This window comes from Podarcis bocagei, assembly GCF_964188305.1.
Source record: "Podarcis bocagei genome assembly, chromosome: 12".
NCBI lineage: Eukaryota > Metazoa > Chordata > Lepidosauria > Squamata > Lacertidae > Podarcis > Podarcis bocagei.
The window spans coordinates 57,769,081-57,840,385 of NC_138137.1; the positions used below are offsets into that span (position 1 = coordinate 57,769,081).

The 71,305-nt window shown below is 48.4% G+C and overlaps 1 protein-coding gene across 1 annotated transcript; it reads left to right on the forward strand.

The window, feature by feature from the left end:
• The first annotated feature begins 9,136 nt into the window (after positions 1–9,136).
• LOC308569641 (tumor necrosis factor receptor superfamily member 16-like) lies at positions 9,137–57,528 on the forward strand. Its single transcript, XM_081163800.1, has 6 exons — positions 9,137–10,041; positions 35,908–36,040; positions 37,552–37,935; positions 48,823–49,045; positions 53,632–53,777; positions 57,148–57,528. Exons 1-6 carry the CDS (start codon positions 9,940–9,942, stop codon positions 57,450–57,452), a joined length of 1,293 nt encoding a protein of 430 aa, XP_081019926.1. The 5' UTR covers positions 9,137–9,939; the 3' UTR covers positions 57,453–57,528.
• Positions 57,529–71,305: the final 13,777 nt, after the last annotated feature.

The window sequence follows — 71,305 nt, forward strand, 5'->3', positions numbered from 1 at the left end:
CTCGAACTCAGGACACAAGGGAGAAACGTGCTAAGAGGAAGGCACGCTTGGCAAATCCACACCGTGATCAGCTCCTGCCCAGAATCCAGTGTCCCCACTGTGGAAGGATGTGTGGATCCAGAATTGGCCTCCATAGTCACTTACGGACTCATTGTTAAAACCGTGTTTACGGAAGACAATCTTACTTGGCTATGAGGGATCGCCAAAGGAGAAGAAGAAGAAGTATTCATGTCGCTGAGCGCCTTAACTACACAGTTCCAGGAAAGATTGGCGATCAGTACGCAAGCAGAGCTCTTGCAGTGGCCAACTAGATGCCCCTTATGGGAAGCCCGAAAGCAGGACCTGAACACATCAGCGTAGAATTACAGAACTGTAAAATTGGAAGGGGTTCCCCAAGGTCATTTAGCCCAACCAGCTGCAATGCAGGAATCTTTGGCCGAACCTGAGACTCAAACCCACAACCCTGGGATTAAGAGTCTCATGGTCTCCCAACTGAGCTATCCACCATGAGCCAAGGTTAATGCATTTATTTTTGGAGTTTCCTGGACCTGAGTCCACCCTCCGTACCTGCGATTCCCAGCAGTGTTAGAAACTCGAATATATACAAGTTCATCGCCAAACGGCACCTTAAACCTAGGTGTATTTAATAATATATTGTATTTAATTATGGGGTATCAGAATTATGGGGTATCAGAAAAAAAGCAAAAAGCAGAGACATCACCTTGCCAACGAAGGTCCTTATAGTTCAAGGTCTGGTTTTCCCAGTAGTGATGTATGGAAGTGAGAGCTGGACCATAAAGAAGGCTGATTGCCGAAGAATGGATGCTTTTGAATTATGGTGCTGGAGGAGACTCTTGAGAGTCCCATGGACTGCAAGAAGATCAAACCTCTCCATTCGGAAGGAAATCAGCCCTGAGTGCTCACTGGAAGGACAGATCCTGAAGCTGAGGCTCCAAGACTTTGGCCACCTCAGGAGAAGAGAAGACTCCCTGGAAAAGACCTTGATGTTGGGAAAGATGGAGGGCACAAGGAGAAGGGGACGACAGAGGACGAGATGATGGGACAGTGTTCTCGAAGCTACCAGGATGAGTTTGACCAAACTGCGGGAGGCAGTGGAAGACAGGCGTGCCTGGTGTGCTCTGGTCCAGGGGGTCATGAAGAGTCGGACACAACTAAACAACTTAGCAACAACAACATCAGAATTTTTAGGGGGTTAACCAGGCTGGGATAGCTGGGGTAGCAGGCTTGTTGGTCTTTGAATGTCTGATGTAGATTTTTTTCAACTTCGTTGTTCTGTATGGGACAATGACAATAAAGATTATCGTATTGTGTCGTTACGGTCACTGCAACGAGGTGTCTAATGTGCCATTTCCCCCCAGTGAGAGTTGTTGTTGTTGTTGTTGTCAGTTTAATTTCTGTACCACTTTATAATTTAAAGGGGAGAGGGGACGAAAAGAGGTTTACAGCACATTAAAACATCACATAAAACCATCCAGAGTAACAGAAATTTCAAGCTTCAAGGAAAATATTTCAGGTGACATTTATTTATTCATGTTCTTAATTGATAGAGCCGCCCCATCGCAGAAGAACCCTCGGAGGGAAGTGAGGTGTAGTGGTTAGAGTGTCATACTAGGACCTGGGAGATCAGGGTTCAAATCCCCACTTGGTCCTGAAGCTCACTGGGTGACCTTAGAGTCAGGGACAGCCTCTTAACCTCCCTCACAGGGTCATTGTAGAGATTATTGTTTATTTTTATTGTTATTCATGTTTTTATATTGTATTTTATGCTGCTTTTACAATTAAGTGTTTTAAATTTGTTGTTAGCCGCCCTGAGCCCGGTTTTTGAACCAGGAAGGGCAGGGTATAAATATTATTATTATTATTATTATTATTATTATTATTATTATTATTATTATTATTATTATTATTAACTGGGGGGTGAACCACATACTCCTTGGACGAAAAGTTGGGAGATAAATGCAGGAATACATGGGCCTCACTCTGAGCTCTCTAGTGGGAGCATGGAATAAAAATGCAAGGAATAATATTATAATCACTTCACTTCCCTCCCCTCCCCTAAGGTAAAGGGACCCCTGACCATTAGGTCCAGTCATGGCCGACTCTGCGGTTGTGGCGCTCATCTCGCTTTACTGGCCGAGGGAGCCGGCATACAGCTTTCGGGTCATGTGGCTAGCATGACTAAGCTGCTTCTGGCGAACCAGAGCAGCGCACGGAAACACCGTTTACCTTCCCGCTGGAGCGGTACCTATTTATCTACTTGCACTTTGACGTGCTTTCGAACTGCTAGGTTGGCAGGAGCAGGGACTGAGCAACAGGAGCTCACCCCGTCGCGGGGATTCAAACCGTCGACCTTCTGGTATGCAAGCCCTAGGCTCTGTGGTTTAACCCACAGCGCCACCAGCGTCCCTTTCCCCTCCCCTACGCCCCTTTAAATTTCAATACATCCATTGAAAACTTTTATTTCTGCCACAGAGCGCTGTCAATCTCGTGATTTCATTCTGCCCCTAATAAAACCTGCTCTTTGCGTTACGCTCTCTTGCTGCGGTCTCGAACCCGCCACGGTTTCAGAGATGATTCACCGCTGCTGCGCTTTAATTTTGCAATCTGTTTTGTGCACCTCCAGGGAAGAGGAGCAAGATTATTATTTATTTTTTTAAAGAGAACGTCTTCGTGGCCAAGCACAGAGCGAGAAAACAAAGCGCCGTCCTCGATTCTCCTTATTGGCTTGCTTAAGTGATGAATCGCTTTCCCACGGAGATGCCTCGAAGCGATTAGCAATTTTAAAAAAACACGCCGAAAATTAAAAACACGCACATCAGCAATAAAAGCAAGCAGCAATTTCAATCCCAATACAAATACCGGCTGCGATTAAAATCTCCCTGGTTGGGAAAAAGGAAGGTGCCCTAAAGGCGCCGAACTGTCTACAACATGCAGAAGTAGGTCTCACTGATTCAGAGAGCCTTACTCCCAGGAAAGCAGGTATATTGGGTTGCAGTCTTGAAATGCCTGCTCTAGAAAAACCCCACTTATCTGGGAGTTAAGTCCCTCAGGATTCAATAGGACTCACTCACTTGTTTCTCCATTGCAGGGGGTTGGAATAGATGACCGCGGGGTACCCCTTCCATCCCTACTTTTCTGATTTGATTGCACTGTAAGGCTGCGCTCCGATACTGACATACTTAGGAGCAAGCCTCATTGAACTCAGTTGGATATACTTCTGAGTAGACCATTATCGGGTGACATGGAAAGGCTGCAATCCTATCCCTTCTCAAGGGAGCTTGCTTCTGAGTAGGCTTGCCTAGGCCTGTCCTAAGAATCAGGCCCCACAGAGCAGGATTAGGCAACCTAAGGCCCGGGGGCCAGATCCGGCCCAATCACCTTCTCTTTTTTTAAAAAATACTTTTTATTGAATGATTTTATGTTGCAAAAAAAACATTACAACCATACCACCACAAAATATAATTGAGAAATAAAAATTACATACATCAATATTTTGTTTGTTATTTCTTATTTACCGTCTTATTTCCTCCCAAACATTCCATACAAAACACACACACACGCAAAATAATAATAATGATAATAATGAAAATAACCCCCCCCCAGACTTCCGGGTTAGCGCCTCTGGCAATGGCGGATTTCCTCTGATCGGGAGGAATCCGCTCCGTGGAAATCAGGGTCTGGACCGCCACAGCAAGGCAGAGACCCACTAAAAACCACAGGCGGGAGAAGCCTGTGGACGTGGGATTTGGCTGGCACCTTTTGCGCCTCCTCTACTCGCGGAGAAACCCGGTTTCGGGGATCCGGAGCGACGTGGGGTGAGCGGCGCGGTGTTTCTAATCGACTGCTTCTTTCACAGAGTGAAGCCGCATTGCTGTTGCCGGAGAGCGCTGACTTTTTCCTGTGGACAATTGGACTTTAAACAACTACCCGTGAGTAGAACGGGAAATTGGATCTTTAAACATCTTAATTTGGGACCGAAACGGGAAGGTTTCAAACAGGAAGTCCGCCTTCCTCTTTTGTAAATAGATTGAAGCAAAGGCGCTGCAAGCTAAAGTCTTGGAAAGCCTCTTCTAAAGGATTAAATTTCCATCGGTTAAAACTACTAAACCCCCCTTGGAAGCAGGAGAAGAGGGGGGAAATTTTAGATTGCCTAAGCCTGCAGGAGAGAGAGTGAAGAAAGATAAATTACCACCGTTTTGAACCTGGGAACGGGCTGCCAGTAAGATCGACGTTTTGGGAAAGTTCATTGACTGTGAATAAAACGTATGTTGACAGACAGTTAAATAAGAGAAATATATTGTTTCCATTGTTTCCTTTCGCACCTAAAAAGGAGCAAAAGGAGCTGAAAATTGAAACTAATTTTGTTGCTGGATCTGCGTTTAAAAGGATGGATAAAATTGAAATTGTTTCCTCTAGAGGGAGCTTTTGAACTGTTGCAGGAGTGGAGCTGGGGAATTTTCCAGCTGCAGAGATTAAAGACCGTGAGAATCAGAGATTGACCTTGGACAAGAATGCCGACAGAAGAAGCCTTAGTGATTGCATTTTGCAAGATAAGTGCTTTATTGGAACAGCTTCATGAGAAGACGGATGTGATGACTACTAAAATTGATAATTTGGGACAAAAAATGACTGATTTGGGACAAAAAGTGAATACCTATACAGAAACTACTCAGGAATCGATTCAGGAATCCACTTTGACATGGCAAGTTGTGGAGAAGACGAGGGAGAAAGCTGTTGTTGAACCTCAAGTAATACAAGTGGAGAGAGCCCCAGCCGTTCAGAGGCAATTTGATGAATATAAGCTGTTGCCTTCTACGATTGAATTTAGAGAAAGCCAGATTTGGAGGGATGGAGTCCCGCTTGGATTGGAGAAGGAAAGTTCGATAGATCCCCTTATGCAGGGATGCTCTGGCTTTTGGGATCTGGATTTGGGTCAGGGGGAGATTGGAGTTGTGGGGGCCTTTAGCTTTGGAGGGATTTTGAAACACGCTCTGAAATATCTTATGGACTTTAGTTTTGACTATGGAGAATGGGCTGACCTGTTGAGAAGGAATAAAGACATTGTTAGGTTGGAGTTTCCCTGAGATCTACTCCTCAGCGCCAAAGGAAGGAAATTAAGAACAAGATCAGCAGAAGATAAAGTTAAGTGCATGTATAAATATGAAGAAGATCTGCAGAAGGGACATGGAAAAGAGTTAAGAGCCTCAGACAGAAGATCACCAGGTTGATGGACTATATGGAATTGATAGAAACGACTGACAGAATCCGAGACCAGGGAGAAGAGACGGTGATAGAAGATTGGAAAAAAGTTTAAAATTTATTTAGAGAAATATTGTAAAATTAATGAGTGTTAGAAAAATGTTGGAATGAAATTACATGGCTTTAGTAGAAACGTTATAAGGAGTTAAGTTCAAATAAGTTTTAGGGTTTTAATGGTAAGATAAGGTTAAAATAAATCAAGACAATTAAATGACAGAAAACAGTGAAAGATGGAAAGGATTTGCTGAAATAATTAATAACTAGAATACAAAAAAGGGAGGTGTGAGGAGGTCGATGAAACAAGTTAATGAAAGACAAAGATATGGAAATATTGGATGTGTTTTTAATTGCTTTTGCTTTTGTTTTTGTTTTGATGTATTGTGTCTTTTTTATGTATTGTAATGTATTGATTTGTATTGTTTACTTTTTCTCTTTTTTTACTTCTTTCTGTAATCTTTAAACTTGTAATAAATATTATTTTAAAAAAATAAATAAAATAATCCCCCACCCCTTTATCTTACACCCCTTCTCAATCCTGCCCGCGGACGGTCCGGGAATCAGCGTGTTTTTACATGAGTAGAATGTGTCCTTTTATTTAAAATGCATCTCTGGGTTATTTGTGGGGTATAGGAATTCGTTCATATTTGCCCCCAAAATATAGTCTACCCCCCCACAAGGTCTGAGGGACAGTGGACCGGTCCCCTGTTGAAAAAGTTTGCTGAGCCCTGCCATAGAGCTCAGTGAGGTTTACTTAGGAGTAGGCAGATTGTGCTGTGAGTGGCGCACAAAAACACACACACACCCTTTGGAACGCAGCCATTGCTCTAATTTGTTAACACCTCTTAATAACTGCGGCATCTTCAAAGAGATTTAAAACACAGAATCCTAAATCAAGCAGAAGAGAGGCAAATTTGGCTCCTGATGTTTTTGGCTTTCTTTGTTGTTGTTGTTTAGTCGTGTCTGACTCTTCGTGACCCCCTGGACCAGAGCACGCCAGGCACTCCTGTCTTCCACTGCCTCCCGCAGTTGGGTCAAACTCATGCTGGTAGCTTCGAGAACACTATCCAATCATCTCGTCCTCTATCATCCCCTTCTCCTTGTACCCTCCATCTTTCCCAACATCAGGGTCTTTTCCAGGGAGTCTCCTCTTCTCCTGAGGTGGCCAAAGTCTTGGAGCCTCAGCTTCAGGATCTGTCCTTCCGGCAGCGGCGTAGCGTGAGTTGTCAGCACCCGGGGCAAGGCAAGTAATTTGCGCCCCCCAACCCCTAACCTGCGAGTTGCCGCTGGCGCTGCCGCGCAAACAACGCTGCTTGCCCGGAGGAGGATGGAGGCAGAAGCAGCCGCCGCCTGTGGCTGGGCCGAGGGGATGGCGGCGGCGGCAGGGTGCAGAGGCTGCCCGTGCCCGGCCAGGCATCAGTGGCGGCGTCGGCGCTGCTGCAGCGGCTGCTCCTCCTGCGAGCAGTGAGCGGAGCGCAGCCACAGCGACGGCGGGGGCGCGCGCGCTAGGGCGCAAGACTGGCGGTGGCGGCGGGGAGCCCGGCGGAGGAAGGAACTTGTCCCTTCCCTCTGGACTCGCGCCCCCCCAGATGTTGCGCCCGGTGCGGCCGGCACCCCTGGCACCCCCCACGCTACGCCACTGCCTTCCGGTGAGCACTCAGGGCTGATTTCCTTCAGGATGGAGAGGTTTGATCTTCTTGCAGTCCATGGGACTCTCAAGAGTCTCCTCCAGCACCAGAATTCAAAAGCATCCATTATTCGGCGATCAGCCTTCTTTATGGTCCAGCTCTCACTTCCATACATCACTACTGTGGTACCTCGGGTTAAGTACTTAATTTGTTCCGGAGGTCTGTTCTTAACCTGAAACTGTTCTTAGTCTGAAGCACCACTTTAGCTAATAGGGTCTCCTGCTGCTGCTGCGCTGCCGGAGCACAATTTCTGTTCTCATCCTGAAGCAAAGTTCTTAACCTGAATCACTATTTCTGGGTTAGCGGAGTCTGTAACCTGAAGCGTATGTAACCTGAGGTACCACTGTACTGTGAAAACCACAGCTTGAACTATATGGACCTTTGTTGGCAAGGCGATATCTCTGCTTTTTAAGATGCTGTCTAGGTTTGTCATTGCTTTTCTCCCAAGACTGCCTCTAAACGGGAGGTCCCATCAATTTGTGTGTGAAAGCAGCAGTGCCGTATTTAAAGGTAAAGGGATCCCTGACCATTAGGTCCAGTTGTGACCGACTCTGGGGTTGCGGTGCTCATCTCGCTTTATTGGCCGAGGGAGCCGGCATACAGCTTCCATGTGGCCAGCATGACTAAGAATGGATGCTTTTGAATTATGGTGCTGGAGGAGACTCTTGAGAGTCCCATGGACTGCAAGAAGATCAAACGTATCCATTCTGAAGGAAATCAGCCCTGAGTGCTCACTGGAAGGACAGATCCTGAAGCTGAGGCTCCAATACTTGGGCCACCTCATGAGAAGAGAAGACTCCCTGGAAGAGACCCTGATGTTCGGAAAGATGGAGGGCACAAGGAGAAGGGGACGACGGAGGACGAGATGGTGGGACAGTGTTCTTGAAGCTACCAGCATGAGTTTGACCAAATTGTGGGAGGCAGTGGAAAACAGGAGTGCCTGGAATGCTCTGGTCCAGGGGGTCACGAAGAGGCGGACACGACTAAATGACTAAACAACAACAACAATTTATGGACCTAACAGGCAGTGGCGTAGCGTGGGGGGTGCCAAGGGTGCCGGCCGCACCGGGCGCAACATCTGGGGGGGGGCGCGAGTCCAGAGGGAAGGGACAAGTTCCTTCCTCCGCCAGGCTCCCTGCAGCCACCGCCAGCCTTGCGCCCTAGCGCATGCGCGCCCCCCGCCGCCGCTGCGGCTGCGCTCCACTCACTGCTCGCAGGAGCAGCCGCTGCAGCAGCGCCGACGCCGCCACCGACGCCTGGCCGGCACGGGCAGCCTCCGCACCCTGACGCGCCACCGGGCCTCGCCGCGCCCTGCGCTCCCCAAAAACCTCCGAGAGGAAGCCTCTCGCCAGCGGGTTAAGAGGCTTTCGGTTTCGTCAGCAAGTTTGGCGGGCTTGCTCATGAGTAAATGAGTGGTGGATCATCCCCCTAAGGGTGTGTGTGTGTGCTAAAGAAATGCTTCCAGTTTAAGTTCTTTGTTACGCTGAATGTTTATCTTTTAAAGATACATAGTAATAATAAAAATAAATGAGAAAAACAAAAGGCGTTGGATTTTGCTGTGCATGGTGCCCTTTGGGAACTGGCAAGGTGGGTTTTGAAGCTACTGCTGCAGAGTAGCGTAGCGTGGGGGGTGCAGGGGGGCCCGGCCGCACCGGCCGCACTGGCCGCAATATCTGGGGGTTAGGGTTAGGGGCGCAAATCCACTGGTTAGGGGGCGCAAATTACTTGCCTTGCCCCGGGTGCTGACAACCCACGCTACGCCACTGCTAACAGGTCGATACACAACACAAAACACTGTTGCTGTATGTAGGTTTTATTATTTTTTTTTTAATGTTATATTTTGGAAATGTGCATCCAGGGTTTTTTTCCGCTTTAATTTTTTTGAGGGCCCCAAGAGAGTGGGACCCTAAGCTAGAGCTTGTTTAGCTTATAGTAAATACGGTACTGCTGCTTTCACACACAAATTGATGGATGCGCTTGAAGAAGCGCAATTGCCCTGATCCTGAAGTGCTGTCCGTATGTTTCCTGGTTTTTTGTTTTTTTAAATAATAATTTAGGGAGGTGGGAGAGAAAGACGGAGGAAGAGAGAGGCAGGAGGGGGAAGAGAGGGAGGAAAAGGAGGCGAGGCCGGGCGCGCCCACCTCTGGGAGGAGACGGGCGAGTCAGCCGCCAGGGAGCGCGTGTTGGAGAAGGGGCGCGTCCCCGGCCGTTGCAGCAGCTGCTCCTTTGCGGGGCTTGCGAGGAGGAGGCGGAGAAGAAGACGAAAAAGAAGGAGCCGGGAAGGAAGCAGAAAGGAACCCGCTCTCAGCCTCGCCAGCCCCGGGCGAACTTCCACGGTGCCAGAGAGATCCGGGGAGGAAAACAGCTGCGCAACGCCCAGCGAGGGATCCAGCAAGCGACTCTGCGCCCTTTTTGTTCTCCTCCTCTCCTCGTTTATCTTCTGCAAAACTGCAAGCCTTCCTCCTCGGGGAAGAAAGAGGCTCGGCTCCTCCTGCGCGCGCCGACGCCTCTGGAGCAACATCTGGAGCGACTTTCCGGCCTCCCCAGATGCCAAACGCAGCTCCGCGCTCGCTCTCCCCAGAGGCCGCTTCGTTTTAGCAGTTGGGTTGCCTTTATATTTTTTTTTAATTGGGAGAGAGAGAAAGAGAGAAGGAAAGAAAGAAAGAAAGAAGGAGGGACAGGAAGGGACAAATCTGTACTCCTCTTTGGGGAGAAAAGTGCGTCCCGTTTCCCTGCGATTGCAGAGCGCGCTCTCTACCCAAATTTTTGGACCGCGAGAAACGTTTGGTGGTTGGTACACTTGTTAAGCAGTGGGCGGGAGGGGGCTCTGTATTTATTTATTTATTTACCCCCCCCCCAAAAAAAACACAACCACACCCATTAAGAAAAGAGCGGTTGTGCATTCGGATCGAAGCATTCCTAGCTTGCATTAAAAAAGAAAAAGAAATATATCTATAATTGAGGGGCGTGCAAGATGCATTTCCAAGAAAGAGTCTCTGGTGAAACGGACGTGAAAGTGAGCAGAGCCACCTTTACCTGCCTTCTGCTGCTGCTGCTCCAATCCCTCCCTGCTCAGGTGAGTCTTGCCTTTGTCTTCCTATTACTAACGCAGCTTTCGTCTTCCACGCGGTTCCTGCGCTGTTGCAAGCGGGGGGTTGGGCTGGATGACCCTTGGGGTTCCCTTGCAGCTTCGCAATTCTAGGATCCTGCTCTCTCCTCCTCCTCCTCCCCCCCACCGGAGCTTATTCCCCCCCCCCTTCCAATTAATTCCGTGCCGTTTCGACCCTTGGAAACTTGGATATTTGGGCGATATTTGGGTTCGGGTGGGTGAAGATCTTTGCGCGCCCTTCGCTCCTTGGAAAACAACCACCGCTTGGATTTGAAAGTTGATCTCTCCAAAGGAAATGAAGGGGGACTTGCGCGCTTTCTCGGGAGTAAGCCGCGCTCTTCCAGAGGATCTCCGTCTTCAAGGAAGGGCGTGGCTGGGCTGTGTCCGGACAGGGACTTGACGATGAGTTTGAATTTGGCTGATGCAGTTGGTCCGTGTTTTTTTTGATATATATATATTGTGTGTGTGTGTGTGTGTGTGTGGGCGTTTGTTTAAAGTGCACGAGTTTGGAGAAATAGTTTTTAGGAGCAGCAGCGAGCTAGTTTCCCAGCACACGCGCAAACTTGGATTTAAGAGGCTTGGAGCTTCTTTCGGATGGCCTGAAAGAGTGCCTCTGAGCATAAATAAGAGCGCGTTGCTCTCAGCCTGGAGTAGCGTGCACCAAACGCCTCTCCTGACCCTCATAACTGGGGCTGGGTGTTTAAAATGCGAGAGTACTGCTTAATCTCTCTAATCGCACAAAATTTATGTACTGCTTGATTGTTGAAAAAATAATCTCAAAGCTGTTTACAAATGAAAAGAGATAAAACCAAAAAAGAAAAGGCAGCAACAGTAATTTAAAGCTAAAGGATAACAATAGACTAAAAACAGATGAGAAAAAAAACCAAAACAAATTATGATTTGGTGGCATTCATTTCCCTAGCACTTACTGTGCAGATTTTGTTTTTGCCATCCGCAAAGTTATTTTGTATTGTTTTAGTATTATTTATTACAGTGGTACCTCGGGCTACATACGCTTCAGGTTACATACGCTTCAGGTTACAGCCTCCGCTAACCCAGAAATAGTGCTTCAGGTTAAGAACTTTGCTTCAGGATGAGAACAGAAATCGTGCTCCGGCGGCACGGCGGCAGCAGGAGGCCCCATTAGCTAAAGTGGTGCTTCAGGTTAAGAACAGTTTCAGGTTAAGAACGGACCTCCGGAACGAATTAAGTACTTAACCTGAGGTACCACTGTAGATATATATGCCACCCTTCTTCAAAAGATATCACAAGATTAAAAGGGGGGGGGCAAAGTACAACAGCCCTGTGAGGCCGGCCAGGCTTGCAGCTGGCTCCGAAGCTTGGGCAATTTATTTCACTGCCCCACACCCTCTGGGAAAAGGGTGATAAGGTCTCAGTTCTCCAGAACTTCTTGAATTCTTTCGAACTGCTGGCTTCTAAAGGACTTGTCACCAGGTGGAGGAGACTGAGAGAGAGAGAGGAAACAGGCCCCCCGTGCCAGCCTTAGAGTACTAAAAACACATTCACCAGTGGTGAGAGGGTGTTTTCCTGGGAAATCCATACTCTCTACTTGAGATCTCAAAATATAAAACAGTTGCCCTTTAAGTTACCCAGTCAGCTTTGCTTTTGGGGTGATGGAAAGTAAAAGAGGGACCCTTCCTTTTCTCTGTCCCCACTTTTGCATAGATGAGGCTGTTTCGCATGCATTGCGTCGGGATCTGTGTTCGAGAAGGGACAGAGATTTACCTCTGGCGTTTTCGCTGTGCATTTTGCAGTTTTTATGTTGTGATTTTGCGTTGTGAACCTCTCTGAGATCCGCGGGCAAAGGGTGGCATGCAAATTTAATGCATAATAATATTTTGTATGCAATCTGGTTAGGTATTTCTAGGTATGATTGCTCCTGGTGCTTTTTAGTGACAGCAAATGCAAGGATCCTAAATTTTGGCCCTTGGCAGAAGGGTCTACAATTGCACAAAACTCTGCAGTTTTATGATTCTGTGCAGTTCCACGATTCCCCAGTAAAAAGGGGAAGGGCTAGGGGGAAACAAGATCAAGAGTTTGAATTCCCAACTTCACCTTGGACTTCCAGCCCACCACTGCAGCTCAGACTTGGTTCGCCTGTTGTGAAATGTGAGCAGCAGTGGCCTACCTCACAGGTACAGATAGGTAGCCGTGTTGGTCTGCCATAGTCAAAATAAAAAAATTCCTTCCAGTAGCACCTTGAAGACCAACTAAGTTAGTTCTTGGTATGAGCTTTCGTGTGCATGCACACTTCTTCAGATACACTGAAACAGAAGTTGCCAGATCCTTCTATATAGTGAGAAGGTGGGGAGGGGTATTACTCAGAAGGGTGGTGGGAATGGGAGATTGGCAGATAGCTGAGATGAGCCTGTTGACGACTCTTAACGACTGTAATAGGTCTTACAGGAAAAGGCAATGGGTGAGAAGGTGAGAAATGGCTTAGTCATGTATAATGAGATAAGAATCCAATGTTTTGTGATAAGAATCACAAAACAGAGAAACCAGTAGGAGAACACTTCAATCTCCCAGGACATTCTATACAAGATCTCAAAGTAGCTGTTTTACTACAAAGGAATTTCAGAAATAGACTGGAAAGAGAAGCTGCTGAATTGCAACTCATTACCAAACTTAAAACCATGGAGAGACCTGGTCTGAACAGAGACATTGAATTCTTATCTCATTATACATGACTAAACCAGGGTTATTGTGAGACTCGAGGCTGCAATTATATTTACGTTTAACCTGGCCGTGAAGCCCATTCGTGTGGCTTTACTTCCGCAGTGGTATTTAGGGAGTTGTGCTACGGATTAAATAGCATGTTAAAGTCCTAAGCATCCTTTTTGGGAGCAAGTTCTGTCGTTTCTGCTCTGTATATGTGATTTAAATCGGTCTGTACAAGTGTATGATGACCAAGGAATCTTGGGGAAAGAGCCTGCAGTCTTTTCAGCTGCCCAGTATCTTCGACTCGCCTTCGTCTTACTTATTGGTTAATTGGTTATAGCAGGCACATCCAACTCACAAGATTATGATTATGATTTATTATTTGTACCCCACCCATCTGGCTGAGTTTCCCCAGCCACTCTGGGCGGCTTCCAACAAAGATTAAAAATACAATGAAACATCAAACTTTTAAAAACTTCCCTAAACAGGGCTGCCTTCAGATGTCTTCTAAAAGCCAGAGAGTTGTTTATTTCCTTGACATCTGATGGGAGGGCGCCACCACCGAGAAGGCCCTCTGCCTGGTTCCCTGTAACCGCACTTCTCGCAGGGAGGGAACCGCCAGAAGGCCCTCGGCGCTGGACCTCAGTGTCTGGGCAGAATGATGGGGAGACTGTGATCTATATAAATCTGCATTTAAAAAATGGCAGTGTCCTACCCAGAGTGGTTGAGGTTGAGCTTTTGGGGAGGGTGAGGGGGGTGGAGGGCGGATACATTCATTCCACATCTTCTTTAATCACGAGATCAAAAAGTATCCTGCGATCTACCGCAATCTCCAGGGAATCTACCTGTCGACCGGTTGGACATCACTGGGAGCCAGTGTGGTGTAGTAGTTAAGAGCAGTGGACTCGTAATCTGGTGAACCGGGTTCGATTCCCCGCTTCTCCACATGCAGCTGCTGGGTGACCTTGGGCCAGTCATACTTCTTTCAAGTCTCTCAGCCCCACTCACCTCACAGAGTGTTTGTTGTGGGGGAGGAAGGGAAAGGAGAATGTTAGCCGCTTTGAGACTCCTTAGGGTAGTGATAAAGCGAGATATCAGATCCAAACTCCTCTTCTTCTACTGGGTTATAGTATTTCACGCTGTAATGGCTTTCGACGGCAGTGTTAGAAACTCATATATGTAAGCTAGGTGCCAAATGGCCCTTTAAGCCAAGGTTTGCAGTCGCCAAAATGGAAGGTCCAGTTACCATTTTGAGGCAAAACAGCTCTCAAGTCTGATTTTTCAAAGGATGGACTGACTGTGATTGATTGTCAGTTAAACATCTGGCTCAGTTCAGATTGCTAACTTGAGCTCGGTTAAGAGCTTTGAGAACTTAAAGAAGAAAAATCGCTTGATCCAGGGACAGTCCACATATATATTGGCCTATTCCGACCTCTTTTTCTTAATGGTGAGACGGACAGTTCATAACGTAAGAATATTCTTCACAACTGTGAGCAGGGCAATGGGGTGGGGAGGACAAGCAGCAACGATATGATACAATACAATACAATACAATACAATACAATACAATACAATACAATACAATACAATACAATATCTTTATTGTCATTGTCCCATACAGAACAATGAAATTGAAAAATCTACATAAGACATTCAGAAACTCCTAAAAACTCTGAAACCCCATTTTAAAATACAGTGGTACCTCGGGTTACATACGCTTCAGGTTACATACGCTTCAGGTTACAGACTCTGCTAACCCAGAAATAGTGCTTCTGGTTAAGAACTTTGCTTCAGGATAAGAACAGAAATCGTGCTCCGGCGGCGCGGCAGCAGCTGGAGGCCCCATTAGCTAAAGTGGTGCTTCAGGTTAAGAACAGTTTCAGGTTAAGTACAGACCTCCGGAACAAATTAAGTACTTAACCCGAGGTACCACTGTACTGCGTTTAAAACCAGAATTGCATTTGGGTAGAAACGATTAACTATAACATTGTTCCCTGCTCCTGCTCAGGCTGCACAGAAAAAGGATTTTGGTTCCTGAAATCCATTCCGATTGTGCAGATCAGATACAACCGATAGAATTCTACAGGATGTGGGATTAGGGTATGGAAACATCCAAGGATCCCCAGCTGGTGGAGACGTCAAGCAACATCCTGTCTCCCGGGCGTCTCGACTTGGCCGAGAGCCAGGTGCAAAAGGCGCCTGGCGAATTCCGAACACACTGCTGGACTACATGAGCCACTGGCCTGATCCTGCAGGAAATGAGAAGGGAGATGAGGGAAGAATGATGCAATTATGTCCATTCTTTATCCCATGTGTTTGGTGCCATAGTGAGGTAAAAGACACAGAAGTCCCTGCTTCCTAGGAGCTTACAGTGTAAACAGTAATGGATGAACAGGCGTGACGAAGGAGGGATTTCTCTTAGAAGTACAGTGGTACCTTGGTTCTCAAACGCCCAAAACCTGATAGTAAATGTTCCAGTTTTCAAACGTTTTTCGGAAACCGAACATCTGATGCCGGAGTCGGCTATTGTTTCCAGGGTGCCTGCACCAATCAGAGGCCGCACCTTGGCTTTTGAACATTTCGGAAGTCAAATGGACTTTCAGAACAGTAAGTTTGGCACTTTTGTTTTTGCTATTTATTTTGCCCTTTTGTTTTTGAGGATTTTTCGGTTAATTTGTTTTTGTGATGGTGTGGAACCCAGTTCAGCTACCCACTGATTGATTGATTGATTGTGTGACTGTGGAAATGGATTTTTAAAAACCCCATCCAAACAATGACTATTTTCAGTGCAGGTACGAAAAAATAATATTTTTAATTTTTATCATCTACAATACTGTCTTATTTATTTTATAGTACAGTACATTGATTCTTGCTTTCATTTTGTGGATCAGTGGTCTGATCCACAGAGTAAAATCCATGTTAAATTGCTGTTTTAGGGGTTGTTTTTAAAAGTCTGGAACGGATTAATCCACTTTGCATTACTTCCTATGGGAAAGCGCGCCTTGGTTTTGGAACGCTTTGGTTTTGGAACGGACTTCCGGAACGGATTAAGCTTGAGAACCAAGGTACCACTGTAGCAAAGTTGGCTCAGGTTATTTTATTAACACCACTTGATCTCTCTGAAGATCTTCCAGCTTTGACAAGGGTGCATTTAGTAGCGCCAGGTTTTTGCATACACATAGAGCTGTTGTTAGGCCGCAGATACAAAACCTTGAATGTGTGGAGCCAAGTCTGCTGGTGTTTCTTTGAGGCTGGTTAGTTGACTCTGCTTTTGCTCAGGGCTACATGCCTCTGTGATGTATAGGACTGTGGACTTTGCCTCGGGGTGTTTTCCCTTAAATGGCTCTGGAAAGATATTTGGAATTTTTGAAGGCGATGTGATCTAAATCTTCCCTCAAGCGCTTATTAAGCAGTACAAAAGACGGGGGAATGTGAATTTTAGTGAAACATGATGGGGGAGGACGGAAATACCCACAATTTAAGGGAAACCAAACATTGCCTCCCATTGATGTTAATTTACAGGCAAACACACAACATTTAAAGCATTAAACTGTATTTTGCTTGTTGGGTTTGTGTCTGTACTTTGTGAAGGAGGGTCCCTGAGAAAATAGATTTTAAAAGGCTATTAAACTTCAACTTCGTAGGGCACAATCGAAAGGCGAGTTCCGTTACAAAAGTCCCATTGAAGTGAATGGGGGCTATGCTAGACGAAAATAATCCCATTCATGTGAATGGGACTTGTGCCCCCAATAGCATTTGTGACTCTAGGGGGTTAACTCCAGCAAGTACAAATCTGTTTTCCCTAAAATTGTGGGGGTTTTCTTTCTAAGTATTATTCATGTGAAAATCTGTGGTCAATCAAGGCTTGAAGACAGGCGTGTCTGGGTTGTGGGGCTGACTTTTCTCAGAAGTAACACAGAGCAGGTCCCAGATTTTCCTTACTGCTGTTTAGATTGTAAAAACGTGGAGTTTTGAACCTGGAACAGATGTGAAATAATCTAGGATGCCATCTTTATATCCAGCAGTGTTCTCAAACTAGGATAATTTCATGCCTAGATAAACAGAATGTTGTTGTTGTTGTTGTTGTTTAGTCGTTTAGTCATGTCCGACTCTTCGTGACCCCCTGGACCAGAGCAGGCCAGGCACTCTTGTCTTCCACTGCCTCCCGCAGTTTGGTCAAAGTCATGCTGGTAGCTTTGAGGACACTGTCCCACCATCTTGTCCTCCGTCGTCCCCTTCTCCTTGTGCCCTCCATCTTTCCCGACATCAGGGTCTTTTCCAGGGAGTCTTCTCTTCTCATGAGGTGGCCAAAGTATTGGAGCCTCAGCTTCAGGATCTGTCCTTCCAGTGAGCACTCAGGGCTGGTTTCCCTAAGAATGGAGAGGTTGGATCTTCTTGCAGTCCATGGGACTCTCAAGAGTCTCCTCCAGCACCATAATTCAAAAGCATCAGTTCTTCGGCGATCAGCCTTCTTTATGGTCCAGCTCTCACTTCATACATCACTACTGGGAAAACCATAGCTTTACTATACGGACCTTTGTTGGCAGGTGATGTCTCTACTTAGGTTGCGTTTATGATTTTCTGAAGTGCCAATATGGTGTGGCAGGCGGCGCAATCCAATCCTCCGTCTACTCAGAAGTAAGCCCCCGTGGGTTCAATGGGGCTTACTCCTAGGTAACTAGGCTGTGTAGGACTGCAGCCTGTCTCCCATCTCACGCAATGCTTGGAATAATCTTTTTGTGTACATTCATGTTGGCCGGAGGAAAAATTGCGTCTGAGCATGAGCAGAGAGATATTTCCTTACCAGAACCAACTTCCTATGCCTGTTTTTGATTATTCCATGCACCAGGAATTCTGCGTGCATGAACCTTTGTGGGCAGGAGTCCAGAATCCTGCATAATTCTTTGCCATGGCTACTAAAGGCAGAAATAATTATGCAAAGGACAAAGAAATAATAAAAAACCCACAATGCAGTCACTTCAGATTTTTCCGTTGTTGTCTTTCATTTTTAAAATGTGGACTACACAGAGGCCACAATAGGCAGGTCTTTTGCACACAGAGAATACGAAAGACTCTTGGGCTGGGTACACACACCGTACAATTAAAGCAGAAACTTCTCTCCCCCGGGAACTGTAGTTTAAAGGCGCTGGGAATTGTAGTTCTAATTTAGGGCACTGCCTGAAGCTGTTGCCTCACTTTGCCTAATGGCAGAGCTGGCCGTATTGCTGAGCAGTAAAGAGGGTTTACTTCTATGTGTCTGATGGTCAGGCATGCTGGAGGTTTCGCCGTCTGCGCTAGGTCAACCTGAACTGCAGTTGCAGGGGGTTGGGCTAGATGACCTTTGGGTCCCTTCCAATTAGGTATCCCAAAAAGTTATTGAAGAGGCACCAAATGCCTAGTTCTTAGGGTCCGTGTAAGGCTAACAAGTCCTGCATTAGGTGAAATGGGCTGCCGTCCACCTTAATGAATTTATTAGCCTTTTGCATGGGACACTTCATCATCATCATCATCATCATCATCATAATTTATTTATACCCCGCCCATCTGGCTGGGTTTCCCCAGCCACTCTGGGCGGTATCCAACAAAATATTAAAATACAGTGGTCTGTTAAACATTAAAAGCTTCCCTAAAGAGGGCTGCCTTCAGATGTTTTCTAAAAGTCTGGTAGTTGTTTTTCTCTTTGACATCTGGTGGGAGGGCGTTCCACAGGGCGGGTGCCACCACCGAGAAGGCCCTGTGCCTGGTTCCCTGTAACTTGGCTTCTCGCAGGGAGGGAACCGCCAGAAGGCCCTCGGAGCTGGACCTGAGTATCCGGGCTGAACGATGGGGGTGGAGATGCTCCTTCAGATATACTGGACCGAGGCCATTTAGGGCTTGAAAGGTCAGCACCAACACTTTGAATAGTGCTTGGAAATGTACTGGGAGCCAGTGTAGGTCTTTCAAGACCGGTGTTATATGGTCTCGGCGGCTGCTCCCAGTCACCAGTCTAGCTGCTGCCTTCTGGATTAGTTGTAGTTTCCAGGTCACCTTCAAAGGTCCCCACGTAGAGCACATTGCAGTACTCCAAGCGGGAGCTAACCAGAGCATGCACCACTCTGGCGAGACAGTCTGCAGGTAGATAAGGTCTCATTCTGCGTACCAGATGAAACTGGTAAACAGCCGCCCTGGACACAGAATTGACCTGCGCCTCCATGGACATCTGTGAGTCCAGAATGACTCCCAGGCTACGCACCCTTCAGGGGCACAATTGCCCCATTCAGGACCAGGGAATCCCCCACATCAAGCCGCTCCCTGTCCCCCAAAAACAGTACTTCTGTCTTGTCAGGATTCAACCTCAGTCTGTTAGCCGCCATCCATCCTCCAACCGCCTCCAGACTCTCACACAGGATACGGGTACTTCTTCAGTTGGAGAAGTATTTTCCACGCATTGTGGGCTAAGCTAAGTGGCAGAAAACCTGCTTTCACACGCAAAGCGTCCCTTTTTCCGGAACCAGTGTTTCCAAGTTTGGGGGAAAAGGATCAGTAAGTGTGTTATGTGCCAGAGACCCTGGAGGGCAGCTGCCAGTCATCGTAGAGTTGGAAGGGACCCCGAGGGACATCTAGTCCAAACCCCTGTAAAGCAGGAATCTTTTGCCCAACGTGGGACTCGAATTCACCACCCTGAGGTTAAGCATCTCAAGATCTGATGACTGAGCTATTTCCATTCAGCACAGACAGCGCTGATGGACAAATAGTCTGAACTGGGATAAAACAGCGTATTATGAGACTGGGGTATGTCTTTTGTGGGTTTTACCACTGCTTTGGAATCTGAGGTCTGAACAGGGAAATGAGCCTTTTCCTTAGGAGTCATTTTTCTTATCAAGATGGCCCCTCGGGGAACAAGATACCAAGATAAAGAGATCATGGAAGGGGCAATTATGGTGGGGTTTCTTAGGCCGAAAGGGCATGAGATAAGCAGTTCCGGTGATCCAGATTGCAATTGCTGCGGCTGCTTTATGCTTAAAAAACAATTCTTGAATTAAAAGAGAGATTGTGAGGAGTCCCCACCTACAGTTTGGAATCTGTGGGTGAGACAGCCTCACTGAGGACTAGAGCAGGGGTCAGCAAACGTTATCAGCAGGGGGCCGGTCCACTGTCCCTCAGACCTTGTGAGGGGCCGTAACTATATTGTCATACCTCGGGTTACAGACGTTTCAGGTTGTGCACCGCGCCGAACCCAAAAGTACCGGACCGGGTTACTTCCAGGTTTCAGCGCATGCGCAGAAGCACTATATCACACTTTGCGCATGCGCAGAAGTGCCAAATCGCAACCCGGACGTGCACAGACACGGCACTGCAGGTTGCGAACGCTGCGGGTTGCGAACGTGCTTCCCGCACGGATCACGTTCGCAACCTGAGCATCCAGTGTATTTTGAAAAATATAAATATCCTTCAATCCGGTCCTGCAGCTGCTTCCAGACCTGGAGGAGGAACGCACTCTGCACGCGCTCAGGAGCGCATCTCGGCGCCTCCCACTCACCAGCATTGTTGACTAGCAGCTGCCACTCCATCGGCCGGACCCTGTGGAGCTCCCAGGTGGCTTGCCAAGCCCCGCGATGCGCCCATCATGATGCCCATGGCGCTGTTGGGATGCGTCCGGGGAGACGGGGGCATTTGGCCGGCCCCCAGCTGGCTCCAGCCACCGGCCGTTCAAGTCCTCAACTCTCCGGAGCAGGAGAAAACAAGCTTGTTCCCTCTCCAGTGCGACAGCCCTTGAAATATTTGAAGATGGCTCTCTCATAGAATCATAGAATCATAGAGTTGGAAGAGACCACAAGGGCCATCGAGTCCAACCCCCTGCCAAGCAGGAAACACCATCAGAGCACTCCTGACATATGGTTGTCAAGCCTCTGCTTAAAGACCTCCAAAGTAGGAGACTCCACCACACTCCTTGGCAGCAAATTCCACGGTCGAACAGCTCTTACTGTCAGGAAGTTCTTCCTAATGTTTAGGTGGAATCTTCTTTCTTGTAGGTTGGATCCATTGCTCCATGTCCGCTTCTCTGGAGCAGCAGAAAACAACCTTTCTCCCTCCTCTATGTGACATCCTTTTATATATTTGAACATGGCTATCATATCACCCCTTAACCTCCTCTTCTCCAGGCTAAACATGCCCAGCTCCCTTAGCCGTTCCTCATAAGGCATTGTTTCCAGGCCTTTGACCATTTTGGTTGCCCTCCTCTGGACACGTTCTAGTTTGTCAGTGTCCTTCTTGAACTGTGGTGCCCAGAACTGGACACAGTACTCCAGGTGAGGTCTGACCAGAGCAGATATCTCATATATCTCCTTTCACTCTCCTCTTTTGCCATGCTAAACATACCCGGCTCCTTCAACGGTTCCTCATCAGGCTTGCTTTCCCGACCCTCAGTCATATCAGCCACTTTCCTCTACACACCTTCCAGCTTGTCAACATCCTTCTTAAATTGTGGTACCCAGTATTGCAGGTGTGTCCTCACCAAGGTAGAATAGAGTGGTACTACGATTTCACTTCCTTGACCTGGAACAGGGGTCAGCAGACTTTTTCAGCAGGGGGCCGGTCCACTGTCCCTCAGACCTTGTGGGGGGCCGGACTATATTTGGGGGGGAAAACAAATGAACGAATGCCTATGCCCCACAAATAAGCCAGAGATGTATTTTAAATAAAAGGACACATTCTACTCATGTAAAAACACACTGATTCCCGGACCGTCCGTGGGCCGGATTTAGAAGGCAATTGGGCCGGATCCAGCCCCCAGGCCTTAGTTTGCCTACCCATGACCTGGAAGCTAGATTTCTGTTGATGCAGCCTAGAATAGCATCAGCCTTTTTTGCTGCTGCATCACACCTTGGGCTCATGTTCCGCTTGCGGTCCACCAAGACCCCTAGATCCTATTCACATACACTGTCATCTCCTCCATCTTCTTAGATGCTGACGGCCGCAGCAAAAACATCCCTGCATCTCAGCCAAGATGCTTTCAAAAGCTTTCGCTCTCCCTAAGCTTCCGGTTGACCCGATGAAAGAGATGATAGCACAAGTCGTGACTCAGTGACGGCCCATCTTCCCTGGCACCTTTAGGTACGGCTGGGGGAAACCCCTGCCTGAACCCCCTGCCAGCTGCTGCCAGCCAGTGTAGACAATATTGAGGTCGCTGGACCAATGGTCTGACTCTGATTTGTGCAGTTCCGAGGCTGAGGCCTGGATCAAATTAAGCACCGACGATCGTTCTCACGTCAGAAGAGAGGCAACTAAAGCCGTACGTTCCTCCATTCACTATTTCCAGCAAATTTCACGTCGGGGCTAATGCAAAACACATTTCCCCTGGTCTGGTATTAACATTTTTTCCCAGGCAGCCCCTGTAATTACGCGGTCAGACCATATAAAAGCTGCCTTTATCCCTTGTACTTCCTGGGGAAGCTAATTAATGTTGCACAGCTTAATATTCTCTAGTCTTATTAAGTTGCAAGTTTGGGGTGGGGGCGCTCAGGCCGGGGGCGTTATTTAGAATTTTTTTAGATGGGATGGCAAAAAACGTAATGAATGCAGGAGTGGGGTGGGTGTTGGAGGAAAGCTGATTTGGGTTCTTTGTTTCAACCCCAAATGCTTCAGGGTGGAATTAACTTTGTAGGAGTTTTGGGCTTCCTAGATTGTTTGAAGAGAGTGAGAAGGACATTGTCTTAAATAAAGGTAAAGGTAAAGGGACCCCTGACCATTAGGTCCAGTCGTGGCTGACTCTGGGGTTGTGGCGTTCATCTCGCTCTATTGGCCGAGGGAGCCGGCGTACAGCTTCCGGGTCATGTGGCCAGCATGACTAAGCCACTTCTGGCAAACCAGAGCAGCGCACGGAAACACCGTTTACCTTCCCGCTGGAGTGGTACCTATTTATCTACTTGCACTTTGACGTGCTTCCGAACTGCTAGGTTGGCAGGAGCTGGGACCGAGCAACGGGAGCTCACCCCGTTGCAGGGATTCGAACCACCGACCTTCTGATCAGCAAGTCCTAGGCTCTGTGGTTTAACCCACAGTGCCACCCACATCCATCCACCAACCTAGCTGCCTTTAAAAGAAGATTGTACAAATACATGGTTAGCGCTATTGACTAGTGCAAATCTTCCTTGCTGCCCACCTGAATCCCTTCCACCTCTTTTCTCTCTTTCTCTGGGCATGTCCACACAGAGCTGACGATGTGTTGCAGAAATATTTCTCCCCCCCCCCTTTTTTTATTTCTGCATTCCAGGTGAGCTTCGTTGCTCCCACTCCATCCCTCCAGGCAGCTAGGGGGCCGGGCTTCCCTGCCATTCATCCAGCCTCTGAGAGTTCATTCATCTCCCAGACGCCCTGCCTTACCCGGAGGGGATAGCAAAGAGTGATTTGAGCTCTCTGGAAATCAGGAACCCAGGAGGGAGGAGGAGGAGGAGAACAAGGGAGAGACGTCTGGGTTGAAAATGCAACCCTTTGTTTGCTTGTCGAGACTTCGCTTTGCAACAACTGTCCCTTAAATTGCCTTCCTTGCAGCCAGATGAAACATCTGTAGCAGATTGTGGCTCACTGGACATCACTGGACCAGAGGTATTCAACCTTTTTGGGTCCTCAGCTCCCATGACCAACTACAGTGGTTCCTTGGTTCTCAAACTTTATTCGTTCCAGAAGTCCGTTCCAAAACCAAAGCGTTCCAAAACCAAAGCGTTCCAAAACCAAGGTGCGCTTTCCCATAGAAAGTCATGCAAAGCGGATTAATCCGTTCCAGACTTTTAAAAACAACCCCTAAAACAGCAATTTCACATGGCTTTTACCCTTAACGAAACCATTGATTCATAAAATGAAAGCAAGAATCAATGTACTGTACTATAAAACAAACAAGACAGTATTGTAGATGATAAAAATTAAAATCATTATTTTTTGCTTACCTGAACTGATGATAGTCATTGTTTGGATTGGGGGGGGGGGCTTTTATCCATTTCCGCAGTCACCAAATCAATCCATCAGGAGCTGAACTGGGTTCCACACAGACACAAAAATAAACCGAGAAAGCAACAAAAACGCAAAATAAAGAGCAAAAACAGAAGCGCCAAACTTAATCAGTTCCAGAAGTCCGTTTGACTTCCGAAATGTTCGAAAACCAAGGTGCGGTTTCTGATTGGTGCAGGTGCCCCGGAAACAATAGCCAACAGCTGCATTGGACGTTCAGCTTCCGAAAAATGTTCGAAAACCGGAACACTTCCGGGTTTTTGGTGTTTGGGAACCAAGGCGTTTGACTACCAAGTTACCACTGTATGTTCTTTCTGCAGCACCCCTGGGGGGCTCTGGAGTCCAGTTAGATCACCCCTTGCCTGCAGAGCTGGCAGCCTCTCGCCCTTTTTCGAACACGCTCCCTTATGGTATCCTCAGCCTCCTCCCTTCTCCCATCTCCTTTGGAGTCCTTTGCCCCCGGTCTCTGAGCTGCCCCTCCTGTCCCACAGAAAGGTGCCTCCTCACACTGCCCCATAGGGCCTGGAAAGAGGGTGCCCCCAGGCTTAGTGGCCCAATGGAGACAGGGCAAAGGTGAACATGAGGCTAGCGCCTTACTTTGGCAGGCAGCAGCAGGCACGCCTTCATCACCAGGCAGGCCTTGCACACAGCAAACACGAAAAATCTTACTTTGCAGCTTCTATTGCATCCGCTAGCTCTCGCCCGGCACAACTTTTTAGAATAATTAGGTCAATAACGTCCTTAGGAGGACAACCAAATTTAAGCACAAATTCGACCCACAGCTGTGAGGCATTCGCGAGCTTTTTTGCGGAGAAAGTCCTGTTGCTCCGCCGTGACCTCCCTGCCAATTTAGATACAGTGACTGAACTGGAGGCCCCTCGACTGACTTCAGGTCCAGTGTTGGACCATTTCGATCGGATACTCCCTACTGATGTGGATAGATTCCTCCAAGTTGGTAGGCCCACCACCTGCCTCCTTGATCCGTGCCCGTCTTGGCTGATTAGGGAGTGTCCAGATGTTGCACGGACCCCCCTGGTTGAAATTATCAATTTGTCCCTTGACACGGGGACATTCCCAGGGGAACTGAAGGAAGCAGTGGTGCGTCCACTCTTAAAGAAAGCTTCATTAGATCCCTTAGACCTATCCAATTACCGCCCAGTTTCAAATCTTCCATACCTGGGTAAGGTAATTGAGAGAGCGGTTGCTGAACAGCTTGGTAGGTTTCTGGAGGAAACATCGGCATTAGATCCATTTCAGTCCGGTTTCCGTCCTGGTTTTGGGACGGAGACGGCTCTGGTTGCCCTAACAGATGATATCCGTAGACAACTGGATCGAGGCGGGTCAGGACTGCTGATCCTTTTAGATTTGTCAGCAGCCTTTGACATGGTCGATCATGATCTTCTGGACCATCGCCTTGCAGACGTGGGGATACAGGGCATAGCCCGTAACTGGTTGTGCTCTTTTATCTCTGGTCGGGGACAGAGGGTGGCACTAGGGAGGGAAATGTCGTCACGCCACTCCTTGGTGTGTGGAGTGCCGCAGGGCGCAATTCTCTCCCCAATGCTTTTTAACATCTTTATGCGCCCCCTTGCCCAGATTATCCGGAGCTTTGGGCTGGGCTGTCATCAATATGCTGATGACACTCAGCTCTATCTACTGATTGATGGCCACACCAACTCGGCCCCTTACACACTGACCAGATGCTTGGAAGCTGTGGCTGGATGGTTTCGTGGGAGCCGATTGAAACTAAATCCTTCGAAGACAGAGGTCCTATGGCTAGGTCGGGATAGCATGGGGATGAGGGACCAACTCCCTTCTCTTGCGGGGGCCCAATTAGTGCCATTGCCTTCCGTTAAGAGTTTGGGTGTAATCCTTGACGCCTCCCTTTCCATGGAGGCGCAAGTCACAGCAACAGCCAAGGCGACATTTTTCCACCTTCGCCGCATCAAGCAGTTGGTCCCTTACCTTTCCCGCCCCGACCTGGCCACAGTGATCCATGCGACAGTCATCTCCAGGCTTGACTACTGTAACTCGCTCTACGCGGGGCTGCCCTTGAAGCTGTCCCAGAAACTCCAGCGGGTACAGAATGCTGCAGCGAGGCTCCTCACAGCGTCTCTGCCATGGGAGCATATTCATCCAGTGCTTTTCAAGCTGCACTGGCTCCCGGTGGAGTACAGGGTCAGATTTAAGGTGCTGCTTTTGACCTTTAAAGCCCTTCACGGCCTAGGACCCTCGTACCTACGGGACCGCCTCGCCTGGTATGCCCCACGGAGAGCCTCAAGGTCCATAAATAACAACACCCTAGTGGTCCCAGGCCCTAAGGAAGTTAGATTGGCTTCAACCAGAGCCAGGGCCTTTTCAGCACTGGCCCCAACTTGGTGGAACGCTCTGTCTCATGAGACCAGGGCCCTGCAGGATCTGATCTCTTTCCGCAGGGCCTGTAAGACAGAGTTGTTCCGCCTGGCCTTTGGATTGGAGCCAATTTGATTCCCTCCGCCCCCTTTTTCTTTTTTCTTTTCCTTCTCCTGCAATGAGGCTCCATTTTAATATTTTAATGTTCCATTATTTTAATGTTGTATTTTATTTTTGTTTTTAAGTTGTAATCACTCATCTTGTTTTTATTATTGCTTGTAAGCCGCTCTGAGCCCGGCCTTGGCTGGGGAGGGCGGGGTATAAATAAAAAATTATTATTATTATTATTATTAAAAGACTATTATTATTATTGTTATTATTTATTATTTGTACCCCGCCCATCTGGCTGGATCTCCCCAGCCATTCTGGGCAGCTTCAGACAAAGATTAAAAATACATTAAAATGTGACACATTAAAAACTTCCCTGAACAGGGCTGCCTTCAGATATCTTCTAAACGTCAGGTAGTTGTTTATCTTTGTGATATCTGATGGGAGGGCGTTCCACAGGGAGGTGCCACCACCGAGAAGGCCCTCTGCCTGGTTCCCTGTAGCTTTGCTTCTCGCAGGGAGGGAACCGCCAGAAGGCCCTCAGCGCCGGACCTCAGCATCCGGGCAGAACGATGGGGGTGGAGACGCTCCTTCAGGTATAGTAGCACAGTGCCTGCCCTCCCAGCCTCTGGTCTGCCCATTCCCAACAGCAAGGGCTGGTGGGCTGGCTGGCAGGGCTCCCTCACCCGTTTGCCAACTTACTCTCAAACCACCTCGGCTCCAGGCAACCAGTTTCTTCTTTGGTGATCCCTCGTAGCCGAGTAAGATTGTCTTCCATAATCACGGTTTTAACAGTGAGTCCGTAAGTGACTGTGGAGGCCAGTTCTGGATCCACACATCCTTCTACAGTGGGGACATTGGTTTCTGGGCGGGAGTTGATCACGGTGAGGGTTTGCCAAGCGTGCCTTCCTCTTAGCATGTTTCTCCCTTGCGTCCTGAGTTCGAGTGTCTTCAAAGCCCACGACACCTTTGGTCAAGGCTGTTCTCCAACTGGAGCGCTTGCAGGCCAGTGTTTCCCAATTGTTGGTGTTTATACTACACTTTTGGAAATTTCCCTTGAGACCGTCTTTAAAACTCTTTTGTTGACCACCAACATTACACTTTCCGTTTTTAAGTTTGGAATAGAGTACAGTGGTACCTCTGGTTGCGAATGGGATCCATTCCAGAGCCCCGTTCGCAACATGAGCAGAACGCAAGCTGCGCATGCGGGGGTCACGATTCGTCGCTTCTGCACATGCGTGTGATGTCATTTTGAGCGTATGCGCGAGCGACGAAACCCAGAAGTAACCCATTCCGTTACTTCCGGGTCGCCGCGGGACGTATCCTGGAAGAATGTAACCTGAACTGAACGTAACAAGAGGTATGTCTGTAGTTACTTTGGAAGACGATATCAACATGACCAGTCCAACGAAGTTTATGTTGAAGAATCATTGCTTTCACACTGGGGGTCTTTGCTTCTACCAAGTACACTGACATTAGTTCGCCTGTCTTCCCAGGTGGTGTGTAAATTTTTTCAGAGACACCGTTGATGGAATCTTTCATGGAGTTGGAGATGGCTCCAGGTAACCAGCACCCTCTGGCCAGCATCAGAGGCGCCATTCACCTGCGGCGCTTGTAGCCAGGGCTGCTGCAACATACAGCTGTGCAAGCCTTTGGGAGGGAAATGAACGAATGCTTATGCCCCACAAATAATCCAGAGATGCATTTTTAATGAAAGCACACATTCTACTCATGTAAAAACACCAGGCAGGCCCCACAAATAACCCAGAGATGCATTTTAAATAAAAGGACACATTCTACTCATGTAAAAACATGCTGATTTCTGGACTGTCCGCGGGCCGGATTGAGAAGGCGATTGGGCTGGATCTGGCCCCCGGGCCTTAGTTTGCCCGCCCATGGAGTTACCCTTTCTCAATTTAGACTGGAGCCCCCTCGGGGCAGAGACTTGCCCCTTTCTGCTTAGGCGAGGCTGCAAATTGCCGAATAGACTGACGGAACCCAGGCCAATGGAGACAAGAGCAATCTTATTCCAGCCTCTTCTTTCTCCTCAAGGGAGCAATGGCCACCCCACGGCGTCTGATTTCTTGCACCCAGATTTATAAGGGTGAGTCAGCTGGAAACACTGCCGCAGAAGAGGAGGGTGCAGCCTCTTTGCAAAACATTTTTATGAGTTGCAAAATGGGCGAAATAGTCTCTATGGATCTAAGACTATTTCAGTTGATTTTATACTTGACTCCCATATATCATTTGTTATCTGTACCCCAAACTCTTCACTCCATTTTTGTCTTATCATATTCTAAATCATATTTCTTCCTGTTGAGTAGGGTTTTATATAGTGCAAGTGTAGAGTTTTTTGCGCCCAATCCAGACTTTGGAAAATAGGTTTTTGCTTGTTTGTTTCTGCTTTTCACATCCGAGCTTTTCAGAACAACCGCAGAGGTTAAGGCTCCGTGTCCATTCCCAAACATTTAGCTGACCTTGAATTGAGTTTTATTTACTTACACCAGCCTCTTGCCAACCTGCCGCCCTAGAGACTTGCAACTCCCATCCGTTGCCAGATATCTGGTGGGCAAACACCGACTTACGTGGCAGCGTCCAGGGAATCAAAAGTGCCATAGGTTCATGATAAAGGTAAAGGGACCCCTGACCAGAATTGATCGGACATGTTTTTCTGCAGTGTCTGTAAAGTCAGAAATAAAAGAATGTAAATAGACGTTTTTGACTGTCTCCTTTCCCTGCTAGGGAAAAAGCAGGAGGAATCATAGAATCATAGAGTTGGAAGAGACCACAAGGGTCATCGAGTCCAACCCCCTGCCAAGCAGGAAACACCATCAGAGCACTCCTGACATATGGTTGTCAAGCCTCTGCTTAAAGACCTCCAAAGTAGGAGACTCCACCACACTCCTTGGCAGCAAATTCCACTGTCAAACAGCTCTTACTGTCAGGAAGTTCTTCCTAATGTTTAGGTGGAATCTTCTTTCTTGTAGTTTGGATCCATTGCTCCGTGTCCGCTTCTCTGGAGCAGCAGAAAACAACCTTTCTCCCTCCTCTATGTGACATCCTTTTCTATATTTGAACATGGCTATCATATCACCCCTTAACCTCCTCTTCTCCAGGCTAAACATGCCCAGCTCCCTTAGCCGTTCCTCATAAGGCATCGTTTCCAGGCCTTTGACCATTTTGGTTGCCCTCCTCTGGACACGTTCTAGTTTGTCAGTGTCCTTCTTGAACTGTGGTGCCCAGAACTGGACACAGTACTCCAGGTGAGGTCTGACCAGAGCAGAATACAGTGGCACTATTACTTCCCTTGATCTAGATGCTATACTCCTATTGATGCAGCCCAGAATTGCATTGGCTTTTTTAGCTGCCGCGTCACACTGTTGGCTCATGTCAAGTTTGTGGTCAACCAAGACTCCTAGATCCTTTTCACATGTACTGCTCTCAAGCCAGGTGTCCCCCATCTTGTATTTGTGCCTCTCATTTTTTTTGCCCAAGTGCAATACTTTACATTTCTCCCTGTTAAAATTCATCTTGTTTGTTTTTGCCCAGTTCTCTAATCTGTCAAGGTCGTTTTGAAGTGTGATCCTGTCCTCTGGGGTGTTAGCCACCCCTCCCAGTTTGGTGTCATCTGCAAATTTGATCAGGATGCCCTTGAGTCCTTGAGGAGGAGGGGTTGTGCATTTACCCACACTGGGAAAATGTCGCCTATCAAAATCTCCCTGGTCTGTCCGGGATGTCAGCCAGAGGAGTTTACCGGTAAACAAGCTCAGGGGACAGTGTGAGTGGCCAGCCTCTCTGGAGGGGGCTTGTAAACAAACAACCACTAGGTCCAGTCATGGCCGACTGTGGGGTTGTGGCGCTCATCTTGCTTTATTGGCCGAGGGAACCGGTGTACAGCTTCCGGGTCATGTGGCCAGCATGACTAAGCCGCTTCTGGCGAACCAGAGCAGCGCACGGAAACGCCATTTACCTTCCCGCGGGAGTGGTACCTATTTATCTACTTGCATTTTGACGTGCTTTCGAACTGCTAGGTTGGCAGGAGCTGGGACCAAACAACGGGAGCTCACTCTGTCGTGGGGATTCGAACCGCCGACCTTCCGATCAGCAAGCCCAAGGCTCAGTGGTTTAACCCACAGCGCCACCCACGTCCCAGGTTCGTGATACAACTGAACAAAATTAAGAGCAATAAACTCATTCACTTGGTTTGTAGTTTGACAGCGTCACGGACCCCCTTGAAAGGTGGAGAGCTCTCCTTCCTGGGCTGTTTTCCAACAGAGCTTGGACTGCCATTCTTGCGCTGCGATTAGACTTGAAGACCCTTCCAACTCTGTGAGTCTGTGATTTTTACACCAAGAATGTTCCGGCAGTGGACTGGGAGAGGCTGACTGTCAAAAGCAGGGGTCAGCAAACTTACTACGCCTTGGACCTCTGTCTCCAGCGCCAATCGCGTGGCAGGCCGGAGGGCAGGGGAGCACATGCCCATATGCGTGCGCACACGCTATTTCTGGCGCACTTCCGGGTCGGAGGAGCACCGGAAATAGCTTCTGCGCATGTGCACGGGCCTCCTCCGACCTGGATGTGCACAGGAAATAACGCGCATGCGCAAATAATGTTTGTGGGCAGCCGCGCAGCGCTGGTAAGAGCAGGCGGCGGGAGTTGCTGCAGGCCGGATAAATGAGTCTTGATGGGTCGTCGCTGTGCCGCAGCAGACGACCCTTTTCTGCGGAGCCCCTCTTCAGAGACCGAAGAGGACCGCCATTGCTGTTTCGCGCCGCCTCCGGAAGTCCGCCTGGCGCTGTATAAAGCAGTTTGCTATGTTTCTCTGGAGCCAGCCCATTCATAGAATCATAGAATTGTAGACTTGGAAGGGACCCCAAGAGTTATCTAGTCCAGACCCCTGCAATACAGGAATACCAGCTAAAGCATCCTTGACAGATAACCACCCAAGCTCTGCTTAAATATGTTTAATAGGTTATTCCAGTACATATCCCAGTGTGGTATAGGGAAACTGGTGCTGATAAACTCCATCTTCCTCCCATCCCCTGACCCTTTTTCCAGCCTCCTTTTCCTCCTCTGGACCCCTTCTGTGGAATAATGATGATGATGATGATGATGATGATGATGATGATAATTAATAATAATAATAATAATTTATTATTTATACCCCGCCCCTCTGGCTGGGTTTCCCCAGCCACTCTGGGCGGCTTCCAACAGAATATTAAAATACAATAGTCTATTAAACATTAAAAGCTTCCCTAAACAGGGCTGCCTTCAGATGTCTTCTAAAAGTCTGGTAGTTGTTCTTCTCTTTAACATCTGGTGGGAGGGCGTTCCACAGGGCGGGCGCCACCACCGAGAAGGCCCTCTGCCTGGTTCCCTGTAACTTGCCTTCTCACAGCAAAACTTCCAAAAAGAAGAGACAGTTACAGGTGATTTTGAGAGCCCCAGAAAAGCAGCTGTCTTTGAGGAACAGCTGGAGGAGGGGGGAAAATATCTCTCCTTCCCTCTCTCCTCCTGCTCGATATCATATAGGCGCTGCTTAATTAAATTATTTGCTTTACTGAAGCCCAGTGTTAGGAACTGTGGTGGTGATAAACCAGAAAAGTAAAGCTTTCGGTTGACAATTTTAGTCTTAAGAGCTCCCGTGACAATCTTGCAATACTTGCGATCAAGTGAAGATGCCCGGGGGCCAGGATTGCACCAGACATCTCTACAATCTGAGGATCCTTGGATCGGGACTGTTTTCACACACTAATATTACAGCCTGTAGAATTCTGTCAGTTCTATTTTATCTGCACAATCGGAATGAATTTCCAGAACCAAAACGCTTTTCCTGTGCGGCCTGAGCAGGGAGCAACGTTCTAGCCAATTGTTGTTGCTTGTCTTCGCTTAACGCACCCCACTGCCCTGCTCACAGTATATTCTTATGTTATGAATGGTCCGTGTCACCATTAAGAAAAAGCGGTTGGAACAGGCCAATACAGTGGTGCCTCGCAAGACGAAAAGAATCCGTTCTGTGATTCTCTTCGTCTAGCGGTTTTTTCGTCTTGCGAAGCAAGCCCATTGAAGGATTAGCGGATTAGCGCTATTAGCGGCTTTTAGCGGCTTATCTGCTGATCGGATCAGCTGATAAGCGGCTTAGCGGCTTAGAAAAAGGGGGGGGAGGGAAAAAAACCAGCAGGAACTCGCAATACATTGTCGTCTTGCAAAGCAAGCCCATAGGAAATTCGTTTTGCGAAGCACCTCCAAAACGGAAAACTCTTTCGTCTAGCGAGTTTTCCGTCTTGCGAGGCATTCGTCTTGCGGGGCACCACTGTATATTTTCAGACTGTCCCTGGGTCAAGTGATTTATCTTCTTAAGTTCTCAAAGTTCTCAACCTAGCTCAAGGTTGTCATCTGAAAGGACGTGGGTGGCACTGTGGTCTAAACCACTGAGCCTCTTGGGCTTGCTGATCGGAAGGTCGACGGTTCGAATCCCTGCGATGGGGTGAGCGCTCGTTGCTCTGCCCTAGCTCCTGCCAACCTAGCAGTTTGAAAGCACGCCAGTGCAAGTAGATAAATAGGTACCACTGCAGCGGGAAAGTAAACAGTGTTTCTGTGCGCTCTGGTTTCCGTCACGGTGTCCCGTTGCGCCAGAAGCGGTTTAGTCCTGCTGGCCACATGACCCGGAAAGCTGTCTGTGGAGAAACGCCGGCTCCCTCGGCCTGTAAGCGAGATGAGCGCCGCAACCCCATAGTCGTCTTTGACTGGACTTAACCGTCCAGGGGTCCTTTACCTTTACCTTATGCCTGTCATCTTTTGCATGTTTTATGTAGATTTTCAGTTTCATTGTTCTGTGTGGGACAATGACAATAAAGATATCGTATATCCATCTGAACTAGCCTGATGTTTAACTGATAATTGATCACAGTCACTCATCCTTTGAAAAATTAGGCTTTAGTCTTGCTCCAAAATGGCACCAGACATTCCGTTTGGCGACTGTAACCTTGATTCAAAGGCGCCGTTTGGCGCCTAGTTTATACAGTGGTACCTTGGTTTACGAACTTAATCCGTTCCGGATGTCCGTTCTTAAACCAAAGCGTTCTTAAACCAAGGCGTGCTTTCCCATAGCAGTGGGGGACTCAATTTACAAATGGAACACACTCAACATGTTCCACTTCCAAGGCAAAGTTCACAAACCAAAACACCGACTTCCGGGTTTGCAGCATTCTTAATCCAAGTTGTATACCTGAGTTTCTCACACTGCATAGGATCATTGTAGGGATTAACATGAACCATTCACCCCTTGGAGAAGAAGATGGGAGATTAATGCAATTAACCGGCAAATTTCTAACCCTGATTGCAATGTGGTGTGCTTGGCATTTACAAAGACATGGACGACAGCGTGCAGGGTGGTCTGAAGGCTCATATCTCTTTAAGGCACCCCAGCCAGTTGCTTTATCCCAGGTTAGCTTAAGGTCACAGTCTTGTGCTTCCTCAAACTTTACCAGCCTGCCAAAAGGGAAAAAAGAAAGAACCGGGAGCCAGTAAACCAAAGGTTAACCGTCAAAGTCTGAACACCTGGCTGCAGAGAGTGGGAATTGCAGAGACCTGTCTGGAGCTAATCTGTTGGAACAGGGCCGCCTTCTGTTTTGCAAACTCCTCCGAAACATGCAAGCTGTTAGGAGAGGGAGCAGACCCCCCAGACCACCTCACAATCACACACACAAAACATGCTGGAGAACAGGATTCTCGTCCGCTGCCTCCTTGCAATTTTCTGCTCTGCCTTTAAGAGAGGGCCTTGCAATAATTAAGTATCTCCAGATGCAAGGCTAGCCAATTAATTTTCTTTGTTCTTGGCTCGGGGGCAGAGGGGAGGAGATATTCCAAGAAAGCCTCTTGCTGTTCGAGAGAGAGAGGAGACTGGGGGGGGGTCTCTCCACCCACCCACTCCTCCCCCCAACTCTGTGTTGTGCAAAAAAAGTATGGATCCGATGATTCCTTGTAACATGATTCGTCTAACTCCGAAAACAGAGGGGAGTGACAGGGCAGGTTTAGGCTTAATTGGAACAGGGTTATATTTTATTTTTTGGGATTCCAAAGCGGGCGGGGAGTGTCAGGATGGGGGCAGGATGCTTCCGCGGAGCAAAGAACACGGGCGTTTTTGTTCCACTCTCTCTCTCTCTCTCTTTGGGATGGAAAAAAGTTTGGCGTCTGCCAGCTGTGAGCCTTCGCGTTTGCAACCGCCCAGTTCTGGTCTGAGAGAGGTGTGTCGGTGTGTAACATGCCTGCATTCCAAAGTTTATTAATAGAGACCCTCCGGGGGGGGGGGAGGCTAGGAAGAAGAATTGCCCCACAGTCTCCAAAGTTCAGGGGTTGGAGCCTCGCTCTCCCAGCAGGCCAAAGGGTACGTGGCGAGATCGGTTAATCCTCCCAGCAGATCGAGGAATCAGCAAATTCCTGGATCCCAGGAAACCAAGGTCTTGCTAAAAAAAAAAAAAAATGGGTTTGGAGGTTATTTTCCTGCAACTTTTTTTGCACACCGGATAGTTAAACTGTGTGCAGTGGGACCTCGGGTTAAGAACTTAATTTGTTCCGGAGGTCCGTTCTTAACCTGAAACTGTTCTTAACCTGAAGCACCACTTTAGCTAATGGGGCCTCCTGCTGCCACCGTGCAATTTCTGTTCTCTTTTTATATATATATATATAATTTTTTATTGATTTTAACATATAAATTATAAAATGTACCAGAAAACTTATACAATCTTTTTAGACTTCCATCAGCACCTCTGATGATCCAACATTTTAACCACTTCTTATGCATTTCTTAACTTTGTATTGCCTTTAAATCTCTTAACAAATCATCCTTCCCCTTTTCCATTTTTGCAATAATTCCAATAATACTCCTCACAAAACTTCTTGCAAACCTACAAACGTTGTCAGATCTTCACAAATACTTTTCAAATAGTCCGTATATTTACTCCAGTCTTCCGTGAATTTCTGGTCCCACCGGTTCTGAATCCTTCCTGTTAGTTTATCTAGTTCTGCATAGTCCACGTGCAATTTCTGTTCTCATCCTGAAGCAAAGTTCTTAACCCGAGGTACTATTTCTGGGTTTGCGGAGTCTGTAACCTGAAGCGTCTGTAACCCGAGGTACCGCTGTACTGTGGTCACCGACTGGAAAGGTTTTTTAAAAAAAGGGCCATAGAAACACATGGAGAATAATAAACTATCAGATCACATAACATGTCCATGGCTACAGCCTGCACCAAAAAAATCACGCACCCACTGTTTCATGGGGCCGCAATGGCGCAAAAATATGGTTACAAAGCACGGATCCACATCGATCCTCAGGATTTTTGCATCGGGTCACCCCAAATTCACCAGCAGATCACATGTCTGTGGCCACAGCATGAACCACAAAAATCATACATCCATTGTTTCGTTCAGAATATTTTTTTTCTTGTTTTCCTCCTCTAAAAACTAGGTGCATCTGATGGAGCGAAAAATACGGTATTTCTGGTGGAAAATCACAGTGCAAAATTGCGGCGCCCAAAAATGGCCACCGTTCTCTCGTGAGAAAAAAAACGGGGTGTCCTAGTTTTCCCGGGATGATTGCGGGGGCTATGGCTTTGTGCCATGGAGATACTGGCCGCAGGCGTGGGACTCTATCCCGTTCCGTTGGCCCGACTCATCACGTGTGCGCATCTCGCTTTCTACCCTCTCCAGGTTTCGGCCCGCCAGCGCTGCGAAAGCTGGCGCTTCACCTCCGCCGGAGATTGCTGCGACCTTTGCCCCCCAGGTTTTGGGGTGGCTGCTCCTTGCGGGAGCGCCAACACCAAATGCGAGCCATGTCAAGAAAGTAAGTGGCAGAGGAATTATTTTTATTTATTTATTTATTTATTTATTTCCCGCCCATCTGGCTGGGTTTCCCTAGCCACTCTGGGCGGCTTCCAGCAAAATATTAAAATATTCACCAAGTATTAAAAGCTTCCCTAAACAGGGCTGCCTTCAGATGTCTTCTAAAAGTCAGAGAGTTGTTTATTTCCTTGACATCTGATGGGAGGGCGCCACCACCGAGAAGGCCCTGTGCCTCGTTCCCTGTAACCTTACTTCTCGCAAGGAGGGAAGCGCCAGAACGCCCTCGGAGCTGGACCTCAGTGTCTGAGAAAGCAAAGCCTTCTGCTGTGAGCCAACTAGATAAATTACGTAGGCAAATCAATATGGGGAAAGCAAAATGTCCCTTAGAGAAGGACCTGACTTATTTCACTTGAAGCTTGATTCTGTTTTATCTGAAGTTTTAATGTGTTGTAAACAGGGTGGATTTGATTTAAATCAACAAATTGATTTAAAGCACAATTTAAATCACTAATCAGTAAGATTTGATTTAACTCACTAGCCAGTAAGACTCAATTTAAATATTTTTTTTTTTAACAGAAAGACTCTTGCTGGTATAATTTTAATATTTACAAGCAGAGATTACAAACTCATAAAGATATGTATAACACAATAATCCGTTACAAAGATTTTCTCTTTTTCACTTGACAATAGTGTTGATCCTTATAACTTATCAGCTTGCAGATGGAGACTAGAGCAGGAGTCAATTATGGATTAGAAGCCAGGTTTGTAATCTCTGTTAGGATCTGTAATCTTTATTTGAGTTTGTAATCCTTGTCAGAATACATACTTTTGAATGGGTTAGTTTTTGTTACTATTGACTATTGATTTGTGAGTAAGGACCACTCCCACGACTGAAACTTACACTGGCCTGTGTTCTTGGTGTGCTTTTTTCTTGGTACATTCACCATATTTTTCGCTCTATAAGACGCACCAGACCACAAGACGCACCTAGTTTTTGGAGGAGGAAAACAAGAAAAAAAATATTCTGAATCTCAGAAGCCAGAACAGCAAGAGGGATCTCTGCGCAGTGAAAGCAGCAATCCCTCTTGCTGTTCTGGCTTCTGGGATAGCTGCGCAGCCTGCATTCACTCCATAAGAGCCAGTGTGGTGTAGTGGTTAAGAGCGGTAGACTCGTAATCTGGTGAACTGGGTTCGCGTCTCCGCTCCTCCACATGCAGCTGCTGGGTGACCTTGGGCTAGTCACACTTCTCTGAAGTCTCTCAGCCCCACTCACCCCACAGAGTGTTTGTTGTGGGGGAGGAAGGGAAAGGAGAATGTTAGCCGCTTTGAGACTCCTTAAAGGGAGTGAAAGGCGGGATATCAAATCCAAACTCTTCTTCTTCTTCTTCACAAGACGCACACACATTTCCCCTTACTTTTTAGGAGGGAAAAAGTGAGTCGTACAGAGCAAAAAATATTGTAATAACAAGAACGCCTACTTATTTAACGTTAGCCTTCCTCTCTCCGCCACAGGTGTGACGTTCTCCTCCGTCGCCAGCGCCACGGAGCCTTGCCAGCCTTGCTCCGTATGTCCGGGCCATGCACTCCTACTGGATGCCTGCACCCCTGCCCACGACACAATCTGCACTGCCAGCTGCCCGCGGGGGCATTACCACCCTGCTGGAAACGGGAGCCAGGGCATCGGGCAGTGCCTCCCTTGCCAAGTTTGCCCCGAAGGCTATGGAGCCGCCAAGCCCTGTGGCCCCAGCAGCGACGCTGTGTGCCAGAGGTGCCCGGACGGCTATTACTCAGAGTCGAAGAGCTCGCTGGAAGCCTGCCAGCCCTGCCGGCAAGCGTGCGGCAAAAACGAGGTCATGATCCAGGCCTGCACCCCTCTCTCCGACACGCTGTGCATGGGTAGGTACATAGGCCCGACCATAGCTGTCAACCGTCCCTTATTTGGCGGGAAACTCCCTTATCCCAGCGCCATGTCCCACTGCTGTCCCTTATTGATGATGTCCCTTAAATTTCCCGGGTTTCAAAGGAAGCAGCTCCTCTCCCTCCTTCTCTGCCGACCAGGGAGGAGGGAGGCTCCAACTGTGTTGCTTGGCTGCGTTGCTCACCCAATAAGGAGTCTAAGAACGACTGGAGGGTGGAGCTTGCATGCCTTGTGGCGATCAAATCGGCCGCGTTGCCTGGGGACTCGCCTTTGCTCAGCGCTTCCCAGCGGAGAGGTGACGGTGGTTTTCCTTGCTGCATCCCCTTTGCCGGGTTGCTGCGCTGTAGGAACCACCGCTTGAGGCTTTGTTTTGGCTGCTAGCTGGGCTTTCTGCCTTTGGCTCGGAGGGGCTCAGAAGGTGAACATACCTGTGCTCTGAAAATCCCTTATTTTCGCTGCTGATCCCTTATTTTCAAATCTGTAAGTTGACAGCTATGGGCGCGACGGGAGAAAGGTCAAGCTGGTTTAATTTTATTTAGGGTGCCTCTCTGCCCTCCGGGAGGCGGGTGGCGCTGTGGTCTAAACCACAGAGCCTAGGGCTTGCCAATCAGAAGGTCGGCAGTTCGAATGCCCACGACGGGGTGAGCTCCCGTTGCTCGGTCCCTGCTCCTGCCAACCTAGCAGTTCGAAAGCACACCAGTGCGAGTAGATAAATAGGTACCACTTCGGTGGGAAGGTAAACGGTGTTTCCGTGCGCTGCTCTGGTGCGCCAGAAGCGGCTTAGTCCTGCTGGCCACAAGACCCGGAAGCTGTACGCCGGCTCCCTTGGCCAATAAAGCGAGATGAGCGCCACAACCCCAGAGTCAGCCACGATTGGACCTAATGGTCAGGGGTCCTTTTAACTAACAGAGGCATCAATGCTGAATGGACCTGCTTAAGAAATCTGGAGGGACCAGCCAGGTGGATGGAGATGTCAGTCGGCAATCTGGCACCCAGAGATCTCCACGGGGGTTGCAATTAGACCCTTGCCAGCCGCAAAATGCACCTGGCACCTGGGGGATTTCTACCACTGCTCACCCCCATCCCATCTTTTGCACAGTGGCCGTGCAAAAGCCTGTTTTCGGAAGCACTAAAACTGGGGAGCAAGACAGCTTCTCTCACACACAAAAACTTAGAACGGCATCTGCACATTTTGCCTCACATCTCAGGTCCTACAGATGCTTATAACTTTTAAGAAACAAAAGCTGAGTATCTGGGTATTACTGTTATTCCAGTTAGTAGAGCAGTCTCCACACACACACACACACACACACACACACACACACACACACCACTGCCCCCGAATGCAGACACATTAAAGATGATTTTATAGAGAAGATTGCACTTTTATAAGCCAAACTTGCACCACAAAAATGAGGTTCTTATTCCGAGTATTGTCATTTCTGTATGCCTGTTTATTAAAGGTCTTTCCTACCCCTCCTTCCTCTCCAAAGGAGCCTAGGCCTGCAGACAGCAAAACCATACAGGTTTGGGGGGTTTTTTAAAGGCAAATTGAAACTTTGAAAACATTGTAAAATGTTCGGAGAATGCCTAAATATTTTTAAAATGATCCTGTACGCTCGGTTAATGATGTCAAAGGTTTGCCAGGAACATTATCATTCAACCGGAACAAGAAAACAAAAAGCGCCTTCTTTTATATATATATAAAAATTTATTTAATTTTCAAATTTACAAAGAATCATCAATCACCCCGAAATAAAAAGAAGAATTCCATGATTTCCCATGGACTTCCCTCCTCCCCTTCTGGATCAGGCTGGTGTCCTATCCTGTTCTCACAGGAGCCAAGCAGGATTCTGAGAAGCAGGATTCGAACACAGGGCCCCTTTCCCGTTCTGTGGTTTCCAGCAACTCGCACTCAGAATCATTGCTGCTTACAACCATGGAGGCAGAAAATTGCCAGTAGCTTTCGATAGCCCTCTCTTCCATGAATTTCTTATTTAAATCCTTGTTTGGGGCTGCAACTGCTATCAGCCGGCCATCGTCCCAAACAAATGGCGGGCGCTGACTTGGGGAAAGCTCCCCATGGAAGACTTGTACTGTTTTGGGGGGACAGGGGGCGGGCGGGTGTGGGGGACTCCCTGGTCCTGAATGGGGTCACTGTGCCCCTGAAGGACCAGGTGCGCAGCCTGGGAGTCATTTTGGACTCACAGCTGTCCATGGAGGCGCAGGTCAGTTCTGTGTCCAGGGCAGCTGTCTACCAGCTCCATCTGGTACGCAGGATGAGACCCTCCCTGCCCGCGGACTGTCTCGCCAGAGTGGTGCATGCTCTGGTTATCTCCCGCTTGGACTACTGCAATGAGCTCTCTGTGGGGCTACCTTTGAAGGTGACCCGGAAACTACAACTAATCTAGAATGCGGCAGCTAGACTGGTGACTGGGAGCGGCGGCCAATGCCACATAACACCAGTCCTGAAAGACCTACGTTGACTCCCAGTACGTTTCCGAGCACAATTCAAAGTGTTGGTGCTGACCTTGAAATGAACAGCCTTGGTCTAGTATACCTGAAGGAGCGTCTCCACCCCATCATTCTGCCTGGACACTGAGGTCCAGCTCTGAGGGCCTTCTGGCGGTTCCCTCCCTGCAAGAAGCGAGGTTACAGGGAACCAGGCAGAGGGCCTTCTCGGTGGTGGTGCCCGCCTTGTGGAACGCCCTCAAGGAAATACAGTGGTACCTTGGGTTAAGTACTAAATTCATTCCGTAGGTCCGTTCTTAACCTGAAACTGTTCTTAACCTGAAGCACCACTTTAGCTAATGGGGCCTCCTGCTGCTGCTGCGCCGCTGGAGCACGATTTCTGTTCTCATCCTGAAGCAAAGTTCTTAACCCGAGGTACTATTTCTGGGTTAGCGGAGTCTGTAACCTGAAGCCTCTGTAACCTGAAGCGTCTGTAACCCGAGGTACCACTGTAAACAACTGTCTGACTTTAAGAAGACGTCTGAAGGCAGATTCCCTGTTTAGGGAAGTTTGTAATGTTCGATGTTTTATCGTGTTTTTAATATTCTGTTGGGAGCCGCCCAGAGTGTCTGGGGAAACCCAGCCAGATGGGTGGTGTAGAAATAATAGGTGATGGTGACGGTGACTTTGCTGATTTGGACATCCATCTTGCTGCTCCTGGAGGAAAACTTTCCCCTCAGAGAGGAGCGCTTGTGTCCACCACCGCCGTGAACTTCGCTGCTCCTGCTCTCCCGCAAGGCCTTTCAAGCTTTGTTTCGGAGCTACAGTTGCGGTTTTTTGTCTGCGAGAACAGAGTCTCCCTGGGTTGCGGCTAATCCACCTTTTGTCCAAGGCTGCTGCCCCTAATCCTACCCTGGCTGTCTCTCTCTCACATCTTCCTTGCTCAATTCACCCTCTCTGAGCACCCTCTGTCCTGAGAAGGCTGTGATCCCTCGCAGTGTGCGGATGGGAGAGTTTTGGTGGGGTGGGGGCCTCCGTGGCAAGAGGTTTCCACGGCTGACCCCCTCTCCCTCTGCGTGTTCGTTCAATCTTTCGCTCCTTAACGTTCGCCGCCTTTTGGAATGGCGTCTCTCGCTCCTAGCCGTGGGGCTGGGGGCGGTTGTGTGTGTGATTTGGTGGGGAGGAGGGGGGGAGAAACAGGGCTGTGAATGGGTCCCGGAATGAGACAGGACCCTTGTGGGATTTGCGGGGAGGACAGAAAAGAACAGCAGGGGGAACGAGTCTCCTATCGACAATATTGTAGGAATTATCCCTGTCGTTCCCCCTCCACAAAATACATTCAGTTTTCTAACAGCATGTATACTCATCTCTGCAAACCCACCCTCCCCTGATTTTCTGTCCTCTCCAACTCAGCCCTGATTTTCTCACTCCCCTAAACTTGAAATTTATTAACGGCATTGAAAGAGGCTTTGCAACCAAGCTGGAATCCAGTGTTTCGGGGACACGACCCAAATTCCCTGATAGAGCAGCTGCTTTGAATGTAGAAGGCCCCAGGCTAAGCCCCGGGTGTCTCCCTGTTGTTGTTGTTGTTGTTTAGTTGTTGTTGTTGTTGTTGTTTAGTCGTGTCCGACTCTTCATGACCCCATGAACCAGAGCACGCCAGGCACTCCTGTCTTCCACTGCCTCCCGCAGTTTGGTCAAACTCAGGCTGGTAGCTTCGAGAACACTGTCCCACCATCTCGTCCTCTGTCGTCCCCTTCTCCTTGTGCCCTCCATCTTTCCCAACATCAGGGTCTTTTCCAGGGAGTCTTCTCTTCTCATGAGGTGGCCAAAGTCTTGGAGCCTCAGCTTCAGGATCTGTCCTTCCAGTGAGCACTCAGGGCCGATTTCCTTCAGAATGGAGAGGTTTGATCTTCTTGCAGTCCATGGGACTCTCAAGAGTCTCCTCCAGCACCAGAATTCAAAAGCATCCATTCTTTGGCGATCAGCCTTCTTTATGGTCCAGCTCTCACTTCCATACATCACTAGTGGGAAAACCATAGCTTTAACTATACGGACCTTTGTTGGCAAGGTGAGGTCTCTGCTTTTTAAGATGCTGTCTAGGGTGTCTCCCTAACAGCTGGGAAAGCCTCGCGGTCTGAAAGCCTGGGCCTTTGGCGCTGGTGCCAGTCACTGCAATACTGGGTTGGATAGACTAAGGGTTTGAGTTACTTTTAAGCTGTCTTGCTGGGGGCTGCTGTGAGGATATTTTTTGAGTTAGATCCTTTATTAGGCATAGCAAACCACACATTATCAAACAGACACCGTATACAAATTGTGCAAAATACGAACTCAACATAACAAGGTTTGTCCCAGTCAGATCTTCAACTCCAGAGAAAATCAATTTGCATAAATAATACAATACAGCACTACCGAATCCCCAGTCAATTAAGAACCACTAATTCTCTTTATAATGGCTCAGTCTTTCTACAAGGACAGCGCTCAAAAATCCAGCCACTATTAAAGTAATTTGATCATTCCTGTCCGAAAGCAGGTCCAGAACCGCTGGCAGCATAGAAACCTGCCCATTAAGTTGTAAGGCCTTTAATAATTTTCTCCTGGCATAAATGCCAAAATCACGTGAAAAGAAAATATGCTCCAAAGTGTCAGGTTCCTGTTTACTACATTTGCAGAGGTGCTCTGATTCTGGGAGAGCTAAATATCTTCCTCTCGCTGTGAGGATATACGAACCGGGGATGGGCTCTGATACCAGTTGCTCAGTGGAAGGGCAGCTGCCTTGCATGTAGAATGTCCCGGGTTCAAAACTTTGCATCTCTTAGGTAGAAGAATGTCAGCTGGCAGGGCCGGCGAATCCTTTTTTGGGGGGTGAGGGCCTTAGGTCAGTTGCAGAGCAGCGTTTCCTTGCTTGCAGAACACCCCAAATTCAATCCCGGGCCTCTGCAGGCAAGGCTGGCAATGCCCTCTGCCTCCGAAACATTTCTCAGGGCATCTTTGCACTTTCCCGGTATACATTCTCCCCTTCTGCATTTTATTCTTACAACGGGACAGCCTCTCCTGGTATGTCCCACAGAAGAACTTACGGTCTTCAAACAAAAACATCTTGGACATCCCGGGCCACAGGGAGGTTAGGTTGGCCTTGACCAGAGCCAGGGCCTTTTCGGCTGTGGCTCCGATCTGGTGGAACGCTCTGTCACAAGAGACTAGGGCCCTGTGGGACTTGACATCTTTCCGCAGGGCCTGCAAGACAGAGCTATTCCATCAGGCCTTTGGCCAAGGCACAGTCTGACCCTCTCCTTTGGTAATTCTCATAGAACTCTAGCCCAATGGTTGCCATTAATTTGATTTAAATTAATTTTATAATGAAATGATTTTAGAATGTTGTATTATTTTATTGTTGTTAGCTGCCCTAAGCCCGGCTTCGGCTGGGGAGGGCGGGATATAAATAAAAATTTATTATTTATTATTATTATTATTAACAACCCTGAGAGGTAGAAAAGATCGATCGGCTCAAGGTCACGCGGTGAGCTTAAGCGGAGATTTGAACCCAGGTCTCCCAGCCCCCTAACCACATTGGTGTAACCTTGCCGCCGATTGCTTTAGACCAGTGTTCCCCAACCTTGGGCCTCCAGCTGTTTTTGGACTACAACTCCCATCATCCCTCGCTAGCAAGACCAGTGGTCAAGGATGATGGGAAATGTAGTCCAAAAACCGCTGGAGGCCTAAGGTTGGGGAACACTGCTTTAGACAACAAATCTTGCTTATTCTTGCAAAGAAAAAAATAAACTCGCCTGCTACGTTTTGGCAAGCTGACATCAAGCTCTCACTCAGAATGAGAAGAAAATGTCTGAAAGCTACTATAGAAGAGAGCTTCTTTTATTCTGAGAAAATAGCCCAAGCTTCACAGCAATCCCCACCCTCCGATCCCCCAAAATGCTTTCATTTTCTCCGTTTCTCTGCAAGAGAGAACAGATTCCCTTTCTTCACTTCGCTTTGGCAGAGACAACCGTCAAGATCGTCTCCGTTGGCTGTGAACGTCACAAGCAAAGTGCACTAGGTCACAGAGGCAGAAGAAGCGAGGCCAAATGGCTTTTGGTAGAGGTCTGGACATGGCCTTCATGAACGCTGGACTGTTGCCTTTCATACTGTGGATTTTGGAATATATGCATAGCTGTCAACCGTCCCTTATTTGACGGGAAAGTCCCTTATCCCAGCGCCGTGTCCCGCTGCTGTCCCCTTATAGGAGCCAGTGTGGTGTAGTGGTTAAGAGCGGTAGTCCCGTAATCTGGGTAACCGGGTTCGCGTCTCCGCTCCTCCACATGCAGCTGCTGGGTGACCTTGGGCCAGTCACACTTCTGTGAAGTCTCTCAGCCCCACTCACCTCACAGAGTGTTTGTTGTGGGGGAGGAAGGGAAAGGAGATTGTTAGCCGCTTTGAGACTCCTGAAGTGAAAGGCGGGATATCAAATCCAAACTCTTCTTCTTCTTCTATTGATGATGTCCCTTAAATTTCTCGGGTTTCAAAGGAAGCAGCTCCTCTCCCTCCCTCCCTGCCAGTCAGGGAGGAAGGAGGCTCCAACTGTGTTGCTTGGCTGCGTTGCTCACCCAATAAGGAGTCTAAGAACGACTGAGGGGTGGAGCTTGCATGCCTTGTGCAGATCAAATTAGCCGTGTTGCCTGGGGACTCGCCTTTGCTCAGCGCTTCCCAGCGGAGAGGTGACGGTGGTTTTCCTTGCTGCATCCCCTTTGCCGGGTTGCTGCGCTATGGGAACCACCGCTTGAGGCTTCGTTTGGCTGCTGGCTGGGCTTTCTGCCTTTGGCTCAGAAGGGCTCAGAAGTCGAACATACCTGTGCCCTGAAAATCCCTTATTTTGGCTGCTGTTCCCTTATTTTCGAGGCTGCTGGTCCCTTATTTTCAAATCTGTAAGTTGACAGCTATGGATATACGGAATAACGGCCACACTCAAAGCCGGGCTGAGGAACCTGTCCCCCTTGTCCCGGGCGTCTCTAGACTACAACTCCCATCATTGTGCTGATTTTGGGCTAATGGTAGAGCTGGCCCTACCGCTAGGCTCCCCGCAAAGCTATTTTTCGACCTTCCTGACAGGTGTAGATCAGGATCGCACAAGAAATCCCTCTTGGACAAAACACAGAGACATTAGTGCACTTCCAGAGGTTGAGACAAACCGCTGCGATAGCGGCAGCCAAGCGACCTCCAGGGGGTGCAAGCCTGGGCAGTGATTCTGGGCTGCCCAGACGACAAGACCCTCCTCTCAGCTTCACTGAGAAAAACAGAGTAAGGTGTTGGGCACCCGCTTGGCTGCCAGAAGGAGGCGTACAAGGCGCCACCCAACTGCCTTAGGGACCCCAGTCTGGATTTGTGTAGGCTTCACTTCTTAGCCTCTCCTACTCCCAATGATATCCTGCAAGTTAGCAGAGGTTTAGGATCAGATATTTCCTTCTCTTAGACAGGCTCCCTTCCCAAGATGATGACCTCTATCTGTCCCTCACTTCCCTCATAGAATCATAGAGTTGGAAGAGACCACAAGGGCCATCGAGTCCAACCCCCTGCCAAGCAGGAAACACCATCAGAGCACTCCTGACATATGGTTGTCAAGCCTCTGCTTAAAGACCTCCAAAGTAGGAGACTCCACCACACTCCTTGGCAGCAAATTCCACTGTCGAACAGCTCTTACTGTCAGGAAGTTCTTCCTAATGTTTAGGTGGAATCTTCTTTCTTGTAGTTTGGATCCATTGCTCCGTGTCCGCTTCTCTGGACACGGCACGTGCCATCTATCTATCTACAGTCATACCTCCGGTTGAAGTTGCTTCAGGTTGAGAGTTTTCAGGTTGCGGGAGTAACGGAATGTGTTACTTTCGGGTTTCGCCGCTCACGCATGCGCAGATGGTCAAAATGACATCATGTGCAGAAGCGGCGAATTGCGGCACGCGCAGACGCGAATTGCATTCTCTTCAGGATGCGAACCGGGCTCTGGAACGGATCCCGTTCATATCCAGAGGTACCACTGTATCTATCTCTATCTACCGTATTTTTCGCCCCATAAGACGCACCGGCCCATAAGACGCACCTAGATTTTAGGGGGGGAAATAAAGGAAAAAAATTTTATTTCCCCCCCAGGTGCGCTGCGCTACACCAGGAGCTTGGGGCGTGCGGAGCTCAGCGCGCCCCAAGCTTCTGCGTGCCGGCAAGGTCTCCGCTAGCGTGGGAGAGCCGGGCGCCTCTCCCAGGGCTAGCGGACCCCTGCGCTAATCCAGAAGCTTGGGGCAAGCTGAGGTCAGCGCGCGCCAAGCTTCTGCGTGCCGGCAAGCAGTCCGCTAGCCCTGGGAGAGCCGCGGGGCTCTCCCAGGGCTGGCGGATCGCTGCGCTATACCAGGAGCTTGGGGCGTGCTGAGCTCAGCGCGCCCCAAGCTTCTAGGTGCGCGCAAGCAGTCCGCTGCCGCCCCAAGCCTCGCGCACCCGGCAGGAGGTCCCGCTGGGTGCGCGAGGCTTGGGGCGGCAGCGGACTGCTTGCGCGCACCTAGAAGCTTGGGGCTTGCTGAGCTCAGCGCGCGCCAAGCTTCTGCATCCCGGCAAGCAGTCCGCTGCAGCCCCAAGCCTCCCGCACCCGGCAGGAGGTCCCGCTGGGTGCGCGAGGCTTGGGGCGGCAGCGGACTGCTTGCGCGCACCTAGAAGCTTGGGGCGTGCTGAGGTCAGCGCGCGCCAAGCTTCTGCATGCCGGCAAGCAGTCCGCTGCCGCCCCCAGCCTCCCGCACCCGGCAGGAGGTCCCGCCGGGTGCGCAAGGCTTGGGGCGGCAGCGGACTGCTTGCGCGCCCCTAGAAGCTTGGGGCGTGCTGAGCTCAGCGCGCGCCAAGCTTCTGCATGCCGGCAAGCAGTCCGCTGCCGCCCCCAGCCTCCCGCACCCGGCAGGAGGTCCCGCCAGGTGCACAAGGCTTGGGGCGGCAGCGGACTGCTTGCGCGCCCCTAGAAGCTTGGGGCGTGCTGAGCTCAGCGCACCCCAAGCTTCTGCATCCCGGCAAGCAGTCCGCTGCCGCCCCAAGCCTCCCGCACCCGGCAGGAGGTCCCGCTGGGTGCGCGAGGCTTGGGGCGGCAGCGGACTGCTTGCGCGCACCTAGAAGCTTGGGGCGTGCTGAGCTCAGCAAGCCCCAAGCTTCTAGGTGCGCGCAAGCAGTCCGCTGCCGCCCCAAGCCTCGCGCACCCGGTGGGACCTCCTGCCGGGCGCGCGAGGCTTGCAGGCATTCGCCCCATAAGACGCACCCCGATTTCCCCTTCATTTTTGGAGGGGAAAAAGTGCGTCTTATGGGGCGAAAAATACGGTATCTATCTATCTATCTATCATCTATCTATCTATCTAAATTTTTATTTCCCCCCAATTAATATTTTACATTCACATCATCATTATCCACTATACAGTGGTACCTCGGGTTAAGAACTTAATTCGTTCTGGAGGTCTGTTCTTAACCTGAAACTGTTCTTAACCTGAGACGCCACTTTAGCTAATGGGGCCTCCCGCTGCCACCGCTGCCACACGATTTCTGTTCTCATCCTGAAGCAAAGTTCTTAACCGGAGGTACTATTTCTGGGTTAGCGGAGTCTGTAACCTGAAGTGTCTGTAACCCGAGGCACCACTGTACTGCTCTGGCTCTTAGAGCCTGTTGACTTTCAAAATTAACCTTTATATCATTGCCATTTATACGTTTCCCAATTCTAATTACACTCATTACAGAATGACTCAAAATTTAAAGATAGAAAATTTCTCATTGCAAGTCTTCAGACAACCCTGCTAGTGATGTTAATTGCTTACAATGATCTTTCAGACATCGTAATTGTAGCATATGGGTTGTAATGTGTGAAGTTTATATTGTTTTCATGTACACAGGTCATTGTTTCATATTTGAATTCTTTTGTAGTTGCGCTGAAGAAGATTCCAGCGAAACAGTCAGATTATCCAGGGTCACTGTCCTACGTTGTTATTCACTTACTACTTCGGCACCTAAAAAAAGTTTTACCGCTTAGCCCACAGGATAGCATCTATTATTATGTTTCAACCATAGACTTATTATGCTTCTACGGACTTTCAAAGAGTGACAGACATGTGTTCATTTATTTCAAATATATTAGAGAATTTACAAGTGTACACACTGTGTTTTTGTTGTACTAAATAATGTATATCATGCAATAAGAATTGCAGTGCTATCTAGTATACAGTCTTTGTGTTTTTTGTGTTGTTTGTTGTCCCCAAAGATTCCTGCAAACCCCCGTTTTTCCAAACGCAACCTTTGTCAACATGATTGGCGCACATGGCACCAGACTGGCAGTGTCGTCAAGCAACGTGGTTCTTATTGATCAACGTAGCCAAGGCCTCCGCACTTAATAACTTTTGCGCTTCTTTTTCCAGATAAAGAGCTTCAGATCCTGAAACACAGCGAGGGCGAGGCCCGGAAGGAGTTCCCCAAAAAGACGCTGCTTCTGGATTCAGAAAGCAGCCTTGCCCCCAATGCGTCCTCTTCAGAGTTCGTGCCACCGTTGGCCGAGGACAACAGCAAGAACATCATCCCCGTCTACTGCTCCATCCTGGCGGCCGTGGTGGTGGGACTCGTTGCCTACGTGGCTTTCAAATCGTACGTCTGGGACGCGACGGGCGTGTGTAGGGGATTTTGGCAAGCAGTGTGCCTTTGCGGCTGTGCAGGCTAGTGGTTGGAGCACACTTGGAGGGCAGAGCAAAAAGGAGTGTTTGCACAGTTGTTTATTATTATTATTATTGTTTAGATTTAAGAGGGGGTTTGGGGGGCACGACCGCTCAAAGCAACTTGCAGCATTGGAAAACGAAAATAATAATAATAATAATAATAATTAATAATAATAATAATAATAATAATAATAATAATAATTCTGAAGGCTCCCCTTCAGAACTGGGCACTCAGCTCCCAGGCAGGCTTTGCACACAGCAAACACGAAAAAGACAACAACAATTTAACAACAAACAACAACAATTTATTATTTATACCCCGCCCATCTGGCGGAGTCTCCCCATCCACTCTGGGCACACATTAAAACCAGCATTTAAAAAATCCTAAAATAATAATAATAATATTTTATTTATTTCCCGCCTTCCCCAGCCGAAGCCGGGCTCAGAGCGGCTAACCACAGTAAAAATAACACAGCTTACATAAAATCACCATCAACATTTCCCCCCCCATTTTCATCTGTGCCCAGGTGCTGTGTTGAGTCCCGGCGAGGCAGCGACTTGGCCACAATAGGGTTGTAAAAAGACACACACACACACAGAGCATTATCCGAAAATGTGGGGAGAGGCCGCCCTCCCCGCTGGGCTGGGTCTCGCCGCTGGGGCCTGTCGCCTGAATAGGATTAAGCCCGGCGCTGGGATGCTCTGGTCCAGATTAGGCCAGTCTCTTCTCTCGCCAGCCGGGGAGGCTGAGATTAATGGGGTTTGGCTGAAAAGAATCCCAGTCGCTTGCTGTTCTATTGGGAACGGGCAAAACTCCCCCTTTGTGCCGGCTTTTGGGGCGGATTTATTTCCCTCCGAGCCGCCTCACCCCCTCGCGGGGCTCTCGCTCTTTATACATTCCTCTCACACCGACAGACCCCCAAGCCCAGGCCCCTCCTGCTGCTCAGGGCTCTATAGATTTGGCTGCGGCCGACGGCCCCACAACTGCTCTCCCCTGGCTCCCCAAATCCGCCTCTCGCTTCTGATTTCCCCTCGTAAATTTAGTTCGAGGTGACGCCGTCGTCCCCCCTCTCTTTGGGGAGGAGAGGAGCCAATCTTTTCCCACACAGTGGTCAGTTTCCGAGACGTTTCCTCCGGCCCCATCTTCCCCCTGCTTCCTGGCATCACCCTAGTGGACCACCTCCCAAAAAAGCGCACACACACATACACACACAATGTTGCAGCACAAACGTTTGCGGTTTTGCAGCAATGTCCGCCGGCTCTCCACATGGCAGGGGGTCCCTCTTGCAAATTTGCTCGGTGGTCTGTTATCGGTTAAAAAAATCTGGGGTGCGTTTGGAACACTGTGGGTCCCAAGTTCTGGTCGCCTCGTCTCAAAGCGGAGTTGGAAGAGGTTGGGAAAAGATGGAGGGGATGGAGCGAAGGAAAAGGACCGTTTAGAGAAAAGGGAAGGAAGAGGAGAGACGTGAGATTATGCGTGGCCTGGTGATAGTTGATAAGTGAAAAGCTTTCCTAAACTTTCGTATGGCAGTAGAACTTGTGGGATGAAGCTGAACGTTGGAAGGTGTAGGGCAGAGAAAAGAAAACCCTTCGTCACGCAGCGTAGAGTTAGCCTGTGGAACTCCCTGCCACAGGCCACCAACCTATCTGACTTTAAAAGATGATTGGACAAATTGATGGAGGGCTCTTACACTCGAATCCTGTTTACGGGTGCCCCATTCTTTTAGGACTAGTTTAGAAAAGAATTTTTTTAAGCTTCCGTTCCGTTCTTCCAAGATTGTGTTCTCTGTTCCTCCCTGCTCATCCCTCGCCCCCCCCCCCCCGTTTTAAGTAAGATTCCCAGACGTATTACAGTGGAAACTCAGGTTACATACGCTTCAGGTTACAGACTCCGCTAACCCAGAAATAGTGCTTCAGGTTAAGAACTTTGCTTCAGGATAAGAACAGAAATCGTGCTCCGGCGGCGCAGCGGTGGCAGGAGGCCCCATTAGCTAAAGTGGTGCTTCAGGTTAAGAACTGTTTCAGGTTAAGAACGGACCTCTGGAATGAATTAAGTACTTAACCTGAGGTACCACTGTACAGAGATGCCAGGAAAGAACAAAGAGGAAGAAACAAAGGATTAAATGAAAAAGTAAAACTGAGAGCGAGAACATGAATGTTTCTCCAACCTTAGTGGGCTTTCCTCCCCAATATATATATATATTGGGGAATGGAAGCCCACTAAGGTTAGACATATATATATGTCTATGTCTATATGTGTGTGGAGAGAGAGAGAGTTTGCTTTTTAATTAAATCCATATGGAATAGCACCATGCAGGCAAGTGATCAGATGTTGTTGTTGTTTAGTCGTTTAGTCGTGTCCGCTTCTTCGTGACCCCCTGGACCAGAGCACACCAGGCCCTCCTGTCTTCCACTGCCTCCTGCAGTTTGGTCAAACTCATGCTGGTAGCTTCGAGAACACTATCCAACCATCTCATCCTCTGTCCTCCCCTTCTCCTTGTGCCCTCCATCTTTCCCAGCATTAGGGTCTTTTCCAGGGAGTCTTCTCTTCTCATGAGGTGGCCAAAGTCTTGGAGCCTCAGCTTCAGGATCTGTCCTTCCAGTGAGCACTCAGGGCTGATTTCCTTCAGAATGGAGAGGTTGGATCTTCTTGCAGTCCATGGGACTCTCAAGAGTCTCCTCCAGCACCAGAATTCAAAGCATCCATTCTTCATCGATCAGCCTTCTTTATGGTCCAGCTCTCACTTCCATACATCACTACAGTGGTACCTCGGGTTAAGTACTTAATTTGTTCCGGAGGTCCGTTCTTAACCTGAAACTGTTCTTAACCTGAAGCACCACTTTAGCTAATGGGGCCTCCTGCTGCTGCCGCGCCGCCGGAGCACGATTTCTGTTCTTATCCTGAAGCAAAGTTCTTAACCAGAAGCACTATTTCTGGGTTAGCAGAGTCTGTAACCTGAAGCGTATGTAACATGAAGCGTATGTAACTCGAGGTACCACTGTACTGGGAAAAGGCTGCCGTACCCCAGATTCTGGCGTTGAGAGAATAACGCAAGGGGTTCTTACCCCAGATGACTATTTGTATAGAAGGTGGGGATCGCCAAAGAAGAAGAAGGCGACAACAGAGGATGGTCTAAACTGGCGGGGTGGGGGCTGCAAGCTCATCTGCCAGCGGAGCCGGTGTCAGTGGCCGGGGAGGGGGGGGCGCGAGAAGCCCTTGCTCTCCTCTCCACAGGCCCTCCAAGTCTGGGATAATAAGCCTGCATCAATTCTCTCCCCTGCTGGCATCTTAAGACAGATGGCCCAGAAAACGCTGGCGGAAAGAGAAGGGGCTGCGAGGAGGAGGAATTCTGTGGCGGCAGAGTGGAAAACAGCTGGGTCAGGGAGGAGGAGGAGGAGGAGGAGAAGGGGATGGGGGAACTGGCAGGAAAGGAGGAGAGAGGGAGAGGAAACCGGTTGGTGGGCGTGCAGAAGGATGGAAAGGGAGATAAAGGGCAAGTTCAGCTCAAGGTAATTTGGGGCGCAGTTGCAGCGGTTCATAGAAGGCGGGGAGTGTCCTCTGTGCTCATTTCTGGCCATGCACATAATAAGGGGATTCCGCGCCCCCCCAATAATAATAAGACTTGTGAGGTTTAATAAGTTAACTGTTTATATTTGGGCAACTTTTCTGCTGCCCTTCATTGGAAGGGAGAAAAACATTCATTTCCTTAATAACAATTTAAACAATTTAATTAACTAAAACAATAACAATATAGCAGCATACGTATCCATATTTGTTAATTGATGTGCTCAAACAGTTTTTTAAAAAACAACAGGCTGACTTTTATCACACATGAAAAACTTAAAACAAATCCTCATTTCCTCGTGAATAGCCTTTGGACTAGACTGTAACTTACATAGAAAACTATCTTTAGAAAGATTTTTTCCTCCGAAAGCATTTTATTTTAAAAAAAATCCGATTGAAATAAAATAAAACCAATCAATCCATTTTATTTATTTATTTATTTTTAAAATAATTGATATTTTTTTAAAAAAAAACATATTTATTAGTTTTTCAACATATTAATTCCAAAATTCATATAGCATAACTTCTCGTCTTATACAATATTTTTGGACTTCCGTCAACACCTCTGACGATTTTCTGTTCTTTATCACTTCTTAACACATTTCTTAATTTCATATTACCTTTCGTTATCCTTAACGAATAATTCTCCTCCTTACCTTTTTTCCAACACGCCTCTTGCAAACCTAACGAGCGTAATTTGTTTGTCTCAATTGCTTTTCAAATAGTCCGTAAATTTACTCCAGTCTTGATTTTTACCCACACAAGTCAGATTCTTCCCCACTGAGCCACAGCACTTTCCTGGTTGGGGTCTTCAGGGCGAGGCAGAAGCGATTGGTAGCTTTCGTGGGGGGGGGGCGGGTTTGGGGGGAGATCTGGGGTTCACCTCTTCCTGCTCTGCGCCCCTCGCTGACGTCCGTGTGTCCCCGTCTCCATCCTTTTCGGCACGATTGCAGCTGGACCACATGCAAGCAGAAGAAACAGCTGGCGAAGGCCCGAGCGGGCGAACTCGTGACGTCCCCGGAGGGCGAGAAGCTTCACAGCGACAGCGGAGTCTTCCTCGACACCCACAGCCTGCAGGATCAGCACCTTCCCAAGAAGGGTAATAATAATAATAATAATAATAATAATAATAATAATAATAATAATAATAATTTATTATTTGTACCCCGCCCATCTGGCTGGGTTTCCCCAGCCACTCTTGGCGGCTTCCACAAAGACCAAAAATAAAGATGTCACACATTAAAAACTTCCCTGAACAGGGCTGCCTTAAGATGTCTTCTGAATGTCAGGTAGTTGTTTATCTCTTTGACATCTGATGGGAGGGCGTTCCACAGGGCGGGCGCCACCACCGAGAAGGCCCTCTGCCTGGTTCCCTGTAGCTTTGCTTCTCGCAATGAGGGAACCGCCAGAAGGCCCTCAGAGCTGGACCTCAGTGTCCGGGCAGAACGATGGGGGTGGAGACGCTCTTTCGGGTATACAGGACTGAGGCTGTTTAGGGCTTGAAAGGTCAGCACCAACACTTTGAATTGTGCTCGAAAACGTACTGGGAGCCAATGTAGGTCTTTCAAGGCCGGTGTTATGTGGTCTTGGCGGCCGCCCCCAGTCACCAGTCTAGCTGCTGCATTCTGGATTAGTTGTAGTTTCCGGGTCACCTTTAAAAGGTAGGCCTACGTAGAACGCATTGCAGTAGTCCAAGCGGGAGATAACTAGAGCATGCACCACTCTGGTGAGGAAAGGCTTGTGCCCCCAGGGTTTTCCCAAGCACAAACAGGGTGGCGTGATTTGTGGCTGGTGCACCCTGGCCCAAACTGGTGCAGGCAGTGGCGTAGCGAGGTGAGGTGGTACCCGGTGTAGAATTTTTTTTGTCACACACACCTTACACATACATCGATGGCTCGGGGTAGGCTTCAGAGTTGTGGGCGGTGTGCCGAACGTCACCCCCCCCCCCCAGGCCAGTGCCGGATTTACGTTGAAGCTAAACAAGCTATAGTTTTGGGCCCCACTCTCTTGGGGGCCCCCCAAAAAATTAAAGGAGAAAAAGCTGGATGTACGTTTCCAGAATATAAGATGAAAAACAAATAAAATAAAACCTACATACAAAATGAACCTCTTTATACAGCAGCATTTGTCATCAAAGAGATGCACAGCTAAACTGAGACTGGTTGTTTTTAGATTTATTTTTTATTTTTTTATTTTGTTTCATTTTCATTTTTGTTTTAATGTTTGAATTTGCATCTTGTTTGTTTTTTTAAAGACACAAATAAGTGCAATAAGTTTTGTTTATTTCATGAATTTTTTATACTTAAATAATAATAATAAATTTTTATTTATATCCCGCCCTCCCCAGCCGAAGCCGGGCTCAGGGTGGCTAACAACAATAAAATGAAACAACATTCTAAAATCATTTCAATATAAAATGAATTCAAATCAAATTGATGGCAACCATTGGGCTAGAGTTCTTTGAAGAGTGCCAAAGGAGGGAGTCAGGCTGTGCCCTGACCAAAGGCCTGGTGGAACAGCTCTGTCTTGCAGGCCCTGCGGAAAGATGTCAAATCCCGCAGGTCCCTAGTCTCTTGTGACAGAGCGTTCCACCAGATCGGGGCCACGGCCGAAAAAGCCCTGGCTCTGGTTGAGGCCAGCCTAACCTCTCTGTGGCCTGGGACCTTCAAGATGTTTTTGTTTGAAGACCGTAAGTTCTTCTGTGGGGCATACCAGGAGAGGCGGTACCGTAGGTACGAGGGTCCTAGGCCGTATAGGGCTTTAAAGGTTAAAACCAGCACCTTGAACCTGATCCTGTACTCCACCGGGAGCCAGTGCAGCTGGTAGAGCACCGGGTGAATGTGATCTCGCAGCGAAGACCCCGTAAGGAGTCTCACCGCAGCATTCTGCACCCGCTGGAGTTTCTGGGTCAGTCTCAAGGGCAGCCCCACGTAGAGTGAGTTACAGTAATCAAGTCTGGAGGTGACTGTCGCGTGGATCAGAGTGGCAAGGTCAGGGCGAGAGAGGTAAGGAGCCAACTGCTTAGCTTGGCGGAGATGGAAAAATGCCGCCTTTGATTGTACTTCTTGATTGTAACAGACCTTGGAATGAAACAATAATTTGGGGGGGGGGGTGAAAACAGTTAAAAGCCGCTATTTAAAGCATGCAAAACATAAAATCGGCAAGAAACCGAAAGCAGATCAAAATGCAAATCAGCGTTTCTGAGAATCTGGGTTGGCTTCCTTAAATACAGTGGTACCTCGCAAGACGAACGCCTCGCAAGACGGAAAACCCGCTAGACGAAAGGGTTTTCCGTTTTGGAGGCGCTTCGCAAAACGAATTTCCCTATGGGCTTCCTTCGCAAGACGAAAGCCCATAGGGAAATCTCCGGGACAGCGGGGAAGCGCAGCGCTTCTTCCCCACTGTCCTTGGACCTCCTCCGAAGGCTAGCGGTGGGGCGGAGAGACCTTCTCCCCGCGCCAGCCTTCTGAAGGATCCTCCAAAGGCTGGCGGTGGGGAGGAAAGCCCTTCTCCCCACGCCAGCCTTTGGATGGCTGTCCTGAAGACTTGCGGTGGGAGGAGGGTTTTCTGAATGCTGTTCTGAATGTTGGCGGTGGGGAGGAAAAACCCTCCTCCCACCGCAAGCCCCGGGAAGAGAGGAGAAGCGCTGCGCCCCTTCCCCTCTGTTCCCGTACCTGTCCTGAAGGCTTGCGGTGGGGAGAAAAGCCCTTCTCCGCACCGCCAGCCTGGCAAGCGGTTTCCATAGGAACACATTAATTGATTTTCAATGCATTCCTATGGGAAACCGTGCTTCGCAAGACGAAAAACTCGCAAGAAGAAAAAACTTGCGGAACGAATTAATTTCGTCTTGCGAGGCACCACTGTAAATATGTTTTTAGCCGGTGCAAAAAAGGGTACAGTGAATGTCAATAGGCAGGGAGTTTCAAAGTTTAGTTGCCGTCACAATCTTGAAACAGGTATTACGTGGTGCCTGTGATGGTGCCCATTCCGCAGATCAAAGTGGGCAAGGGGAAATAATAATAATAATAATAATAATAATAATAATAATAATAATAATAATAATAATAATAATAATAATAATAATAATAATAATAAATAATTAATACCCCGCCCATCTGGCTGGGCCTCCCCAGCCACTCTGGGTGGCTTCCAAAAAAATATTAAAATACTGTAATACATCAAACATTAAAAGCTTCCCTAAACAGGGCTGCCTTCAGATGTCTTCTAAAAGTCTGGTAGTTGTTCTTCTCTTTGACATCTGGTGGGAGGGCATTCCACAGGGAGGGCGCCACTACCGAGAAGGCCCTCTGCCTGGTTCCCTGTAACTTGGCTTCTCGCAGGGAGGGAACCGCCAGAAGGCCCTCGGTGCTGGACCTCAGTGTCCGGGCAGAACGATGGGGGTGGAGACACTCCTTCAGAGCATATATTCGTGATATCCTCTCTGACCCCCCCTTCTCTACTCAAAACAGGGCACAGGATTGAACCCCGCCTGTACACGAACCTGCCACCCCACAAGCAGGAAGAGGTGGAGCAACTTCTAGAAGCCCCCGCCCACGGCAAAGACTGGCGCTGCCTGGCCAACTACCTGGGCTACGAGGAAGAGACCATCGACGCCTTCGGCCGGGGGGAGGCCCCCGCCCACACCCTGCTCTCCGATTGGTCGGCCAAGGAAGGGGCCACGCTGGAGTCCCTCTACACAGCCCTGGCGGCCATCGAGAGGGCGGACGTGGCAGAGAACTTGAGCGCCCCCGCCGAGGTCAGCTCCGTGGTGTGATGGGGGAGCAGACCTGCTGGCCCGGCAGGTGGACTGACTTAGGGTTACGTTTGTGGGTTTGGGTTTTTACTAAAATTGGGGGTGGGGGTGGGAGGGGACGGGAAAAAGGGGCAAGTCAGGGATCGGGACGTTGGTTTTACTGTAAAGGGATTTCTTAAAACACATGGGAACTTGAGCAAGCGGCAGTGGACATCATTGAACACCGATGGATAATAATTTTACGATTGGTACCCCATGCTTCTGACCGGCTTGCCCCAGATGACCTGCAGGTACAAGGAAGAGGGGAGATGGCTTTGTTCATAGAACAGGTTCCTTGTTTGGGGTCCTCCAGGGTCTACACGGTGTGTTTGTGCCGGGGGAGAGGCAGGCATGTGTGGTTTTCCCTTTCAGCAAAAGATTGGACTCAAAGGGGTTTTCGTCCTCTCTGCACCTGCTACGTATTTCTGTTTCAGGTGAGCTGGACCCCGTCTCCAGGACCACCTTGCAGGTGTTGCTTTTTTACAGTGCAGGGACGGTCCTCAGAAATCGTGTCCTTTTTAAAATAATAATAACAGTCCCCAAACTTTTACTATTTCAGTTGTTTTGGTTAATTGTGCTTAATAATAAACAATGAGATGTTTTAAATCGTGATGGATGGGGGAGAGTTTCGGGAGGAGGTGGTCTGGAGGAGGGCAGTCTCACCGTACCCACTTTTTAAAAAATGCTTTTTATTAAGTTTTCATTTCAAATACACCACCACCATCAAAATACACAAATATTTCAAATCCTTTTACATCCGTCTTACTTTATGCTCCGTAGAGCCATTGACTTCCCTCCTTCCCTTCCGCAGGTTTTCTTATTCCAATCCCTAATCCACAGTTCCTTAATAATAACTAAACCATGACATAAGATTTATTTCAGTCCTGCTAACGTCTTCAAATTTCTACAGTTCTCACTTATATAGACCATAAATTGACTCCAACTTGGGGAGAAGGCCTGGCAGCATTTTCCACCGGTGAGCCTTGAGAACGCCTCTGGCCATGCGCTTAACCTTGTCTGCCTCGTGGGGTCCAGAGAATGTGTGCCTTCTTCGCCAGCCTTCCCAGCGCCGAGAGAAATCGGACAATTCCTTTGTGTCACCTCAGGGTTTGGGCTTCTTTTACAGAACAAATCTAAGGTTGCATTTCCTGCCCTGCTCTCTGTGGATAAAAAAACTCACCACCAGCTTCCAGATATCCAACACTTAAAGGTAAAGGTAAAGGGACCCCTGACCATTAGGTCCAGTCGCAGACAACTCTGGGGTTGCGGCGCTCATCTCGCTTTATTGGCCGAGGGAGTCGGCGTACAGCTTCCAAGTCACGTGGCCAGCATGACTAAGCCACTTCTGGCGAACCAGAGCAGCGCACGGAAACGCCGTTTACCTTCCCGCTGGAGTGGTACCTATTGATCTACTTGCACTTTGACGTGCTTTTGAACTGCTAGGTTGGCAGGAGCAGGGACCGAGCAATGGGAGCTCACCCTGTCACGGGGATTCGAACCGCCAACCTTCTGATCGGCAAGTCCTAGGCTCTGTGGTTCAACCCACAGCGCCACCCGCGTCCCATCCAACAATTAGGAAATGCTAAAAAATATTCTATTTTTGGTCTCGCACTGACACCCCCAAGATTGTCAGGCCATTTCTACATTGCTGACCTGTTTGCAGGACTAAAGATTGGGTTTCTCAGACCTGACGCTCGCCAGATTATTTAGATGCAAACCTCGTAGGGACTGATGGGAGTTGTAGTGCGGAGGGCACAACGTTAAGGAAAACTAGTATAGATGTTGGAAAAGGAACAGACGTTTTGTGGGGACTGGGGGCTTGTAACTTCCTGAACCTCTTACAGATACAGAACCACAAACTCGGTTAAAGAGGAGTTGTGAAACGACATGTCGCTGGCTCTGATGCAAAGGGCAGAAATTTGTTCATTTCTAATGTGCCTTGGTTCACACAGCAAGCGTTCAGCAGAGACTCGGCTGGCTTCAGTTTTGAGCTTTCGCTCTCCTAAACAGGCCGACTCGGACATTGCAGGAAAATCGAGACTCCATCAAGACTTGTCATGATCCTAGTCTTCAGTGAGGTGGACAACTTGTTCCTGGAATCTGTCAGTTATTAGACTATCGGTGGGAGTGATTTATTGTCAAATCAGTGGAAAAACAACCCTCCTCTAATGAAACCAGATATGTTTCTAGACTTAACTTTCTCTGTGTGTGGATTTTATTTTGGTACGGAAGAGCGTTCAGTCACATAAGCTCCCCCCGTAGTTGAAAGTGGTACGAGCCCAAACGCAGGTTGACCACCTCAATGAAGTTCCATTGCTGCTCATGTTTATAGACGCTGTTAATGCGCTGCAACCTCGTTTTCCTCCTGTAAATGTGTAATATACTTTATTTTCTTCCATCCTTTTGTAAGGAATGTGTTTTTCGCTTGGGTCTTTCTCCACCCACGGCATTTGTGTGTGTAACTAATTTCACCATTTATTTTTTTTACTTCTGGGATTGGTTGATCTCTGTTGCGGTCAAATTCTGCCACGTTTTATTGAACAGAAAGAAGAGTGTCACTTTCCCTCATACCAAACAAATGCATTAAACACGATTTTGGTTAAAAGGCATTCTTTGCTTTTGTGGGGATGGCAGATGGGGATTTTCGCAGCCACCTCTCTGACTTCTGCTTGTGCACAGTTTTCAAGCACATCTTCACAGCCATGAGGTCTGGAAACATCAGTGTGTTTTTTCCCTTTTAAAAAGAAAGAAACTTGATAATCACAGAATCTGAATTGTATACAGCGGACCCTCGGGTTGCGAATGTGATCCATGCGGGATGCACGTCCGCAACCTGCAGCATTCGCAACCCGCAGCAGCGCATCTGCGCATGCACGGGTTGCGATCCGGCACTTCTGCGCATGATGCGCAAAGCGTGATTTAGCGCTTCTGCGCATGCGCAACCTCCAAAACCCGGAAGTCACCCGTTCCGGTACTTCCAGGTTTCAGAGTGTCCGTAACCTCAGAAACGCAACCTGAAGCATCTGTAACCCAAGGTATAACTGTATTGAGCACAACATTCTGCACAGTAAGGATTATAAACTTCATTTGGTTAATTTAAAACCATCGCAAAATCATATGGACTAGAAACTCCCTTTAAAAATAAAAGAAAGCTGGGATTGAACGCACTCAACTCCACAGAGTGGGTGCTTTTATGCCACTGCCATCTTCGTGCAAAATTGCAGGGGGACTACAAGCCCGGGGAAAACAATTTTCTGCAAGCCCAGGACGGTTTATTGCTGTGCACAAAATTCCTGAGCCGGACAAAGTTCCACCAGGGCCCCTTGCTCTGCTGGTCACATCAACCCTTACATTTCCCAGATGTCCAACAGATGTTGCATTTTTTAATTTACTTATTTGAGACGGGAAGAGAGAGAGAGAAAGCTCACATCCAAGCACCACGCTCCGGAGCCGGGTCACTTTAATCATTTGCAGAAAGTCTGCATTTATTATGCCAGAGATCTATCTCTCGAAAATCCAGAGAGACTTTTGATGCATATATTGAACACACCAGCGAATGAGGAAAAACCCTGGCCGTCAGTGGAAATGCCCTACGGAGTGCCAACTTGGCCCTGCGACCATGGGTGCCCAGGGCCTGTGTACTGGTCCCATGGGTTTCCGTGAGGCGAGGTCCGAGTTCAGTCCGAGGTCGAGGGCGCAGTATTGAGGCCGGCCGTCAAAGCTGAAGCTGGGTCCAAGGCAGGGAGTCAGACGAGGTCAGGACAAGGTGCAGGCAGGAATTGGCTACCAACACAGTGGCGTAGCGTGGGGGGTGCAGGGGGGCCCGGCCGCACTGGGCGCAACATCTGGGGGTTAGGGTTAGGGGGTGCAAATCCACGGGTTAGGGGGCGCAAATTACTTGCCTTGCCCCGGGTGCTGACAACCCACGCTACACCACTGTACCAACAATGTTGCTCCTGCAACCTGGGACTGGGTCTGGCTGGCTTTTATCTCCTCTGAGGCATAGGGCGGCCCCGATTCAAGGTGACTCACCTCTCCGGGCCTGGAGGTGAGCACTCCTCCTGCGGGAACTTAGTTCCCTCTGCTTCTCTGCCCTGAGCCTCTGCAGCTCAGGAGAGGCTGGAGGGTTACCGGACCCAGAGGTAACCTTAGCCTCCTCTGACGGGGCTGAGAGTGGAGCACCTGCGGGCAATGGGTCCTCCATCACCTCAGGAGCCAGAGCAGACTCAGCTGGTGCCTGCACCTGAGGACCCAGCACAGGTGAGGACCCTTCAGGCTCAAGCCCCAGCCCCTGCTCAGCTGGTCCTAGAGGCGGGGACTCCTGTGCAGGCTGGGATTCCTCAGGTTCAGCCTCTGAGTCCGAATCCCAGGCCATCACACCCTGGATGGCATGCAGCGTGCCTGGCACAGAAATTTTTAGGTGTCCAACCCCTTCATGGGAAATTTTGTGGGTGTTTGGGCACCCAGGGCCCCAGGCAGCTGGCACCTATGGCTGCTGCAACAGAGATCAAGCGAAGGACAGACACAGGTAGGTTTGAGAGCATGGGTACCACACTCCCCTGTGCCGCCCAGTCCTCACCAAGTGGGTGCCTTCTAGATGCATGGGACTAGACTCCTATCAGCCCAGCATGGCTGAGCTGGCTGGAGGGATGGGAGCTAGAATCCTAAATATCTGGTGGCCACCAGGTTGGCAAAGGGTAACTTAGTCTTTTACGTTCTTCTCCCCCCAAAACTGGCCCCAATGTAAAATGATCCTACAGGTACAGTTGCCATATTTCTAGAAGTAAAATTCGGGACACAACAGCTGTTGAGCTTTCTTTTTCCAGGCAATCGACCTCAAAACCCCGGACGCTATTTTTGCCAGTTAAATTCTCAGACATGTGGCAACCCTGCGTACAGGTATCCTGCAGATCGTTGTAGTGCCACCTGTTTAGCTCAGTGCCACCCCTATTAAAATAAGCATAGGCAAAATCAAATCTACCCATCATAGCAGATCAAATAATCTTGGGATCCCCAGTTCATTTCTGGTTTTCCTTTTTCCCTATAATTTTTATTAAATTTTCTGTTTTGCATTTTATAATATTCATTTAAACAACCTTTAAATACCAATGACTTCCCTTCTTCTCTTTCCATGGTTCATTTTGCATAACATAAATCCCTGCATGTTTTACATAAACTAAACCATTCCGTCTTCCATTATTACATCCATCAAAACTTATTTACACTGTTGAATTTATCGTAATGCTGCCAACGTTTTCAAGTGTACCCCATTTCCCACATATATTCAATAAACATTTTCCAATCTTCTTTAAATGTATGTTCTTCATGTTCTCTTATTCTGTTAGGTCCAAAATCTGCACATATTCCATCAATTTAAGTTGTCGTTCTTCTTTGGTTGGGACCTTGCTCATTTTCCATTTTTGGGCTAACAAAACACAGGCCACAGCAGTAGCATACAAAAATAACCTTTTTTGACACCTGGGAATTTCCGTCTGAATTATCCCCAACCAAAAGGACTGGGGTTATTTTTGGAAAAGTACTTTTAAAAATTTTTCCCAATTCATTATTAATTATTTCACAATACAGTGGAACCTTGGTTGTTGAACATAATCCGTTCTGGAAGACCGTTTGACTTCTGAAATGTTTGACAACTGAGGCACAATTGCTGGTCAGCAATTTCAATGGAGAAAAGTGAAAAACACACCCCAGAAGCCGTTCAACTTCTGAGGTGTGTTCGAAAATGGAAGCATTCACTTCCGGGCTGTCAGTGTTCGAAAGCTGAAACTTTGGACTTCTGAAGCATTCGGCAACCGAGGTTCCACTGTCTTTCTTCTTCGGCGATCCCTTGTAGCTGAGTAAGATTGTCTTCCATAAACACGGTCTTAACAATGAGTCCGCAAGTGACTGTGGAGGCCAATTCTGGATCCACACGTCCTTCCACAGTGGGGACATAGGTTCCTGGGCAGGAGTTGATCACGGTGTGGATTTGCCAAGTGTGCCTTCCTCTTAGCACGTTTCTCCCTTGCGTCCTGAGTTCGAGTGTCTTCAAAGCCCATGACACCTTTGGTAAAGGCTGTTCTCCAACTGGAGCGCTCACAGGCCAGTGTTTCCCAGCTGTCGGTGTTTACACTACATTTTTAAAGATTTGCCTTGAGACAGTCTTTAAACCTCTTTTGCTGACCACCAGCATTACGCTTTCCATTTTTAAGTTCAGAATAGAGTAGTTGCTTTGGAAGACGATCATCAGGCATCCGCACAACATGACCAGTCCAACGAAGTTGATGTTGAAGAATCATTGCTTCAACACCAGTGATCTTTACTTCTTCCAGTACACTGGCATTAGTTCGCCTGTCTTCCCAAGTGATGTGTAAAATTTTTAGGAGACGCCATTGATGGAATCTTTTGAGGAGTTGGAGATGGCGTTTATAAGTGGTCCACGTTTCACAAGCATACAATAAAGTTGGTAGTACAATAGTTTGTCAACAAGCATTTTGGTTTCCCTGTGAATGTCCCGGTCCTCAAACGTTCTGCACTCTGCAGAATCATATAGAATCGTGAGCAGCAGACATGCATGCACCCGTAATTTTTTTATTGATGGAATCGCTTTTACAGGTCTACCATATATGATAGAAGGTACCCTCAGTCTCCCAGTAGTGATGTATGGAAGTGAGAGCTGGACCACAAAGAAGGCTGATCGCCGAAGAATGGATGCTTTTGAATTCTGGTGCTGGAGGAGACTCTTGAGACTCCCATGGACTGCAAGAAGATCAAACCTCTCCATTCTGAAGGAAACCAGCCCTGAGTGCTCACTGGAAGGACAGATCCTGAAGCTGAGACTCGAATACTTTGGACACCTCATGAGAAGAGAAGACTCCCTGGAAAAGACCCTGATGTTGGGAAAGATGGAGGGCACAAGGAGAAGGGGACGACAGAGGACGAGATGGTGGGACAGTGTTCTCGAAGCTACCAGCATGAATTTGACTAAACTGCGGGAGGCAGTGGAGGACAGGAGTGCCCGGCATGCTCTGGTCCAGGGGGTCACGAAGAGACGGGCATGACTAAACGACTAAACAACAACAACACCCTCAGTCTCATTGCACCTAGTTCCAGTTTCCACTATGTAGGGCAGTTTTCCCCCCACATGCTGGAACTGGCTGTGCATTGGAAGGGAGCGCATACCGGGCGCCACAGGGCCCCTCGCGGCTGCTCCTCTTGCAAAGCGCACACATGTGCTCTTGGCCTGCTCTTGCCTTTGAAATCTCCAGGGCCCGGGCCTTGAGGATCAAAGGCAGAGAAGGGGGAGCAGCTGGAAGAGGAAGCATCTGTTGCTAATGGGAGCCAGGCATGGAAACCGGATAGCGGGTGGCCGTGGCGCAGAGACCAATGCCAGCCGGAGGAGAGGGGGTAGAGAGAGACAAAGCGGGGGTCTCTGCGCACAGACACATATCCCGATACACAGAGCACCAAAGTTCTTTGTGGAACAGGCTGGCTGTCGGCATGTCCGCCAGTCGACCCTTCAAACATGTATAATAATAATTATTTTTATTTATTTATACCCCGCCCTTCCCAGTTTAAAAACCGGGCTCAGGGCGACTAACAGCAAATATAAAACATGGATTAAAATGCAACTTAAAAACAGCATAAGATACAACATAAATGCAGCATCAATGTCAATAAAAATTCGGGGGTCATTTTGGAGGGGTGGGGAAACCCAGTCATAGAATCCTAGAATCCTAGAGTTGGAAGAGACCACAAGGGCCATCGAGTCCAACCCCCTGCCAAGCAGGAAACACCATCAGAGCACTCCTGACATATGGTTGTCAAGCCTCTGCTTAAAGACCTCCAAAGTAGGAGACTCCACCACACTCCTTGGCAGCAAATTCCACTGTCAAACAGCTCTTACTGTCAGGAAGTTCTTCCTAATGTTTAGGTGGAATCTTCTTTCTTGTAGTTTGGATCCATTGCTCCGTGTCCGCTTCTCTGGAGCAGCAGAAAACAACCTTTCTCCCTCCTCTATGTGACATCCTTTTATATATTTGAACATGGCTATCATATCACCCCTTAACCTCCTCTTCTCCAGGCTAAACATGCCCAGCTCCCTTAGCCGTTCCTCATAAGGCATCGTTTCCAGGCCTTTGACCATTTTGGTTGCCCTCCTCTGGACACGTTCCAGTTTGTCAGTCAGTAGACCTCAAATGATCACCAGGGCTAACTGGCCAAGCTGGTCCTACTAAGGCCAGCAAGAAGACCATGGAAGAATTTAAATGTGGGTCCCAGAAAGGGTTTCTTCATAGAAGAGGAAAGGAAAAAGGGAATAGAGGATCAGGCTAATTCAAATTGAAGGCCAGGTGGAATAGCTCTGTCTTACAGGCCCTGCGGAAGGAGATCAAGTCCTGCAGGGCCCTAGTCTCATGGGACAGAGCATTCCACCAGGTCGGAGCCATCACTGAGAAGGCCCTGGCCCTGGTGGAGGATAATCTGACTTCCTTAGGGCCCGGGACCTTTAAGCTATTAAAAGTCCCGGGCCAAATGTCCTTGCCATTCCTTCCAGGATGTGCAGAGAGGTGCCCATTTCTTGACATCTGGTGGGAGGGCGTTCCACAGGGCGGGCGCCACCACCAAGAAGGCCCTCTGCGCGGTTCCCTGTAACCTCACTTCTCGCAGTGAGGGAACCGCCAGAAGGCCCTCGGAGTGGGACCTCCGTGTCGGTTTCCATCACTGCGCTAGGAAAAGCAAAGTTAACTTGGTTGCAAGCTCTGGATGGGCAACTGAAGTGCTGAGATAAGCAGGCAAAGCTTTTTCCTCTTATATTTTCGGTTCCGTGTGCGACGGGGACACCCGTTTTCGGAGGCTCTGCCGCAGGACAAAAGCAGGGGAGCGGATGCCCTCATCCTTCTTAATACTTCAGCTGTTGCTCCTCCAGGCAGACCTCCTCTCCCCCCCTCCCCACCTAGCCTGTCACGATTTTGACGGCTTACTTTGCTTGAAACAACAGTCACTGACAACCTGATCCCATCCCTGTCAAACTGGCGGCCTCCTGCCTCGGCCTGTGGATCCTGACACCTGTTTTGGGCTGTCATGCTCCCCTGTGGGCGATGTCTGGATTATTAAAGTCCCCCTGAAGCCTTTAGAGGGCTGGGAGGGAGCCGGTGGTCTACTCTATTGAGCAAAAGGTCCGGACTTGCCAAATGCAGCCGCCACCCTGGATAGGACCAGTCTGGATAGTTGGCCTTGGTGAAGACTTGACGTTTTTATCCCCAAAAAAGTTTTCGATTGAGTTCCACTGAAACGAGGCTGCATTTTAATGTTTTAATGTTGCTTTTTAATGTTGTTTTTTAAGCTGTATTCTAATCAATTGTTTTTATATTTGGTGTTAGCTGCCCCAAGCCCAGTCTTGGCGGGGGAGTGCGGGGTATAAATTATTATTGTTGTTGTTGTTGTTGTTGTTGTTGTTGTTGTTGTTGTTGTTGTTGTTGTTAATTTATTTATTAAGCCTCATCTCCCTCCATCCTGATTCTGAAATCTGAGCTCTTAGGTTTTTCTTTTTCTGTTCTGAGCACCTGCCCAAATTTGCTTCCCTTCTTTCCTCGCGGCAAACACAGAAACCTTGCCCACAGGACAGTTCAGTCAGTAGATCACGAGACTCTCAGCCTCATGGTCCTGGGTTCAAGTCCAAAGTTGGGTGAAAATTTTCTGCATTGCTGGGGGTTGGACTAGATGACCCATAGGTTCCCTTCCAATTCTAACATTCTCTGATTCTGTGATTCTATGATACCTTCCTTCCTTCCTTCCTTCCTTCCTTCCTTCCTTCCTTCCTTCCTTTCTCCTGAACAATAATCACCAATGTCCAAGGCAAACGTTTTATGAACAGTTTTCACATTAAAGTAAAAGACAAACTAATTACATAAAAAGAACAAAAGAACAGAGGAAAGAGAGAAGAGATTGGCAAATACAGAATCTTCTCTCAGAGACGCCTTTTAACTTTTGTGAAGCTCTCACCTGAGAGAACCCCTCTCTTCTCCCGTCTCTCGCCCCAAGGTCCTTCAGACTTCACCCGCAAGCAATTCTTACCCAAATACTGTAAGATAAAATAATTACAGAAATGATAATAGAATACCAAGAGAGAGAAACATAAGAATAATAGCAAAATAGAGAAAGATAAATAAAAGTGACTTCCAACCATCCATCCGTCAGTTGTGCCAGCAAGCATTCCTCATAATAGTGTACGGTAATATCCATTTATTCCTCTCTTTGCTGATGTTTTCCCAATGTTCTGTCCAGACATCACATTTTCATTATTTTCCCTTTCCATCCAAGAGACCCCCCAATTTCCTATTGCCATATTTTCCCGTTCTTATCTTTTAGAAAGATTTAAGTTATTTCTCCCCCACCCCTCAGACCTTGTGGGGGGCCGGACTATATTTTGAAAGGGAAGGGGGGAATGAACCAATTCCTATGCCCCACAAATAACCCAGAGATGCACTTTAAATAAAAGGACACATTCTACTCATGTAAAAACACACTGATTCCCGGACCACCCATGGCCCGGATTTAGAAGGCGATTGGGCCAGATTCGGCCCCCGGGCCTGAGGTTGCCTGCCCATGGAATAAAATCCAGCCCAAAGCAGAATTTGGAAGGTAGTTTCAAAGAACAAATAGAAGAGGGTGGTTTTTGATTTAGCAAAGGAGACTAAGAAACAGAATTGCAAAGAAACTAGTGAACAAAGTACAATATATGGAGATATAATCTCTTTTTTCCTTCTTTTTTCAGGGTGGATTTATTGGTGTTTGTTATGACTCTATTTTGTTAACTGTCTTTTTGTTGAATTTCTGCACTCTTTTCTATTTTTTTAACTCTCTCTGTTTTATGTATTTTATGTTTAAAACTTGTTTAAAATTTGTTTCTTAAACTTTAATAAATATTATTATAAAAAAAGAAACAGAATTGCAGTCCGCTGGCCGGATTTAGAAGGCAATTGGGCCAGATCCGGCCCACGGGCCTTAGTTTGCCTACCCAGGCCTAAGACGGTTGGGTGGAGCCAAGCTGGTGCCAAAGGTCTTGTTCTGTTTTCCTTTGCACCACATCAGCGAGACTGAGAGGGGGTCATGTCGTCCAGGAGGCCAGGACTTCAAGACACACTGCCCAAGCTTGTGCCCCGAGGAGGTCACGTCAGTGCTGCTAACACAGCGGTTTGACTTCACCCCTGGAGGCACACTCCATTGTCTCTCGAGACGCAAGGGTGGCAACAATAGGCAGTCCTGATAGTCAAAGAGCTGCGCATCTGAGAGCCGCACTGAGAGCCAGTGTGGTGTAGTGGTTAAGAGCGGTAGTCTCGTAATCTGGGGAACCGGGTTCGCGTCTCCGCTCCTCCACATGCATCTGCTGGGTGACCTTGGGCTAGTCACACTTCTTTGAAGTCTCTCAGCCCCACTCACCTCACAGAGTGTTTGTTGTGGGGGAGGAAGGGAAAGGAGAATGTCAGCCGCTTTGAGACTCCTGAAGGGGAGTGATAAAGCGGGATATCAAATCCAAACTCTTCTTCTTCATCATCATCAGAGGCATTCCACGAGCCTGCGCTCCAGTTCAACAGCCTCTTCTCTTGCGTATAAGGTTGTATTTTTCCATCTCCGCCGTATTAAGCAGTTGGTCCCTTACCTTTCTCGCCCTGATCTGGCCACTGTGATCCACGCGACGGTCACCTCCAGGCTTGACTACTGTAACTCGCTCTATGCGGGGCTGCCCTTGAAGCTGACCCAGAAACTCCAGTGGGTGCAGAATGCTGCGGCGAGACTCCTTACGGGGTCCTCGCCGTGGGATCACATTCATCCAGTGCTTTACCAACTGCACTGGCTCCCAGCGGAGTACAGGGTCAGGTTTAAGGTGCTAGTTTTGATCTTTAAAGCCCTATACAGCCTAGGACCCACATACCTATGGGACCGCCTCTCCTGGTATGCCCCGCAGAGGACCTTAAGGTCCACAAATGACAACACTTTGGAGGTCCCAAGTCGCAAGGTGGTTAGATTGGTCTCAACTAGGGCCAGGGCCTTTTCAGTACTGGCCCCGACTTGGTGGAACGCTCTGCCACAAGAGACTAGGGCCCTGCGGGACTTGACATCTTTCAGCAGGGCCCGCAAGACAGAGCTGTTCCGCCTGGACTTTGGTTTGGACTCAGCCTGACCCTTATGTTTCCCTCCCCTTATGGTTTTGATCTATGGGCTAGTATTAAAATGAGGCTGCATTTTAAATTGCATTTTAACCTGTATTTTAAATTGGTTTCTTTTCCTATTATGTTTTTACTGTAATCTTACTGGTGTTAGCTGCCCTGAGCCCGGCTCTGGCCGGGGAGGGCGGAGTATAAATAAAATTATTATTATTATTATTATTATTATTATTATTATTATTATTATTATTATTAATGCAGTTTCATAGCTGCCACGACAGGCCTGAACGGGACAGAGCAGCCGCAGATTTGCTCATCGGTGCACGCTGCTTCAAACACGTCAGGCTGGAGAGGCACGTGCTATGCGCATGGGCGCATGGTTGCGGGATCCATGCACGCACACTCCAAAATGCAAAGGGCACAGGAAGAAATGAGGAGAGTCAACTCTTCTTCCTCCTTCCTTGGAATAAGAATTTCATTCTTGCAGCACCACCTGCTGCCCATCACTGGCATTACAGGCAGCAACAGAGAACAGGACAGAGGTTGATAAAATCGTGCAAGAGAAAATGCAAATATGGCCAGAGGTAGCATTGCTCCCAAATTCCAGTTGCTGGAAGCCGCAGGAAAGTTGGTTTTGAGCTCAGATCCTGCTTGTGAATTTCCAACAATGTGTTTCTGCTTGGCCCCTGCGAGAACAGAAGGGGAACGATTCGAGCCGACCAGAGCGGTAGGTGCATCTGGCGCAACCTGACTCCAACCATGGAGCTACGTAAGAAGAGTCTGATGGATGAGGCCATTGCCCCAACTAGTCCAGCATCTTATCATAGAATAGAATCATAGAGTTGGAAGAGACCACAAGGGCCATTGAGTCCAACCCCCTGCCAAGCAGGAAACACCATCAGAGCACTCCTGACATATGGTTGTCAAGCCTCTGCTTAAAGACCTCCAAAGCAGGAGACTCCACCACACTCCTTGGCAGCAAATTCCACTGTCGAACAGCTCTTACTGTCAGGAAATTCTTCCTAATGTTTAGGTGGAATCTTCTTTCTTGTACTTTGGATCCATTGCTCCGTGCCCGCTTCTCTGGAGCAGCAGAAAACAACCTTTCTCCCTCCTCTATGTGACATCCTTTTATATATTTGAACATGGCTATCATATCACCCCTTAACCTCCTCTTCTCCAGGCTAAACATGCCCAGCTCCCTTAGCCGTTCCTCATAAGGCATCATTTCCAGACCTTTGACCATTTTGGTTGCCCTCCTCTGGACACGTTCCAGTTTGTCAGTGTCCTTCTTGAACTGTGGTGCCCAGAACTGGACACAGTACTCCAGGTGAGGTCTGACCAGAGCAGAATACAGTGGCACTATTATATCTTGTCCAGCCAGATGCCCCAACGGGAAACCTGCACGCAGGATTCGAACCCAGCACAAAGGGTTTTCTTTCCTCTGTCCTGAATCTTCTGACATTCAGCACCACTGGACATCCAGGAGTTGCGGTGAGAGGGAGCTCTTATTTTTATTTTGACTATGATTTAAAAACACGTTTATTCAAAAGTTACCTTGCAGCTCCAATCCTCAATCCCTCATCCCCAACGTTGGAAAATGTTGATCACTTCTCTTACCTGGGCAGTTATCTTTCCACAAGGGCCGACATTGATGCTGAAATCCAGCATCGC

What these genes read in the sequence shown, in the direction of transcription:
- LOC308569641 (XM_081163800.1), top strand. Translation starts at nt 9,940, where the DNA reads ATGCATTTCCAAGAAAGAGTCTCTGGTGAAACGGACGTGAAAGTGAGC. An exon ending in ATGCGAGCCATGTCAAGAAA is followed by an intron (nt 36,041 to 37,551) that starts GTAAGTGGCAGA and finishes TCTCCGCCACAG; the next exon opens with GTGTGACGTTCTCCTCCGTC. An exon ending in GCCTACGTGGCTTTCAAATC is followed by an intron (nt 49,046 to 53,631) that starts GTACGTCTGGGA and finishes GCACGATTGCAG; the next exon opens with CTGGACCACATGCAAGCAGA.